At 44.0% G+C, this 72089-nt stretch overlaps 1 protein-coding gene across 1 annotated transcript; it reads left to right on the forward strand.

Annotated features, from left to right (window-relative positions):
• The first annotated feature begins 8070 nt into the window (after positions 1-8070).
• On the forward strand, positions 8071-48106 carry SFRP1 (secreted frizzled related protein 1). Its single transcript, XM_056569186.1, has 3 exons — positions 8071-8828; positions 36694-36771; positions 45311-48106. The coding sequence occupies exons 1-3, from the start codon at positions 8303-8305 to the stop codon at positions 45631-45633; spliced, it is 927 nt and encodes a 308-aa protein (XP_056425161.1). The 5' UTR covers positions 8071-8302; the 3' UTR covers positions 45634-48106.
• Positions 48107-72089: the final 23983 nt, after the last annotated feature.

The raw sequence follows: 72089 nt of genomic DNA on the forward strand, positions 1-72089 counted from the left end.
AAATGTATAGGACCTTAGCAGGTCATGGGATTATAATTATGGTTGTATTATTGTTCAAGGACCTTCCAGGGTCATGTGATGTACCCAGAGTTTACTGGGTTCAGGACTTACAGGTTTGCTGACCAATGAGCTTAGTCCAGCCCATTATTATATAAAGGGCTGTAACCACTAAATTCTCTCTCTTAGTTCCTGCTCTTAGGACCTGCACATGGAAGAAAGTACAAATATCTCAGCACAAATCTCAATTCAACTAGGCCAAAGCCTGAAAGAACCTGCAGCCAATAAACCTTGAGTTACACAGCTCAATCTATCAAATCCTGTGTGACTACTACCAGCTAAAATCTTATAATTAGTAGCACAGTGGCCTGCACCAAAGCTCATCGCTTCAAAGTCCCAGCAAAACCTGTGAGGAACCTGCATTCCGGTTGCCTCTTAAGAGACTGTTATGTATAGAGACTGTTGGATAAAATCTTCAAGTAAAGCTCTTCAGTTTATTCATAAAGTCTGCTGTGGACATTCCAATTTTCCCTGCCGTTTCTGGGACGGTGTGCAGTAGGACCATTAACACTAAGGAAACCGCACCCTGGCGTCACGACATCTAAGGGTTAATACCCCCAGACCCTGCACTTATATCACCGCAACACCACAACTCTCCTGGTTCACCACACAAGCAATATATGATGGCATAGAACAGTGTTTTCCAACCAGTATACCTCCAGCTGTTGCTATACCACATCTCCCAGCATGCCAGGAGTTTTAGTCTTGCAACAGCGGGAGGCAACCGGTTGGGAAACACTGGCATAGAGGAAGAGCTTGTGTTTTACGTACATGTGACCACTAATAGGGTAAAACAATAATCCAGGCCCTGATAATTTCTCACCTAGACTACTGTAACTCACTACTTACTGACATCCTACTACACAGCAGCAGCCAGGCTGATCTGTATAGTGGTTATATTTTCCTCTCGTCCTCGCTCTTTACACTGGTTACCTGTTACTTGCAAAATTAGATTGGAATCTCCCCTAATAGTCTTTAGAGCTCTCCACAACACTGCACCATGATACATCTCTGCTTTCATCTCAGTCTACCAACAAAATGGTGCTCTTCGTCATTGGCATAAACTTGAAGATACTGGGCCCCAGTGCAAAATATATATAAGGGCCCCCAGTTATAATGCATCTCCATTTATAATACTGATCTACACCTATATAGAAGAGAGACCTTGTGGGACCCTTAAAGAGAACTTCTCATGATCTTGTAAAATTTTATAATCCTCCCAGTTCACTTCCCCCATCATGAAAAAACCAACCCCCTGCCTTTATTTTTATTATTTTTTAGTTTTCTACCTTGATATTGCTCTGTAGTTTCTGCTCAGGCTCAAATTCACAGACTGGGAAGGGGCGTTCCCCAGCAGGTGTGACATCATCTGAAGCCAGGAGAGCAGGGAAAAAAAGAGCAGAGATGGCGCTCCAATAGTGAAGTACGTTTTCAAAGGGTTAATCAGGAAAAGGATGAAATGGTGCTCACCTTATTGTGTTGTGCTAGCAGGCACAACACTGTGGAACGCTTAAAGTATATGTGTTGGGAGGCAGCCGGCCGTCGGTCCCGCTTAGCAAGCGGGCTGGAACAGGAATACAGATGTGGAATCTGGGTTGCCTTGCAGGACTCGCCGGATGTCCGGGAAAAAATCCGACTTGATGGCTTTGTAGGCGCTCGCCCGAGGATGCACTGAGTCAGTGGAGGTTTTTTGAGGCTTTATTTCGTGAATAAACAATGCGTTTCGAGGGGGTACCCCTCTTCGTCAGGTTTATAGCAAGACAGTACATTATACAGTTATTTATATACATTAGATTTCAAATTCAGGCGAGAGTGCGGGTCGCGGGGTCAGTGGTGATGTCACATGACCCCGGGGTCCGCTGCTGAAGCCATACAGGGGAGAACTTCCTTCCTCACTCTGCTACTCAAGGCCCAGAGCAGTTCAGTGTGAGATGGGCTATGATTGGCTAAGGCTGCACACACACCCCTCAGCACTCCAGACTGCATTTCCTGATTCTGGACTTCTGGCAGGCCAGCAGGAGTCCAAAGTCTGTGCAAAAGATGGGGGGTGGGGGGGGGGGGGAGTGTGCTCTGGACAAGTATGGAGACACCTAGTGGAAGCTTTTTTAAACACAAGTAAAACATAGAAAACTTCATTTTTTTTTTAAACAAAGTATTTTAGAAAGATTTTTCATTTACCATAAGGAGTGCAATAGAACAAATTAGTTTTAATGCGACTGCCCATTTAAGCTCCTTGGCCAGGTGCAGCCATACCCTATAGTTATGCCTCTGCTCTTTATCCAGCCAATGATCTACCACTCTCCTCCTTTTTTCAAGACTTCTCCTGTGCTGCATCTAGTCTGGGGCCCTAACCACTCTGGACTATCAGACGGGCTCATAACGTTTCCGAATCAAAATGTAATTCTTAATGGACCCTATGTTACGTAACCATAGTCTATGGTCCACACACAACCTGACTTGGTCACAGATATCTCCACTTTCTCCTGTTCTCAACTAGCTCCCTTTGTCACATTAATCTCTACCAGTGGTCCCCAAACTGTGGCCCTCCATATGTTATAAGAACTACAACTCCCAGTATGCCTGGACAGCCAGCGGCTGTCGGGGCTTACTGGGAGTTGTAGTTTTGCAACATCTGAAGGTCCACATTTTGGGGACAACTGTTCTATACTTTATATCAGGGGTCTCAAACTCAAATTATCCGGGGGCCACTGGAGGTAGCAGCTGGGTGAGGCTGGGCTGCATGCGTCCCTTACTATAATGCTCCCATCATGTGCCCCTCACATATAATGCCCCCATAATGCGCCCCTCACATACAATTACCCCATCGTGCACCCCTCACATATAATGCCCCCATCACACTCCCTTCAACATCCACCAGCAACCCCCCCATTCCCCTTACCCCCATGTGGTAATAGCATGAGCTGACGGATGATGGGGGTGCTACTTCTGGGGGTTCCCCACATTAGGTAGGCAGCAGGTTCCCCATATTAGGTAGGCAGCAGGTTCCCCACGTTAGGTAGGTAGTAGCAGTTTCCCCACATTAGGTAGTAGCAGGTTCCCCACATTAGGTAGTAGCAGGTTCCCCACATTAGGTAGTAGCAGGTTCCCCACATTAGATAGAAGCAGGTTCCCCACATTAGGTAGAAGCAGGTTCCCCACATTAGGTAGAAGCAGGTTCCCCACATTAGGTAGTAGCAGGTTCCCCACATTAGGTAGTAGCAGGTTCCCCACATTAGGTAGTGGCAGGTTCCCCACATTAGGTAGAAGCAGGTTCCCCACATTAGTTAGAAGCAGGTCCCCCACATTAGGTAGTAGCAGGTTCCCCACATTAGGTAGAAGCAGGTTCCCCACATTAGGTGGTAGCAGGTTCCCCACATTAGTTGGTAGCAGTTTCCCCACATTTGGTAGTAGCAGTTTCCCCACATTAGGTAGAAGCAGGTTCCCCACATTAGGTAGAAGCAGGTTCCCCACATTACGTAGTAGCAGGTTCCCCACATTACGTAGTAGCAGGTTCCCCACAGTAGGTAGTAGCAGGTTCCCCACATTAGGTAGGTAGTAGCAGGTTCCCCACATTAGTTGGTAGCATGTTCCCCACATTAGGTGGTAGCAGTTTCCCCACATTAGGTAGTAGCAGTTTCCCCACATTAGTTAGAAGCAGGTCCCCCACATTAGGTAGTAGCAGGTTCCCCACATTAGGTAGAAGCAGGTTCCCCACATTAGGTGGTAGCAGGTTCCCCACATTAGTTGGTAGCAGTTTCCCCACATTTGGTAGTAGCAGTTTCCCCACATTAGGTAGAAGCAGGTTCCCCACATTAGGTAGAAGCAGGTTCCCCACATTACGTAGTAGCAGGTTCCCCACATTACGTAGGAGCTGGTTCCCCACAGTAGGTAGTAGCAGGTTCCCCACATTAGGTAGGTAGTAGCAGGTTCCCCACATTAGTTGGTAGCATGTTCCCCACATTAGGTGGTAGCAGTTTCCCCACATTAGGTAGTAGCAGTTTCCCCACATTAGGTAGAAGCAGGTTCCCCACACTAGGTAAAAGCAGGTTCCCCACATTAGGTAGAAGCAGGTTCCCCACATTATGTAGTAGCAGGTTCCCCACATTAGGTAGTAACAGGTTCCCCACAGTAGGTAGCATTTTCGTTCCCCCCCCCCGACTCTCACACACAGACACCCACACATGCACACACACACACATGCACACACATAGACACACTTACCTGTCATGCGCTGCGCTTCTCTCCGACGGCGGCCTGACGAATGACGTCACTGACGTCCTCCTGTGCGGGTATGCGGAGGGACGTCACATGCGCGATGTCCCTCATCAGACTTAGGCTGGCCAACCGAAGACGGGGAGGAGGGCGAGGTAAGTGAAGCCTCCAGCATTTAGCGCTGCTTGCCTGAAGCAGGGCTAAATGCCTGAAGAAGTTACCTGCCCGGCGCCCGGAACTTCATGTCCTGGGCGTCGGGCAATACAAATCACACTTCCCTGGGGCGGGCCATAAACTTTCGTTTGAGACCCCTGCTTTATATCCATACTGGCCACTATGGCCATTCTATCTAGATTAGCCCTTATGGGCAGGGACCGCTTCACTGTTGTCTCAAGATTGGTCCAGGTGTTTTGATGACTTGGCGAATTTTAAAATGCTGTGTAATACAGCAGTGAAATTATAAGAAAGATGATTAAGTGGGCACATCAGGTGTGGTCGGAGACAGTGCCAATTCGATTCAGAGTAAATGAACAATTACCAATCTTAGGAGCCATTCACACTATTGCTTAAACAGAATTCTGCTCCGAAATTTCACTTGAAAAATACAGTGCTGCAGCCTCCCTTTGTTCTCAATTACATTCTGCTGCACCATTGCTATGGAATTTCCATGGCGGACATTCGGGCACAAAAATTCCAGACCCCAGACTCTGCCAAGAGAATGAACATGTTCATTCTTTTGGCAGGATCCGCTCTGAAATGCATTGCTGTCTATTGAGACGGCGCATTTCTGAGTGGTCCGCCGTATTGTGAATAAGCCCTTACAATGCAATGCCCTGATGCCAAAGTTGAAAGGCGCAGCTCAGCATTTACAGGTTCTTATTTTATTGTTGTCTCTGATCTTTCCCAGCATTCCATGCGGCCAGAGACAATGGGGATTTATCAAAACTTGTATAGAGGAGGAGTGGTGCAGTTGCCCATAGCAACCAATCAGGTGGCTTCTTTCATTTTTCAGAGGCCTTTTGAAAAATGAAAGAAGCAATCTGATTGGTTGCTATGAGCAACTGCACCACTCTTCTCTACACTGGTTTTCAGAACCCTCATTTCCTATTGGATTTCTGTGTAAATTTTGGAGTAAAAATACAATAGAAAATACAATTTACTATATTTATTATTGGCATGAGCCAAACATGAGCCAAAGTTTGCCTATTTTTCCGACCATTGCGTTACTTTTATTTTACTTTTTTTTTTTTTTTTTTTTTTTGTTAAGTGAATGTGGTATTCAATTTTTTCAGAATCATTTACCCTGTCTTTGGCAAGTATTTTTGCGCACAATGGCACATTTTTTCTGCGTCAAAGTTTTTGACAAATGTGAGAACACATTGATACATATAAGTAATAAATGGGGAAAAAAAGACCACTATAACAAGTGGAGAAAAAAAAAGGGGAATATTAGTAAATGACCCCAATATGTCATAAGTCACATGGTCTCCCGGGGGCATAGCTATGCTGCAGTGGGTAAGTGGAGAGCATTACTTCAGTAAATCCCTTTCACCCTGCTATACACCCATCCACTGCAGCATAGCCACATGCCCCTGGAGACCATGTGACTTATGATATATTGTCTCTGGCCGCATGGAATTCTGGGAATGGTCAGAGACAACAGTGAAAGAAAAAGATTTGCATTACAGTCCTTTGGAATATGGGTCCTGTGCATGAAAGTGGGACAACGCGGTGCACAGAGGTAAAAGAAGCAAATCACACAGTATCACACAGTATTGGCATCATGGGCTTAAAGGCTGAAGAAAAAGGAAATCCTGGAATTTTGGAATCTATGAATTTGGAATTAGAATTTACACACTTTTAACATGGATTCTGATTCTGTTTCGAATCCACTTGAAATACAACTCATTGGGAACAAGTCCCATACAGTCTCTTCAGTCTTTGGGTTCACACAGCTTTTTTTTCCGTCTAATGTTTATACATTGGGAATTGAGCTTGAGAAAAAACAGACATGGCTGCACATCCACAACATGCACCTTGATCAATTTAATTGTGAGCTCTTTACATCTGTTCCCCCTGGTGCGGTGCTGTTTGGCGTCCGTTGCTGCCCTGGCGCTGTGTCTGTGGGGTGGCGCGGCCCAGGGACTGGTTTGAGTGGCATTGTGGCTGCTCTCCCAGTTTGGTCATTCTCCCTGTGGGCACTGGTGTTGGGGCGGTGGTGGTCGCCACTCAGTGCTGCGCCATTTTATGGTAGGGATGTTAGGGACCCCCTACTTACAGGTGGCCGTGACGTGGCTAGTCGGCTTGCACTTCATGATCATAAAGTACAATAATGACCTGTTAATTTAATAAATGTTGCTGAGAAGCATTAGATCAAGGTGCATGTTGTGGAAGTGCGATGTCTGTTTTTTCTCAAGTTGAACTCAGATTCGTTTAGCTTTATACACTTAAAAAAGAAAAAAAAACATATATGTTATGCTATACAGCAGAATCCGTTTTCCACTGACTTACATTGTTAGAAAAAAAAAATTCTTTAGTTTTTTATGTACACAAAAGCATGGTTGACTAGGTTTTTGTATTCAGCAAAATTAAAGGGGTATTCCAGGCTAAAACTTTATATATATATATATATATATATATATATATATATATATATATATATATATATATCTCAACTGGCTCCGGAGAGTTAAACAGATTTGTAAATTACTTCTATTAAAAAATCTTAATCCTTCCAATAGTTATTAGCTTCTGAAGTTTTCTGTCTAACTGCTCAATGATGATGTCACATCCCGGGAGCTGTGCATGATGGGAGAATATCCCTTGCATGATGGGAGAATATCCCCATAGGAACTGCACAGCTCCCGGGACGTGAGTCATCAGAAAGCAGTTAGACAGAAAACAAAAACTCAACTTCGGAAGCTAATAACAATTGGAAGGATTAAGATTTTTTAATCAAAGTAATTTACAAATCTGTTTAACTTTCCAGAGCCAGTTGATATATATGAAAAAATTTTGGCCTGGAATACCCCTTTAAACATACTGTAACAGAAATACTGTGTGTAGTTGTAAGCAAGCAGCTATATTATCATGTATCTCTGCATAACTATAAATATTTGCCTTTCAGGAGGCTGCGAACGCTAAGTGAGAACCCCTGATTGCATTAAGGGTCTATTCACACGTACAGTATCCTGCACGTATTTCATGCACATGATTTGAAGCTGTGATCAGTCATTCAGTTTACACTGAAATCTGGAGCATAAAATCTGCAGCTTCAAATCCTGGGCATCAAATATGTGCAGTATACTGTATGTGTGAATAGACCCCAAAAAGAATATTCACACATTGCAAGAGACCTGTACAATGGGTAGATCTGGGACATCCAGTCGTGTAAATGTATAAATCACAATCCAACAATTTCTATCAGATGATATAATGTTCTGTATAATCTCAGCCCCCCTATTGATCACACAGGGGGCGGCCATGCAGGTAGCTATGCTGGTTCAGCACTTGGGGTCATTCCTGTGACTTGTGAGTGACACTTGTAAGTGAATTACGCCTTGAGGAGAAGTGATAGAGGGAGGCGGAGGAGGGTCAGTGAAGAGGAAAAGTCTTGGAGGATGGGAGAAGTGAGAGAGACGGCTAGTGGGCAACGAGAGTGCAAGGAGACATGAAGGGCTGGACATCACCAACGTGAGAGGAAAGTAACTGAGAGAGTGTGACACAAGGAGGAGAAAGGGAGGAGTAGAGGAGGGACTGCACTTCTCTCATTGGATCTGCCTCATTCTTCCTTGGATAACATTTACTGCTCTCTGTTCTCCAATATCAAACTGTTCAGATCCAGCAAGAAGCTCAAGCAACCCTCCAGCCCATTGTACTGCGCCACCGCACAGTCAGCACCATTTACTTCCACAAGGAGCGGTGACTGAATACTCCTAGTATTGGGATCCAACAGAAACTTTCTCAAACTTTTCCTATTATTATAATTTTTTTTTTCCACAGTTTGAAAGGACTGAGTAGGATTTGGGAAATAATGTCACCAATGGGTGGCGTTTGGCCCTGGCTACTGCTGTGGGTCACACCTGGGCTTTTCTCCCAAGAACCTCAACCGAGCGAATATGACTATGTAGGCTTCCAGCCCGAAATGGTTCGGCACTACCAAAGTGGAAGGTTTTATTCCCGAACGCCACAGTGCGTTGACATTCCTCAGGATTTAGGGCTGTGCCATGGAGTGGGGTACAATAAGATGGTACTGCCCAACCTACTGGACCATGAGACCATGGTCGAGGTGAAGTACCAAGCAAGCAGTTGGGTGCCTCTGCTGAGTAAGAACTGCCATCCGGGTACACAGATCTTCCTGTGCTCCCTCTTTGCCCCTGTGTGCCTGGAGCAGCCCCTCTACCCGTGCCGCTGGTTATGTGAAGAGGTCCGAGATGCTTGTGAGCCGGTAATGCAGTACTTTGGCTTCCCCTGGCCAGATATGCTTCGGTGTGATCAGTACCCTCGGGAGGACGTGTGCATTGCTTCACCAAATGCCACCCAAGCCCCACATCCACGGAGTAAGTATCACCAACCACGCCAATGTCATTGCCTTACCTATCATGCATATCACCTGTCATTCCCTTATTTTTTTCACTATACTCCCCTTGCAAAGTATTATTGATTTATAAATGTGTGAAATGTGTGAATGAGTGAAATGCGTCGTTTAACTCTTTGTGACTTTATCGCAGTTCATTGTTTAACGTTGTGTGAAGCCAAGATAACATATCAAGCCACAAAGCTGACAATACATGATATCTGCCATATCTTTACATGTCTCGTATAACACTGTATTACGTTACTGAGATAGTAGTGGATGCATGGGATAGCCTTCCCGCAGAAGTGGTAGCTGCAAATACAGTGAAGGAGTTTAAGCATGTAGAGAATAGGTATAAGGCTATCCTTCATATAAGATAGGGATAGGCATAAGGCTATCCTTCATATAAGATAGGGATAGGCATAAGTCTATCCTTCATATAAGTTAGGGATAGGCATAAGGCTATCCTTCATATAAGATAGAGATAGGCATAAGTCTATCCTTCATACAAGTTAGGGTTAGGTATAAAGCTATCCTTTATATAAGACAGGGATAGGCATAAGGCTATCCTTCATGTAAGATAGGGATACGTATAAGGCTATTCTTCATATAAGATAGAGATAGGCATAAGGCTATCCTTCATATAAGATAGAGATAGGCATAAGGTTATCCTTCATATAAGATAGGGATAGGTATAAGGCTATCCTTCATATAAGATAGAGATAGACCTAAGGTTATCCTTCATATAAGATAGGGATCAATTTAAGGCTTTCCTTCTTATGAGATAGGGATAGGTTTAAGGCAATCCTTCATATAAGATAGAGATAGACCTAAGGTTATCCTTCATATAAGATAGGGATCAATTTAAGGCTTTCCTTCTTATGAGATAGGGATAGGTTTAAGGCTATCCTTCATATAAGATACGGATAGGCATAAGTCTATCCTTCATATAAGTTAGGGATAGGCATAAGGCTATCCTTCATATAAGATAGAGATAGGCATAAGTCTATCCTTCATATAAGTTAGGGATAGGTATAAGGCTATTCTTCATGTAAGATAGGGATAGGTATAAGGCTATCCTTCATATAAGATAGAGATAGGCATAAGGCTATCCTTCATATAAGATAGAGATAGGTATAAGGTTATCCTTCATATAAGATAGGGATAGGTATAAGGCTATCCTTCATATAAGATAGAGATAGGCATAAGGTTATGCTTCATATGAGATAGGGATAGGTATAAGGCTATCCTTCATATAAGATAGAGATAGACATAAGGCTATCCTTCATATAAGATAGGGATAGGTATAAGGCTATCCTTCATATAAGATAGAGATAGACATAAGGCTATCCTTCATATAAGATAGAGATAGACATAAGGCTATCCTTCATATAAGATAGGGATAGGCATAAGACTATCCTTCATATAAGATAGAGATAGACATAAGGCTATCCTTCATATAAGATAGAGATAGACATAAGTTATCTAAGTTATTTTAAGTTAGTTGAGCCAAATGGTTCTCATCTTCCGACACATTCTATGTTTCTATATATACAGGTGTTTTTATGCTATTGTTATACTGGCTTGCTGTACTTGGATAAAACTGGGACAGAACTAATAACACTCACTGCATAGAGTTGCACTAGTTCCCGACTGTCCCCAGTTTCCAAGTACAATCCCAGTTTTTAACGATTTGTCCCTGGATTTGTTTTTGGAAAGTGACCTGCTGCACTACACAATGCGTTCCTTATGGTATGCAAAATTCAAGCGTAAATCTAGTGATTGACATAGGATACCTGATGTATCCCTTATACTAAGAGTAAATCCAGCCTTAGGATTCGTTCACACATGCATATTTTTGCTGCAGATTTTCTGTAGCAGATTTTACTACCGATTGAAGTCAATGGGCAGATCTGCAGCAAAAATAAGCACGTGTGAACGTACCCCTACCCTATTACATGGTGAGTAGAGATGAGCGAACTTACAGTAAATTCGATTCGTCACGAACTTCTCGGCTCGGCAGTTGATGACTTATCCTGCGTAAATTAGTTCAGCTTTCCGGTGCTCCGGTGGGCTGGAAAAGGTGGATACATTCCTAGGAGACTCTTTCCTAGGAATGTATCCACCTTTTCCAGCCCACCGGAGCACCTGAAGGCTGAACTAATTTACGCAGGATAAGTCATCAACTGCCGAGCCGAGAAGTTCGTGACGAATCGAATTTACTGTAAGGTCGCTCATCTCTAATGGTGAGGTATTTAGGACGTTATATATGAGGATCACATACCCCAGCTCTGGGGTATAGGTGTATGTTCACATATCGAATAATAATCCTACATGTATTTCCGTTACACACATCCAAGACTGACCCAAGGATTTGCCCTGCCGCCGATCTGCGCCAGGATTAGCCCCATTGTCAGCACACAGACCTAACGTGGATTTCGGCTTTGGAAATCTAGGTCAAAATCCGATCTGTGTGAACATAGTCTAAGAGAATGGTTTATTTCTAATGTGTACGCCAGTGTTTCCCAACCAGGGTGCCTCCAGCTGTTGCAAAACTACAACTCCCAGCATGCCCGGACAGCCTTTGGCTGTCCGGGCATGCTGGGAGTTGTAGTTTTGCAACAGCTGGAGGCGTCCTGGTTGGGAAACACTGGCGTACTCACTTATAAATCGCTTGTCACTAAAGTTGTAAAACGCACAACTTTTTCGCAACTTTTCGCGCAATGCTGGTATACATATATAACGCCCATGAGTTGGCATTAAAAAGACGAGATGGTTTATTGGGGGAAATCATCATGCCACGTGTACAAAATTAAAGTCCGGAGTTTTTAGAAATTATGACATTTATGTGAATGGGGTATATTCACATACGGCAGATTTATTGCTCATGCCGCAGAAACCTCCTTTTAGATGTATAGAATGGTTTATACCTTTGCAGAGCATGGTGCCTTTTTTTTTTTTTTATATATATTTTATATTTTTTTTTTATATTTTCCAATGTCTTTTGCCTTTATCAAATGCCTTTATCATTTTCTTTTATATTTTAGAACTTTTTAAAAAATATTTTCCAATGTCTTTTGCCTTTACCATCCCCTCACTGAGTTCAATAATAAAAAAAAAAAAATAATAATAATAATAATAAAAAATAAAAAAAACACAATGCACAAAACAGATGAAACATTTGGACCTGTGACCACATGATCTCAGCTGTAGCAATATCATCCTTAGTGGCCATGTATGAGCAGGACTGGTGCAAGGATTTTTGCCACCCAAGGCAAAAGCTACTTTAACTGCCTCCTTGACTCCTCCCATTGACACACCCCACCTTACTACTGGGGTGACACACTGTAACAAACCCTCTTCTCAGGTAATCATACTACTGTGGTGACACACTGTAATAGACCCCTCCTCATGTAGTCACCCTACTACTGGGATGACACACTGTAACAAACCCTCTTCTCAGGTAATCACCTTACTAGTGGGATGACACACTGTAACAAACCCTCTTCTCAGGTAATCACCTTACTGCTGGGGTGACACACTGTAACAAACCCCCTCCTCATGTAATCACCTTACAACTGGGGTGACACACTGTAACAAACCCCCTCCTCATGTAATCTCCTTACTACTGGGATGACACACTGTAACAAACCTCCTCCTCATGTAATCTCCTTACTACTGGGGTGACACACTGTAACAAACCCCCTCCTCATGTAATCTCCTTACTACTGGGGTGACACACTGTAACAAACCCCTCCTCATGTAATCACCTTACTACTGGGGTGAGACACTGTAACAAACCTCCTCGTGTAATCACCTTACTGCTGGGGTGACACACTGTAACAAACCTCCTCGTGTAATCACCTTACTACTGGGGTGACACACTGTAACAAACCTACTCCACATGTAATATTCTTACTACTGGGGTGACACACTGCAACAAACCTCCTCCTCATGTAATCTCCTTACTACTGGGATGACACACTGTAACAAACCCTCTTCTCAGGTAATCACCTTACTACTGGGATGACACACTGTAACAAACCCTCTTCTCAGGTAATCACCTTACTACTGGGGTGACACACTGTAACAAACCCCCTCCTCATGTAATCACCTTACAACTGGGGTGACACACTGTAACAAACCCCCTCCTTATGTAATCTCCTTACTACTGGGATGACACACTGTAACAAACCTCCTCCTCATGTAATCTCCTTACTACTGGGGTGACACACTGTAACAAACCCCCTCCTCATGTAATCTCCTTACTACTGGGGTGACACACTGTAACAAACCCCTCCTCATGTAATCACCTTACTACTGGGGTGTGACACTGTAACAAACCTCCTCGTGTAATCACCTTACTGCTGGGGTGACACACTGTAACAAACCTCCTCGTGTAATCACCTTACTACTGGGGTGACACACTGTAACAAACCTACTCCACATGTAATATTCTTACTACTGGGGTGACACACTGTACCAAACCTCCTCTTCATGTAATCTTCTTACTACTGGGACGACACACTGTAACAAACCTCCTCCATATGTAATCTCCTTACTGCTGGGGTGACACACTGTAACAAACCCTCTCCTCATATATTCACCTTACTACTACGGTGGCAACTTAGCGGCTGTCAGGACCTGGAGAAATAACTTTCTTGCGGAGGGCAGAATGACGTCCCCATTAAGAGGGCGCTCTAGGCGGCTTTCTATTTTGCCTATAGGTGGAGCCGGCCCTGCGTATAAGTAGGGCCTAGTGGGCGTGGCCAGCATTGTGCACCAGTGTTGTACAGTACATTAATCTGGCACAAGATACCCATTCATAAAGGGGATGTACTGTTATATATGTATATTAGGCTTACACATGTTATCAGTGCTACAGACTGCTGGACCACACATATAAGGAAGTGGCTCAAATAACAATCCCTTAAAATGTTGATTTTGGGACTAGACTCTTTACACTGCCCCAGAAGACCTGCACTTTACGGTCAGACCTGTCAGTAGATACCGGCTGTTTTATGACCCTGCAGTCTGCGCTCATACGACCTGTCAAGAGGGCAGCTTGTTTCCAACAATAAAACTATAAGGAAAATAAAATTCCCTCATTATTTTGTATACAACCTCCTAACATGATCACAAATTCAATGATTTCTTCTTATACCAAAATGGCAAAAACTAGAGGTGCAAAGTTGGACAAACCTGGCAATTTCAGTGGGGCTTTTTTTTTTTTATGGGGCTGCACTGAGGAGAGAAGGGAGCGCATAAGAACAAAGCAAAAAAAAAACAAAAAAAAATAAAATAAAATATATATATATTAGTGTTTTTAACATTAATGAGTAGGTGCACTATTGTAACCATTTTTTATCATTCCAATGCATCAAAAATTAAAAGAAAGCAACTTTGCAAATATTCTTCTTTTGTAATATCCTACAGTCATATCCCATATAGTAACTCCCTTTTCTATGTCCCATCTAACTGCTGATTTACAGACACTAGAGTAGTAGACGAGGCAGATTAAAAGGAGTAAGATATAATTGCAGGTTCTGACTTCACAAAATCTGTAGTCTGTTACCATGGACACACATAGAACTGCAAAAGAGCTGTATACACAACATGGAAGGATATTTTTCTACCAGACTAATAACAGAGTTGCTTAAAAGGGTTCTCCGGTGCTTAGACATCTTATCCACTATGCAAAGGATAGGGGATAAGATGCCTGATCGCGGGAGTCCTGCCACTGGGGACCCCCGGGATCCCTGGGACCCCGATTGTAATCAGTCCCCGGAGCGTGTTTGCTCTGGGTCTGATTACCGACGACCACAGGGCCGGCGGCGTGTGACGTCACGCCTCCGCCCCCATGTGACCTCACGCTCCGCCCCTCAATGCAAGCCTATGCGAGGGGGACTGACAGCTATCACGCCCCCTCCCGTAGGCTTGCATTGAGGGGCGGAGCGTGACATCACATGGGGGCGGAGGCTTGACGTCACACGCCGCTGGCCTTGTGATCGTCGGTAATCAGACCCAGAGCGAACGCGCTCCGGGGACTGATTACAATCGGGGTGCCGCGTGCATGATCCCGGGGGTCCCCAGTGGCGGGACTCCCGTGATCAGGCATCTTTTCCCCTATCTTTTGCATAGGGGATAAGATGTGTAAGCATCGGAGAACCCCTTTAAAGGGGTATTCCGGGCAAAAACATCTTATCCCCTATCGAAAGGATAGGGGATAAGATGTCTGACCCCCCCACCCCCAGCCCCCCCGCGATGTCCCTGCAGCAGCGCGCATTCTATGCGTAGCTGCGTCTGCAGTTTTGGAAACCGCCGGGCTTCCGAGACAGGGACGTGATGTCATGCCACGCCCCCTCGCCCCCGTTGCAGCCGTTATGCCCCCTACCATACAAATGAATGGAGGGGGCGTGGCGTGACATCACGTCCCCGTCTCGGAAGCCCGGCGGTTTCCAAAACTGCAGACGCAGCTACGCATGGAATGCAGGCTGCTGCAGGGAGATCGCAGGGGGTCTCAGTAGCGGGCCTCAGACATCTTATCCCCTATCCTTTCGATAGGGGATAAGATGTTTTTGCCCGGAATACCCCTTTAATATTTTTAATTTTTTTTAATTTTTGTTTTTAGTGCTATTATGAAAAGCATTTCCAATGTATGTATTGTAGTATTGGTCTTGTTCTTCTCTTGGATATTTTGGTCTGCATTGTGCTAAAAGCTCAATCATTTCTGCTTATTGTAGGCCCTGTCATTATGCACATACATGTATGTGTGGTAGAGAGTGTGATGCAAAGGGCAGATGGAATTACCCTAGGGGCAGATGGCATTAACCCATTGTATTCGTGATGCCAGGGTGTGGTTTATCCTTAATACGAACCCAAAGGTATACCGCTAGATCCTGGGCTGGGCACGGGGCGATAATGACTCCGACACCAAGTTACGGATAACAGTAGCTTACTGAGGTTAGACAGATGGAAAAGTCTATACAGTTCAGCCAGGGCCCATAGAGTTGACCAGTGAATTCAGAGACCTTAAGGGCTTGCTGGGACTTGTAGTAGATTAGGTAAATTTAATGCAGGCCACGTTGACTTGACAAATGATGACTGTGACTGACTTGACTTGTGACTGAGAGAGAGAGCAGAGGCTTTAGCCAGGGCTTATATGGGGGAGGCTCTGGTGGGGTCCCATTGGTCACCATTAAGTCACCTGGTCACTGATACCTCCTGGGTAACAATCACATGGTAAACAGTCTTAAAGTGACAACGCTTTCTTCATACATTATACAGTATAATACTCAATAAACATATTTACATTGGGGGACAGATGCAGGGGGGGCCCAGGGGACATTGAAGGGAGGCTGCCTGACAGGGCAGCAAGGGTACGGGGTAAAAACCTCCCGTACTGGGCCACCACATATGCCTCCTCTGCCGTATATCTGTTCTTCCTCAATACTAATAAAGCAAGTCATTGGTCATCTATTACCTTAACTGAACACATAATGGAAGCCAGACCCCTGAATAACCAGACCTATCTGATCAACTGCATTTAATGCATTTAGAAAGTCTTCAGACCCTTTACTTCTATCAAATTTTGTGCAAACATCTTGTGCTAAAATATTCCAGTTTTTCCCATCATTTTGCACTTAATACCCTTCTAATGCACAAAGTAGAATCAGAATGTTAGAAATCTTTGCTAATTTACTGACAAGGAAAAACTAAAACATTACATTAACATAAGTATTCAGACCCTTTACTCAGGACTTAGTTGAAGCAACTTCGGCAGCAATTCCAGCCTCCAGTCTTCTTGGGGATAAGGCCACAAGTTTGCACACTTAGGGGGAGATTTATCAAAACCTGTGCAGAGGAAGAGTGGTGCAGTTGCCCATAGCAACCAATCAGATTGCTTCTTTCATTTTCCACAGGCCTCTAAAGAGGCCTGTGGAAAATGAAAGAAGCAATCTGATTGGTTGCTATGGGCAACTGCACCACTCTTCCTCTGCACAGGTTTTGATAAATCTCCCCCTTAGATTTTGGGTTTCCTTCCATTCTTCTCTGCAGCTCTGTCAGGTTAAATGGGGACCATCGGTGGAAGCCATTTTCCGGTCTCTCCAGAGATGTTCCATTGGGTTCAAGCCAGGACTCGGGCTGGGCCACTCAATCCTGCCCAATCACCTGAATCGACCACAAGTGACTCCAACCAAGGTGGAGAAACATCTCTGAGATAATCAAGAAAAATGGGAGGAGCCAGAGCTAAATTTCAAGTGTCATAACAAAGGGTCTGAATACTTATTGTCCATGCAAAATTAAAGTTATTCCTTTTAATAAATATGCAAAAATATATGAAATTCTGTTTTTACATTCTCATTATGAGATAGTGGCCCTCATTTACTAAAGTACAACCGACTCTTATTCTCCGTTATTGCGACAAAATTTTAGTCGCAACGTCTGTGCGACTATTTATGCGACAAAGTTTTTGTCGCACAACCGACTCTTTAGAAAACACTCGGAGTGTTTTCTTTTCACTCTGAAATGGGCGTGCGTTTATGCAAAAATGGGCGTTTTACCGACAAAAACCAAAAAATACTCGGAGTACTTCCAAAATCACTCGAGAAAAAGTGTGAGTTTGCCTCACACAATAACCGACAGCCAAGAGGACGAGTGAAATTCCAAAAATGGAGCGATTTGTAACAAGGGACTGTTTACCATTGTGTTTTGTGTGAAAGTAACTTGTTTTATAACCTGAAAACATTTTGTACAGTTCAACACTTTTATGAATAAAATTTTGAATGCTTTTGTGATAGTTAAAGGGGTATTCCAGGAAAAAACTTTTTTTTATATATCAACTGGTTCCAGAAAGTTAAACAGATTTGTAAATTACTTCTATTAAAAAATCTTAATCCTTTCAGTACTTATGAGCTTCTGAAGTTAAGGTTGTTCTTTTCTGTCTAAATGCTCTCTGATGACACGTGTCTCGGGAACCGCCCAGTTTAGAAGCAAATTCCCATAGCAAACCTCTTCTAAACTGGGCGGTTCCCGAGACACGTGTCATCAGAGAGCACTTAGACAGAAAAGAACAACCTAAACTTCAGAAGCTCATGAGTACTGAAAGGATTAAGATTTTTTAATGGAAGTAATTTACAAATCTGTTTAACTTTCTGGAGCCAATTGAGATATATATATATATATATATATATATATATATATATATAAAAAAAAATTTCCTGGATAACCCCTTTAATGTTTATATATTTTTTTCTTTTAACACATTTGCAATATTAGGATTAAATCAATTTAACACCCAAGATGATAAACAAGGAGAATTGTTGTAATGTTTGAAAAATGATAACACATGAATACTTTTGATTCTTGGAAACATTTTTAAACAAACAGGTCTAAACCATTTTGACTCACACAACTAATTTCTTTAGCTCGGAGTTTGTGCGACACAATTGACTAGTGCGACACGAAAAACCATGCAACGGAAAAATAACCGACATGTGCGACAGAATAGTAAATAAGCCGGAAAAAAAAGGCGAGTGATATTGAAATCACTCCCGAATAAACACTCCACTCTTAGTAAATCAGGGCCAATGGGGGAGATTTATCAAAACCTGTGCAGAGGAAAAGTTGCCCAGTTGCCCATAGCAACCAATCAGATCGCTTCTTTCATTTTGCAGAGGCACTTTTAAAAATGAAAGAAGCGATCTGATTGGTTGCTATGGGCAATTGGGCAACTTTTCTTTTGCACAGGTTTTGATAAATCTCCCCCAATGGGTGCAGAATGAGGTGGATATAAGGCTTCAACATAACAAAATGTGAAAAGAGCGAAAGGGTCTGAAGACTTTCCCAATGCACTGTATGTAATCACCTACTTATTACTAGTATTCATTAAATTCCCTGATCCTTGAGTATCAGCTCTTGGGCCCAACCTTTTGGTTCTGAAAGTAACACAAACTAATGGGTAGGGTTACTGCTTATTTGAAGCTGTGTATTTTCTTATAAAGATCAATGGTTATCAAAATACACAGCTGATTTTGTTACCTATTGGGAAGGTAAATACACAGCACAAATACGCAGGAAAATACGGCACATGTGACCCTACCCTTAAAGGGGTACTCCGGTGGAATTTTTTTTTTTTTTAAATCAACTGGTGCCAGAAAGTTAAACAGATTTGTAAATGACTTCTAGTAAAAAATCTTAATCCTTCCAGTACTTATTAGCATCTGAATACTACAGAGGAAATTCTTTTCTTTTTGGAACACAGTGCTCACTGCTGTCATCAAGAGCACAGTGCTCTCTCCTGACATCTCTGTCCTTTTTAAGAACTGTCCAGAGTAGGAGAAAATCCCCATAGCAAATATATGCTGTTCTGGGCAGTTCCTAAAACGGACAGAGATGTCAGCAGAGAGCTCTGTGTTCCAAAAAGGAAAGAATTTCCTCTGTAGTATTCAGCAGCTTTTTTTTTTAACCCCTTAAGGACCCGTGGTTTTTCCGTTTTTGCATTTTGGTTTTTTCCTCCTTACCTTTAAAAAATCCTAACTCTTTCAATTTTTCACCATTTTGCGCCACCAATTCTACTTTGTAATGACGTCAGTCATTTTACCCAAAAATCTACAGCGAAACGGAAAAAAAAATCAATGTGAGACAAAATTGAAAACAAAAATGCCATTTTGTAACTTTTGGGGGCTTCCGTTTCTACGTAGTAAATTTTTTGGTAAAAATGACACATTGGCCCTCATTTACTAAGAAAATCGGGTTGTAAGTCTATGTTGCTTTCTTACCCGACTGCTTTTTTCCCCTGGTATTTATTATTATGTCGCATCCTGTTTGTCGCACGTGGGTTTTGTAGGTTTTGGTTTCCAACTCCTCTGAGCTGTCGGGAAAAAATCCACAACAATTCAACAAATTCGGGTTGGAAACCTTAATAAATATGTGGGAAAGCTCAGAAATGTCGGGTAACGCCCCTTTTTCGGGTTTGGGAGAATCCACATCGGGTCCGTCGGGAAAAAATGTCGCATAGTGTCGCAGACTGGCGCACGATGTCTGCGACATGGCGCAGACAAAGATGCGACAAAAAAACCCGACAAAAGAGGTCGGGTTTAGAATAGTAAATGAGGGCCATTGTCTTTATTCTGTAGGTCCATACGGTTAAAATGATACCCTACTTATATAGGTTTGATTTTGTCGTACTTCTGGAAAAAATCATAACTACATGCAGGAAAATTTATACGTTTAAAATTGTCATCTTCTGACCCCTATAAGTTTTTTATTTTTCCGCGTATGGGGCGGTATGAATGCTAATTTTTTTGCGTCGTGATCTGAAGTTTTTAGCGGTACCATTTTTGCATTGATAGGACTTATTGATCGCTTTTTATTCATTTTTTCATGATATAAAAAGTGACCAAAAATTAACTATTTTGGACTTTGGAATTTTTTTGCGCGTACGCCATTGACCGTGCGGTTTAATTAACAATATATTTTTATAATTTGGACATTTCCGCATGCGGTGATACCACATATGTATATTTTTATTTTTACTTACACTGTTTTTTTTGGGGGGGGGGGGGGGGGGAAGGGGGGTGATTCAAACTTTTAATAGGGAAGGGGTTAAATGATCTTTATTCACTTTCTTTTCACTTTTTTTTGCAGTGTTATAGCTCCCATAGGGACCTATAACACTACACACACTGATCTATTACATTGATCAATGGCTTCTCATAGGAAACCAGTGATCAATGATTCTGCCGCTTGACTGCTCAGGCCTGGATCTCAGGCACTGAGCAGTCATTCGGCGATCGGACAGCGAGGAGGCAGGTAGGGACCCTCCAGCTGTCCTGTAACAGCCCACTGAGCTAACCGGCATGGTTTCACTTTCATTTTAGACGTGGAGTTCAACTTTGAACGCCGCGTCTAAAGGGTTAATAGCACGTGGCACCGCGATCAATACCGCGCACTATTAGCCACGGGTCCAGGCCATTGTTAGAGGCCGGGCCCGACCCGCTATGACGCGGGGCCACACCGTGGCCCCGCGTTATAGATCGGGAGCGGACTCAGGACGTACAGGTACGCCCTGGGTCCTTAACAGGTTAATAGAAGTAATTTACAAATCTGTTTAACTTTCTGGCACTAATTGATTTAAATAAAAAAAGTTTTCCACCGGAGTACCCCTTTAATACTAATACATACCTACAAATGGTTATACTTAGTCAATCTGTAATTTTGGGACCAAATAAAAGCAGAGGTACAGTAACTATGATGTTATAGACCTGTTTGGGCTCATTGGAGAAAAAAAAAAGCTAAAATTGGCCATATCATTTTTTTTTTTTCCCTCTATGGAAAAGGCGACAGAGGACAATCCTTACAATGATTTACTAAGGATTATCACATCTAGAGCGCTTGGATTGTTTGCTGGAAAGATGTCCCCCTGATTAGAACATTTATGGAACGTGATAACATCCTTGGTCAGTCATAGTATTTATTTAAGAATTTATTTAAGAATTTGACACGTGGAGCAATGCAAGGTAACACTTTACTGGGGTTGAATTCCGTGTTGCTTGAACGATGATGAACTTTCGACAATAAGTTGATCATAGGGATCCTCACTGCTGGGACTTCTGGTGCAGCGCTCCGGCTCTCCATTAGGGATGCATTGAGAGGGGGTGTTGGACGCAGCTTTGTGCGGTGGTCGATGTGTTGGGCAAATGGCTCTTATTTGCCAACACATTCTATGTTTCTATGACAAGTCCCATTCAGGAGGAGAACCGTGATGCCGGACGGGAGATCACGGGGGGGTTCAAGCGGTTGGACCCCCCGCTGTGATCTGACACTTATCCCATATCCAGAGTATAGGGGATAAGTTGTGTGCTGCAGTGTTTCCCAACCAGGGTGCCTCCTGCCGTTCCAAACTACAATTCCCAGCATGCCGGGACAGCCTTCGGCTGTCCCGGCATGCTGGGAGTTGTAGTTTTGCAACGGCTGGAGGCACCCTGGTTGGGAAACACTGGTGTAATGCATGGACATGGGTCCTTAAGAGAAAGGCCTCCTCTTTGTAGATCTGATCTGTCTAATAGATGAGGTTCCTAAGGTTGGGATCATGTTACGGATGGATTCTAAGAGTGGCGGGTGCCGACTGAGTCTGCCGGAGCATGGAACACGCAGACATTGCCGGCCCCCATAGACGGCAATGTATCATGTGCCGTATTCTCCCGAAAGAATGAGTTCATTCTTTCGGCAGATGAATTTCAGAATCTGTCATTTCGCGGGGTGCACTGTGCAGCGGAATCCCTTTCCTACGGAAAAAAGATTTCCGTAGTATGGACCCAGTCTCATACATTAGAATTTTCTCATAAGGTATTTGAAAATTCAGTTTCTAAACCTAGAGGACGCCTTTAAAGGGGTATTCCAGGAAAAAACTTTTTTATATATATCAACTGGCTCCAGAAAGTTAAACAGATTTGTAAATTACTTCTATTAAAAAATCTTAATCCTTTCATTACTTATGAGCTTCTGAAGTTAAGGTTGTTCTTTTCTGTCTAATTGCTCTCTGATTACACGTGTCTCGGGAACCGCCCAGTTTAGAAGAGGTTTGCTATGGGGTTTTGCTTCTAAACTGGGCGGTCCCAGAGACACGTGTCATCAGAGAGCACTTAGACAGAAGAGAACAACTTTAACTTCAGAAGCTCATAAGTACTGAAAGGATTAAGATTTTTTAATAGAAGTAATTTACAAATCTGTTTAGCTTTCTGGAGCCAGTTGATATGTAAAAAAAAGTTTTTTCCTGGATAACCCCTTTAACATTGAGAATACATTTGCACAGAAACATATTTTTACACAAACATGTAGTTATATAAAAAATATAGAATGGAGCAGGCTTCATAGAAAAGAAAAAAGAAAGAAAATTTTTAATGTATCAGTCTGTATTAAAATTGAATGGTACAAGTGGCAAAAACTGTAGTGTTAAATAACTTATCCCCTATCCGAAGGATAGGGGACAAGATATAGATTTAGGGGGGTCCAACCGCTGGGACCCCCCGTGATCTTCTATACGGGGCCCTGGCAGTCCGCATGAAGGAAGCGTTTTGTCCCTGCATGGCGCAGCGGCTGACATGCCCCATTCATGTATCTCTATGGGATATATGGGGGGGGGGGGGCGTGTCGGCCACCGCGTCATGCTGGGGATGGACATGCCTCCTTCCTGCGCACTGCCGGGGCCCCGTATAGGAGATCGCAGGGGGTCTCAGCGGTTGTATGCCCCGTGATCTATAACTTATCCCCTATCCGAAGGATATTTAACACTACAGTTTTCCTTTCAGAATTAAGACTACAATGACTCGCTTTTGATTTCTTTCAGATAAAAACTTCAAATTTCAAAATAGTCGTGCACGTGGTTTATGCACACTTTCTTTGGATGGATTTGATGTGCAGGCTGTTATATAGTGCCAAGAGGATACCGCCATAGAACACCCAAATAATAGCCCTCATAACACTGCTGTATAGTGCCCACATAACAAAACACATTGGGGGAGATTTATCAAAACCTGTGCAGAGGAAAATTGCCCAGTTGCCCATAGCAACCAATCAGATCACTTCTTTCATTTTGCACAGGCCTTGTTAGAAATGAAAGAAGCAATCTGATTGGTTGCTATGGGCAACTGGGCAATTTTCCTCTGCACAGGTTTTGATAAATCTGCCCTTATTTGCCCACATACTGTCATTCCCTAGTAAAAGTACAATACACCACTGGCGGTTATTTTACTTCTGTGGTTTACGTTTTTGGAAGTCCCCTTGGAAATGAAGGCCCTAGGCAACCGTTCAGTTTGCCGACTCCTAAACCCAACCCTGAGCATATATCAAATTCCAAACTAAGACCAACATGTTGTATACTTTCGAGACACACAACCCCATCGTAATTTGACATTATTTAGACAGCAAGAAAACACTAAAATACAGGCACAAAGGGAAAATCTCATACACTTAAGAAGTGGGTGTGGAATGTCCGTTAATGAAGATGAGGTCTACTGAATTCTATACAGCCCACATGTATGCAGCACGTAGGAGAAGGCCAAGGGTCTGTCTACAAAACTACCCCCCCCCCCCCCCCCCCTCCTTGAGCAAACACATCTTATCTCTATAAGCCAAGCAGGATAAACATTTACATTTAAATGGGCAAGGGAGGGAAGTGTTAGTGCAGAGGTGAGAAGAAGTTTTACCACATCACAGGTTATGTCCTTACTGGTTATCCTAACCACTGAGAGGGGTCATTAAGTAGGGGGTTTCTTTACCCTACACACTATGGACGGACTTCTATACTGTACCATTTTATAGAGACAAGAGAGGCCCAGTCTGCTTTATGTCCCTAGTACTCGCTGCGTGACCCTTGGCTAATTCTGGGAGATGTGTCTTCAGTCTGGTCTTCAGTAGGGAGCCTCCATGTCTATCACAGGAAAAACAATGGAACTCTGATAGAACCTCAGTTGACTGGTGGGGGCTCTAGGAGTAGAACCCTCACTTACCTGATTTTGATAGCGGGGTTCCAGGAGTAGAACCCCCCACTGACCAGTTATTGAGGTTCTGTGCAAAGGATACATAATAAATATTTTAGTCCGAGAAAACACTTTAAGATGAAGTGTTCTAAAACAGACAAAAATCTTTTGAGCTATTTTGTCTTAAAGGGGTTATCCAGGATGATTTCTTCTAAAAACAGCGCCATGTCTGTCCCCAGGTTGTGTGTGGTATTTCAACTTGGCTCCTTCATGTCAAAGGTACTGAGCTGCAATACCACACACAACCTGGAGACAGACATGGCACTGTTTTTGGAAGGAATCAGCTCCTTTTTTCTTATCCTGCATAACCCATTTAAGGCTTGAGCAGGCCATACCCGTAAGATATGTGTGAGCCAAACCCACTAATTTTAGCAGGACCTGAAAACTATGTAATGTGTATTGGGTCTCCTGACTATTCACTGACCATAGATGTCCAGGGGGGGGACAGAGGAGGGTTGGATATGCTCAGGGCCGGCACCACCTATAGGCAAGGTAGGCGCCGGCCTAGAGCGCCCATTTGATGAGGGCGCCGCAGCTGATCCTTACAACCCTGGCTCAGCCCTGTAAAATCTCTCTCACTATCTTTGTCATGCTGAGCTGCAAATTTAACATGGATATACTGAATTTCAACATGCCCAGTTCTTTTGTTCACAGTGAGATAAGCCACCACTTGAGGAGTCTCCCAACAGCTTTTCCCCCCTCTTCCCATTCAAAACACATGCATATGTCTGTTTTGGGGGATCAAGAGAGATAGCTGCTATCTTATGTGTAAGGCCCACGTTAGGTGTCATTCACATTAGCTTCATGGCTTCCTCGGGCAACAGTTTACGTTTGATAGGAACAGGGACGTACACACATATGGGGAGATTTATCAAAACCTGTGCAGAGAAAGAGTGGTCCAGTTGCCCATAGCAACCAATCAGATTGCTTCTTTCATTTTCCACAGGCCTCTTTAGAGGCCTGTGGAAAATGAAAGAAGCAATCTGATTGGTTGCTATGGGCAACTGCACCACTCTTCCTCTGCACAGGTTTTGATAAATCTCCCCCATAGACTCAAAAGGGGTCTTGAGCCCCTGCCCTTTTAAAGCACCTTCCCTATGATGCCCTCACTAACTGGGATCTGCATGGAATGATGGAGTCTCATTCAGCAGACATAACTGTCGGAGGTCCCTTATCTCAGGAATTGTGTTGTATTAACATATGTAAGGTTTTTATAAAAAAAAAATTATAATGAGAAGTGCCCTTTTTTCTACTTAAGCCCCTGCCCCCCAAAACTTCTTTGCATATCTCTGTATAGTAACAAAGCATGAGGGGTTAAAATCCAACACGCGCAATCCTCCTTTCCCGCTGAGTGGGTTAGACTATCTAACGTGTATGGCCACCTCCAGAAGAGATTCTCAAGAGTCTTGAATTACTCTGGTGATCTGCTCAAAACCGGACAAGCTTAGTACCTGTTGTACACCATGTTAATATCCATCTCAGCCATTAGAGTTCTCTCTGCATAAATTTGTCTAATAAACTACTTTTACCTGCCCTGAACCCTGCCCTAAAAGAGGGGTCAAATATGCAATAGGCCCCATTCACATCATGTTTCTGCACTACATAAGAGATATACCTTTGAATATGGTGGGCCCATTTAGTTATACAGACCAGACATAGTCTACTGGTGACAGTCTATTTCCTGAAAGTGTATCTGTCGTCAACAAAAACTTTTTATATGATGTAGATCATACCATTATATGTATATTTGCAATATACATTGATTAAAAATGGTGTATATTTTTGGGTGAAAAAATGCTGCCCCTGCAGCTGTTGTCTGTGTGTCTCTGTGATGAGTCCAAAAACGGAAGTGAGGACAGGACAAGTAGGGCTCTGTGCAGGCTCCTGGCTTGTCAATCATCCTGATGTATGAGCCAGGAGCATGTTATAGAGCCTCAGTGTACAGAACCCTGCTTTTCCTCAGTGTACAGAACCCTGCTTGTCCTCACTGCACAGAGCCCTGCTTGTCCACCCTCACTTCCTGTATTTGGACTCCTCATAGAGACACACACGCAACAGCTGCGGGGACAAAAATATACACATTTTTTAACCAATGTATATTACAAATATACATATAATGGTATTATCTACATTATATAAAAAGTTTTTGTTGATGACAGGTACACTTGAAGGACTCGTGCAGAAAACGGCATAGTATAAGTTCTGGAAATAGTCACCAGTAGACTATGTTAATTCCCAAGTGAATGGGACTCAGTATCTGCACTGGGGGTATGCCACAGTATACATGTTGGGGGTATTGCTGAAAAATCGATTTGTGAATGTGAATGGGGGCTTAATAATTATCAATATCTTTTAAATACATATAAAAAAGACTCATTAGATACTGGACTCTGAACCTTGTCTGGTTCTGGCAAGTTTGAGGTGGTCTCCCTGTCCCCAGGTTGGGTTTGATAATACAACTGAGCTGCAGAACCACACCCAACCTGCAGACAGACGAGGAGCGTTTTTTGAAAGAAATTAGCTCTGTTTTTCTATTCCTGGATAACCCTTCTAAGTGACACCTCTTTCCCTGTGTTACTCAAGCCAGCCGGGCATGAAGCAGCTGCTGGGTCCTGCCCTGAGGACTACTTACCTGGGTCCTGGCAACATTTTTAAACTATGATTACTCTGAAATGCCTGAACGTCTGAGAGTAAATCACAGCGTCCCGGACTGGCAATGCCTGTGCATTGCCGTGGAATGAGATTTGCCATAGAATGAGATGGTCCACTTCCATCACATCCTGTGATAGCTGAAGCTGTACGGAGCTCTCATGGCCTCTGTGGCCCGACAGAAGTTCACACATGTACGCAGCTCATACGGCTGCCTCATATACATTTACTGTTGATCCACAGCGCTATCGGGATCCCGATGCCCGATGGCGCTGTCATCAGTGTGCGTCCCCGCGAGCGCCCCATGCCCGCAGCTCTACTCCCCGTCCTCCGCCCCCCTCAGCTCTACTCCCCGTCCCCCGCAGCTCTACTCCCCCTCCCGTTAACGCTCAGGGAGCGGGGAACAGAAAGTAGAGCATCGGGCGCAGGTTAAGTTATTCGCGTAGTGCTGCGCATGCGCAGTACTACTTTACCTGCGCCCGATGCTCTACTTTCTGTTCCCCGCTCCCTGAGCGTTAACGGGACGGGGAGTAGAGCTACGGAGGGACGGGGAGTAGAGCTGCGGGGGACGGGGAGTACAGCTGCGGGCATGGGGCGCTCGCGGGGACGCACACTGATGACAGCGCCATCGGGCGTAGGAATCCCCATAGCGCTGTGGATCGCTCCCTGAGCGTTCACAGGGGACGGGGAGTAGAGCTGCGTAGGACGGGGAGTAGAGCTGCGGGGGACGGGGAGTAGAGATGCGGGGGACGGGGAGTACAGCTGCGTAGGACGGGGAGTAGAGATGCGGGGGACGGGGAGTAGAGCTGCGGGGGACGGGGAGTAGAGATGCGGGGGACAGGGAGTACAGCTGCGGGGGACGGGGTGTAGAGCTGCGGGCGTGGGGATCCTGATGACAGCGCCATCGGGCATAAGGATCCCGATAGCGCTGTGGATCAACAGTAAATGTATATGAGGCAGCCGTATGAGCTGCGTACATGTGTGAACTTCTGTCGGGCCACAGAGGCCATGAGAGCTCCGTACACCTTCAGCTATCACAGGGTGAGGAGATCCTCTCCCTGTGATAGCCAAACTGACACTGCTGTGCGCATCGATGCGTGACGTTTAAATATGTCACGTGACAAGAGAGAGCCAATAGGATGTGATGGAGGCGGACCATCTCATTCTATGGCAAATCTCATTCCACGGCAATGCACCTGCACCAGTTTTATACTGTTTACAGTTTCCCTTTAGGACCTAGGAGATAAAAGCACCAATGAACACTAGGTAGATTTTTTCTTTATAAGTGGCCACGCCACTTAGTTGACATGCTACTTGATGCTACTACTGTGGGCTACTATCTATACACTTGTTTAAGCACATTTTTTGTACCTTTTTGTTCTGGATTTTTTTTATTTGCATTTCACTGTTAAACAGGAAACCAAAATGAACCCTGCACAGAAGAGGTATAGGAGGTCACTAGTACAAAGGTCAGTGTGGTCACTTATTATAACTGAACAAAAGTCTGTACCACACCCCACACCTGGTGATGTGGCCCCATTGCTCTGGTCTGGCTGTAGGTATACGGCTATTCTAAATATAAACATGAGACTGGCAATGAGGCTCTGGATCAGCAGGGGGTAACTGACCAAGATAGCAGGAGGCCAATTGTACCCCCAACAGCTGAGGTTTTAATGATTAGACCCACTAGGGGAGGGCAGTTGTCAGTCACAAAGACCAATGCAGTCTAGCTGCAGCTGCCATAGGATTATTTTGAAAATGGGATTGTCCATCCATAGCTGTCTTTCATTTTTACTTGTAATTAATTTTCTTTGCATGGGGCAAGGGGCTTTGTGGAATATTTCTTTTTGCATTTTTCCCACCAAGACTTACCCCTTAAAGTTTCCAATTAAAAATAAAGGAATATAATGATGTAATTGGTTTGCATTATAAACCTGATGAGTTATGATGGCCATGCCCAAGAGATACCCATTAGTACTGTTATTGTCATCATAATCATTTTTCTAATAAATCAACTTACCCATACAAACAAATAATTGAAAAAACGTCTATAAATGTAATCATTCAAGTAATATCCAACCTTTTAAATCCATGTTACCCTTTATTAGACACTTTAACAGTCCTTCAGACATTTTATTGAAAAAAGTCTAATGGATGATAATATAGAGACAATAGCCAATTTGCCTCATATAGGGTGGCCCAAGATCTACCTTTGAAGTCTTGGGTTTGTGAGTTCAAATTTAACCATGGCACCAACATAGAGTTAGGATAAGGGGCATAACACTGCAATGCACTGATGCCTGGGGACCATAAGAAAACCCCATTCTAAAAAAATGGCACATGGTAGACTAGGGGGCCTGTTACACATTTTGTATTGGGGCCAGAAGCCCCTAATATCATGTTGACCAGTGTTTGTGTGGTGTTCCTTTGGGTACTCTAGTCTAAGATGTCTTAAGAAAGTGACTATAAAGTGTGTGCTATGGAAAAAGGTAACTTTGGGATTTAAATGGGCACTCTCATTAAAACTAATTTTTGCTATTGCACTCCTTATGGTAAATAAAAAAAAAATTCTAATATACTTTGTTTAAAAAAAATGAACTTTTCTATGTTTTATTTGTGCTTAAAAAAAGCTCAAGAGCACATTTTCCCCCATCTTATACACAGACTTTGGACCGAAGCCCAAACACAGGAAGTGCAGCCTGGAGTGCTAAGGGGGGTGTGTCCAACCATCAGCATAAGGCAGTTAAGTGTGAGAGGAGCTATGATTGGATGAGGCTGGACACACCCTCCTCAGCACTCCAGGCTGCACTTCCTGTGTTTGGGCTTCGGTCCAAAGTCTGTGTATAAGATGGGGGAAAATGTGTTCTTGAGCTTTTTTAAGCCCAAATAAAACATATAAAACTTCATTATTTTTTTTTTAAAACAAAGTATATTAGAAATATTTTTTATTTACCATAAGGAGTGCAATAGCAAAAATTAGTTTTAATGAGAGTGACCTTAAAAACATCCTCTGCGAGTACATGAAAGAAGCAAAAGCAGTGAGACTATGTTGTGATGGTGGACTCATTGAACAAGATGGGTTTTGATGTCTTTCTTTCTAGAGATGGAACATTGATCCAGAGATTTATTCTTGTTTCCATAATTGAAGTGGGAAAATAATTTTTTTTCATTCAATATTGGGCAATTGGCGCCCACCTAATAGTTTTTTTTTTTGCCTTCCTCTGGATCAATATGGGAGGATTATATTTTGGACTTGGACCTGTGTCTTGTTTCAACCTTATCAACTATGTAACTATGAACTCATACTAGAGAATAACATGTTGTAAACTTGATAAGATTAGGTATGTTCACACAATGGATTTTTTAGCACTGTCACTACAGATTTGCCCCAAATTTTCACTGTGATTATTCCCTATTTAACAGGGTACTGCAGCTGAAATTAAAGGAGTATTCCTGGATCAAACATTTTATCCCCTCTCTTCGGAGCTCCTTAAAGGGGTATTCCAGGATCTAACATAAGATGTCTGATTGCGGGGGGGATCTGCCGCTAGTACCCCCCGCGATCTCGCTGCAGCACCTGCATTGTGCGCGGAGCTGCGTCTCCAGCCTCGGAAACCTCGGAAACCCGATCAGACATGTTAGATCCCGGAATACCCCTTTAAGGAGCCCCGAAGAGACCCGAGTCCAGCACTTGACAATCATTTTTGCTCCCATAGAAATGAATGGAGCACCTCTCTGAGCAAGACGGGGTCCCGTCCCAGAGATCGCGGGGGATCCCACCGGTTAGACCCCCCTGTGATCAGCTACCTATCCCCTACACAGTAAGGAATCTTCATATATCCCATGTTAAAGAATTAAAGTGACATGTTACTCTCCCCCCCTCCCCTTACCCTCCAACAAGTAAAATTTCAAATATTCATTGGCATGGATTCTATTTGGGAACAATAGGAAGCAGAATCTGCATGGGTTTCACATGGATACTGGCACAAAATCATCATCAGAATCCGTGTGAAAAGAACTCAAGTGTTCGCAAGTGTTACCACCAGTTCCAATGTTCTCCTGTCATGTTATCTACTATAGACATATTTATCAAGAAGGGCAGGCTGGGTGGGCTGATGCTTCCTATATGTGATCAAGTTTGCTGTTCCCACTTGAAAGACAGCTGCGCCCCTATGTGTTAGGGATTGCAACATGGAGCAGGAAGCATGAATGCAGTGCATTTACACATCAGAGTCTGACAGAGGAGTCAAAGGGAGCCGGTCAACTAAATGTGTCACTTGAAGTGTGAGTGTGACTCCTTACACCAGAGCATTCAGGGCGGGAGTTAAAACCATGTCATGTAAAGATAGCAGAGCCATGGGGGCCAATTTACTTAACCTAGAGGGGAAATATTAATAGGTCATTGAAGACATTATTTTAGCGTAATTAGAGTAGAGCTTTATGGATTTCTACCCAACCATCATGTCTCGTGATAAAGGGTCCATTGGGTCCATCTGACACCAAGGCCTGGAGAAACTTGCCATGACTCCCTATCATAAATAAGATCCCATTGACCTCCAGGCATCCATAAAAAACATTGCTTTTCCAAGAGATTCATATCTGAGATATTGAGGATGGTAAGGCCAGAGGGATAGCAGCACATTACTGTGGTCTTTGGTTGTAACCATGAGATGATGTGCCAGTGTACCTAAATTGTAAAGCATAGAACCCCTTAGCCCAGACAACGAACGAAAAGTGAGCAGTGATGCATAGAATGTATGCATCGCTGCTCATCACTGTACAGGAGCAGGGTGTCTGGCAATAGGTTGAAGTCCCTGCTCCCTTACATACACTATATTGTGTGCTACAGTGATAGTGAAGCACCCTACAGGAAAAAGTGCCGCGAATCATGGTGGTGACTGTCAAATCTGTAGCCCTACTCTCAGACTGTGACGCAGAGAGCAGCGATACAAAACACTTGGGCTCGGGCAACCCATGCTATGCCACTGGCAAAATCCATTAAGGTCCTAAAAGAGAAACATTTTTGCAGGATAATTGAACACATTGAGAAACTTATTCCTTTATATTGTTGGTGACGTCTACTCCATCAACTGCAATTTAGACATAGCCATATATAAAGGGAAGTGCACAATTTCCACTGGGGAGGCCAGACCACTGACACCACCAGAGACATTCCTTCATTGTAGAATCTAAATTAAGAATTCACACACCACATTTACCTTACTTCATCAAGATACCATATAATAGCCCCAACCTACTTTATTTCCCTACCTACACAGTTATATGAACAAGATCTTTATGTCTCGTAAATAATAATTTTTCCAATTCTCTCTTATTTGCAACTTCTTAATACCTGAGTAAATCAACAGACAGATATACCTATACCATGGAAAAACACCATTTACTTGTATATAGAACAAACAGCATAGCCTCTCACTTTTACACATTACTGGGACCGGACTCTAAAGAGCTATTCGCCAGAAAAGAGAATAGCTCCCGAGAGTCTTTCTTGCTCTGGAGGACCCAACACCCCCATTTATAGTATGGGCAACCCACTGATTTTACTTGACACCATGTAATGTGCATTTTCCCTGAGGTGATGCTGCAGGGAATTAGGATACTTGTTGCTTTATTCCAGCACAGATTACAGCTAATAGATGAGGGTTACAGCAGTGGAACAACCTGTCGTCAGTGCGTTATTGGGGGAGCCTTTTAAAGAAGTACTCCAGAGGAAAAAAAGTTTTTCAAATTAACTGGTGCCAGAAAGTTAGGCTGCTTTCACACTGCCGGTATGCTCCGGAAAATTTGGCTGTCAATCTCCATCTTTTTATATATTTTTTGGCATTTTGCCTGCCGTAATTTTGCCAGAGCATGCCGGCAAATAACGGGTCCCGATGGACCCCATTATATTCAATAGCAGCTGTTATATTTGGAGAGAAAAACCGGAGGAAAAGACGGTGCAAGAACTATTTTTTCTCCGGGTTTTCTCGATCCTAAAATAACGGGCTTCACACTGCCGGAGACAGCTGGCAATGTGAACGTAGCCTTAAACAGATTTGTAAATGATATACTGCCAAACACAACAGACCAAAGTATATGGATAATAATTGATAGATTCTTTATTAGTACAAAAACATATACAAAATCACATAAAATACATGTAATAGGAGAGTTATGTCGGATACACAGACAAGAAGTGGTGAGTGTGTACTAGTCACATGATGATAGCAACACTATATACATGGCAGCAAGGTGCGATTACAGGACTCAAGCCTGAATAATAGTATAACAATAATTTGAAGTATATTAGAAAAATAGTACAAAATTATATACAAAATAACATGTGAGTAAACAAGAAAGATGGTATGCACCCTGCCTAGACACCTCACCTTGACACCGAATGCGTTTTCACACTCGCTTCCTCAGGGGGCGTCTACTTCTATTTAAAAATCTTAATCCTTCCAGTACTTATCAGCTGTTGTATATTCCAGAGGAAGTTGTTTAGTTCTTCCCTGTCTGACCACAGTGCTCTCTGCTGACACCTGTGTCCATGTCAGGAACTGTCCAGAGCAGGAGAGGTTTGCTATGGGGATTTGCTCCTACTCTGGACAGTTCCTGAAACGGACAGAGGTGTCAGCATTATATTCTACCTACTTATAAATAGATTTTTTTCTATGTTATTATTCCATATATCTATATATATCTATCTATCTATATATATATATATATATATATATATATATATATATATATGCACTTTTATTACTAATGGGCAACTGCTGCGCTAAACTCTGTACGCATATTTCACTTTTTTTATATTTCATGCTAGGGCATGTTGGGAGTTGTAGTTTTGCCTCAGCTGGAGGCACCCTGGTTTGGAGGCTTTGACTTATTCAGTATATGAATTTATCATTTCCAGTGGGATCATAAGATATTCATTTAGTGAGACCTAAGGGATACAATTGTCTTTATTTATTTTTTAACAATTGTCCTATTTATCAAAATATCCAATACACTAAAGGAGACCTAGAGCACTGACTCCTATCTGCATACTACTTTTTCTAAAGTACTATACACATTGGGTATTTGTGCCCCCCCATTAGTTAATCATGGCCTCCCTCAGTGGGTCTAGATCAGTGGTCTCCAACCTGGGAACCCCCAGATGTTGCAAAACTACAACTCCCAGTATGCCGGACAGCCAACGGCTGTCCGGGCATGCTGGGAGTTGTAGTTTTGCAACATCTGGAGGTCCGCAGGTTGAAGACCACTGGTCTAGATTGTGAGCTGCACTACCCTAAATTGTTAAAGGGGTACTCCGGTGAAAACCTTTTTTCTTTTAAATCAACTGGTGGCAGAAAGTTAAACATATTTGTAAATTACTTCTATTAAAAGATCTTAATCCTTCCAGTACTTATTAGCTGCTGAATGCTACAGAGGAAATTCCTTTCTTTTTGGAACACTGATGACATCACGAGCACAGTGCTCTCTGCTGACATCTCTGTCCATTTTAGCAACCATGCATAGCAGATGTATGCTAAGGGCAGCATGGTGGCTCAGTGGTTAGCACTGCTGCCTTGCAGTGCTGGGGACTTGGGTTCAAATCCCACTAAGGACAACAATAAATAAAACGTCATTATTATTATTATTATAATAACGTCAGCAGAGAGAACTGTGCTCGTGATGTCATCAGAGAGCATTCCAAAAAGAAAAGAATTTCCTCTGTAGTATTCAGCAGCTAATAAGTACAAGAAGGATAAAGATTTTTTTAATAGAAGTCATTTACAAATATATTTAACTTTCTGCCACCAGTTGATTTAAAAGAAAAAAGGTTTTCACCGGAGTACCCCTTTAAAACCATAAACTGACCATACAATTCAGATAGCTGTTGGCCAAACACTTGTTTAGCCAATAGGGATAATGCATGTTTTCGGAATGCCAGAAAGGACCCCAATGAGCCACTCTGCCTTACTTAGGGTTTATAGGGGGACATTTATCAAGCCCTCTAAATCTGCACATTTTTGTGCAGAAATGGTGATGTTTGCTCAAAACTCACAATTTTTGCAGAAAAATGTGCATCTTAAGAGAATTCAGAGTTCAATAGGGGGGGGGGGGGCAGGAGGCTGAAAGAAGAGCACGGCCTCGCATGGAGGGGGCGCACCCTCATTAAATGCAACCTAAAGGAATAGTGTAGTGAAAGAAAAAAAATGAGAAAAAAAAGTGACCCATACCAAAACTGAAGACAGATTGGCCCAGATTTACTATTGCCAGTGCATCAGAATTCTGGTGACCTGACTTACGCCACATTTATTATAGGTTTCAAACATTTTTCCACAATGTCTGACTTGGGGTTCACAAACTTAGGTTTACAGACATTCCATGGGCAGCAGGGGCTGTGGGCCATATTGAAAAAATAGGTTTAACTACTCACTTAAAGGGGTATTCCAGGGAAAAACTTTTTTTTATATATCAACTGGTTCCAGAAAGTTAAACAGATTTGTAAATTACTTCTATTAAAAAATCTTAATCCTTTCAGTACTTATGAGCTTCTGAAGTTAAGGTTGTTCTTTTCTGTCTAAGTAATCTCTGATGACACGTGTCTCGTGAAACGCCCAGTTTAGAAGCAAATTCCCATAGCAAACCTCTTCTAGACTGGGCGGTTCCCGAGACACGTGTCATCAGAGATTACTTAGACAGAAAAGAACAACCTTAACTTCAGAAGCTCATAAGTACTGAAAGGATTAAGATTTTTTAATAGAAGTAATTTACAAATCTGTTTAACTTTCTGGAGCCAGTTGATATTTAAAAAAAAATTTTTTTCCTGGAATACCCCTTTAATCCTCCTAATGTGCCTAGTGCCTGAAAAAAAATCCACAGAAATGTAATATCATTGTGCAGAAAAAAAATATATATTACCCAGTAGATGAAAGAAACAAAAAACAAAGGTAATGCAGTCCCATATTTCCAAAATAAGAGGCTTCCTGAGGTGTAACGCATGTGCCCTGGGTGCTGGGTACCAAAAGGGGCGCCAATCAACAAGCCACTCTTCCTTGGCCAGAGTTTATTATTATTTTTTTTATATCAACTGGTGCCAGAAAGTTAAACAGATTTGTAAATTACTTCTATTAAAAAATATTTATCCTTCCAGTACTTATTAGCTGCTGAATACTACCGAGGAAATTATTATCTTTTTGGAACACAGTGCTCTCTGCTGAATCACAAGCACAGTGCTCTCTGCTGACACCTCTGTCCATTTTAAGAACTGTCCAGAGTAGGAGAAAATCCCCATAGCAAACATATACTGCTCTGGACAGTTCTTAAAATGGACAGAGGTGTCAGCAGAGAGCTCTGTGCTCGTGATGTCAGCAGACAGCTCTGTGTTCCAAAAAGAAAAGATTTTCCTCTGTAGTATTCAGCAGCTAACAAGTACTGGAAGGATTAAGATTTTGAAATAGAAGTAATTTACAAATCTGTTTAACTTTCTGGCACCAGTTGATTTAAAAAAAAAAAGTTTTCCACCGGAGTACCCCTTTAAAAGGAATTGAGACTTTGCCTGGTGGAATAGGTTACTTTTGATGTGTGGGCTTCAGATGAAAGAAGATAATTCTCTCTCTAATATCCCAATGTATAATTAAATGTATGTTTTTGTGTCTTACGCAGAGACAGAGGTGTGTCCGCAGTGTGACAGCGAGATTAAAGCCGACGCTCTCTATGAACACATGTGTGCCAGTGAATTTGGTAAGAAAACCTGGGGCCTTCTAATGTGACACTTACCCTGTATTGTCTCCTGATTAGTGTTGAGCGCAAATAATCGAAATGCCAATTTTTACCGCACTAAATTTGAAACAACAAATATTTTTTTTCCCTCACAGTACACATTATAACAATGATGTGTACTGTGCTACAAAAAAAAGTGATCATCCCTCCCTGCTTCCAGCTTGTGAAGAAGGCTCCAATATTATGTACTGTGCGAGTCGGTGTGGAGTGCGAATATTTCGTATATGCGAATATGCAAATATTCACGAATATTGGCACTTCCAGAGGACACTGATCCCTCCCTCCTTTTAGCTTTAGATAGGTTAGTTTAGCAGATAGGTTCTAGTGTAGGGTGCAGTGACCCCCCCCCCCCGACATACGATCATTTCAACATACGATGGCCTCTCAGAGACCATCGCATGTTGAAGGCAGCATCAACATACGATGATTTTGTATGTCGGGGCCATCGCATAAACGGCTATCCGGCAGCGCAGACTGCTTCAGCTGCCACCGGATAGGCGTTTACGGTGCCCCGTGTGGTCCGCTGACGATCACTTACCTGTCCTTGGGGCTCCGGCGCGTCCTCTTCGGGATCCCCTGCATCGTCGGCGCTCTCCATCGTCGTCATCACGTCGCTGCGCACGCCTTCCCGGCATCCAATAGGAGCGGCGTGCGTAGCGACGTGATGGCGGCGATGAAGAGCGAGGATGCCAGGGAAGCAGAGGCCTTGCCGGAGCGTCGGGGACACCACGGGGACGCAGCGACAGCGATGGAAGGCGACATCCCGCGCAGCGGTGATGAGCGGTGACGGTCCGGAGCGGCGGGGACACATGAGTATAACCTCCAATACCAGTGGTCTTCAACCTGCGGGCCTCCAGATATTGCAAAACTACAACTCCCAGCATGCCCGGACAGCCGTTGGCTGTCCGGGCATGCTGGGTGTTGTAGTTTTGCAACATCTGGAGGTCCGCAGGTTGTAGACCACTGTCCTATACTTTACATTGCACGGATCCCTCAACATACGATGGTTTCAACAAACGATGGTCCGTTTGGAACGGATTACCATCGTATGTTGAGGGACCACTGTATAGTGTTAGTTAGTTGAAAGATATAATCGCACTTGCGTACTATATGAATTTCATTACAATTTTTGCATGGAAAAAAATGAACGAACATAGCGAATAAGCGAATTTCATGAACATAGGACAAATATTCATCCATATATTTGTGAAATATCGTGAATTTGAATATGGCCCCTGCCGCTCATCACTTCTCCTGATGACTAGCCCTATGTTGCAATGTGCTTTCTTACACCCCTGTTTTCTGCTGCTTTAGGGTGCATTCACACACACTGGATCTGCTGCGGTTTTGAATCAGTTGTGGCTCAGCAACTGGGGATTTTATTACTGTGGATCCGCAACTTTTAACTCTTAAGGACCCATTACCTACCGGTACGTCATGAGTCCGCTCCCGATCTATAACACGGGGCCACGGTGTGGCTAATAGCACGCGGCATTGATCGCGGTGCCGTGTGCTATTAACCCTTTAGATGCGGCGTTCAAAGTTGAACGCCGCGTCTAAAGTGAAAGTAAAACCATGCCGGTTAGCTCAGGGAGCTGTTTGGGATCGCCGCGGCAAAATCGCGGCATCCTGAACAGCTTACATGACAGCCGGAGGTTCCCTACCTGCCTCCTCGCTGTCCGATCACCGAATGACTGCTCAGTGCCTGAGATACAGGCATGGGCAGTCAAGCAGCAGAATCATCGATCAGTGGTTTCTTATGAGAAACCACTGATCAATGTAAAAGATCAGTGTGTGCAGTGTTATAGGTCCCTATGGGAGCTATAACACTGCAAAAAAAAAAAAGAGAAAAAAAAAAAAGTTAATAAAGATCATCTAACCCCTCCCCTATTAAAAGTTTGAATCACCCCCCTTTTCCCATAAAAAAAAGTGTAAATAAAAATAAACATATGTGTTATCACCGCGTGCGGAAATGTCCGAATTATATAAATATATCGTTAATTAAACCGCACGGTCAATGGCGTATGCGCAAAAAAATTCCAAAGTACAAAATAGTGCATTTTTGGTCGATCAATAAGTCCTATCAATGCAAATGGTACCATTAAAAACCTCAGATCACGGTGCAAAAATGAGCCCTCATACCGCCCCATACACGGAAAAATAAAAAAGTTATAGGAGTCAGAAGATGACAATTTTAAACGTATACATTTTTCCTGCATGTAGTTATGATTTTTTCCATAAATACGACAAAATCCAACCTATATAAGTAGGGTATCATTTTAATCGTATGGACCTACAGAATAAAGAGAAGGTGTAATTTTTACTGAAAAATGTACTGTGTAGAAACGGAAGCCCCCAAAAGTTACAAAATGGCGTTTTTTTTTTTTTTTTCAATTTTGTCTCACAATGATTTTTTTTCCATTTCGCCGTAGATTTTTGGGTAAAATGACTGACATCATTACAAAATAGAATTGGTGGTGCAAAAAATAAGCCATCATATGGAATTTTAGGTGCAAAATTGAAAGAGTTATGATTTTTTAAAGGTAAGGAGGAAAAAACGAAAAAGCAAAAACTGAAAAACCCCGGGTCCTTAAGGGGTTAAATCTGCAGTGGATCCGATCCCAATACTGGTGGTTCCTTGTTTCATGTAGATGGGTTGTAATGTTTCTTTAAATCTGATCGAAGAGCACGGGGACATCTCACACCTGCCGCTTTGCTGTTCCAGCTGTCTGCAAGCCGGATTGATACTGCTGAGAGATACTGTGTGATCTGCCTACACGATCATTATTAGACCCCCATTGCAAGTGTATACACAGAGCTCAGCTGAAGTATCATGGGCCCTCAGTGGAGCTCTCAGCAGTTGTGGCCCATCTAGACGACTGGCGGGGACAGCTGCAGCAAGTCACAGTCTCCTATATCTATGCATTTCTTAGAATATAGTCGCTCTGTACATCTTAAAATATGTTATGTTTTTGTTTTCTTCTGTGTATAGTGCCCACATATACTTCAGTGTATATATTTTGTGCAGTGTATAGCACCTACATATTCTTTGCAGTATAGTTCTATCATATTCTACACCAAAGTACCAACCTCTTTCACAATATATAGTCCTGAAATATTCTACAGCGTATAGTACCCACATACTCTACGGTATATAGTATCCACTTATACTACAGAGTATACCGTATATACTCGAGTATAAGCCGACCCGAATATAAGCCGAGGCCCCTAATTTTACCCCAAAATCCCAGGAAAAGTTATTGACTCGAGTATAAGCCTAGGGTGGGAAATACATCATCCCCCCCTGTCATCATCCAGACCCCCGTCATTAACACCCTCATCATCATCACCCTGTCATCATCCCCCCTTCATCATCACCGCCTGTCATCATCCCACACCCCCCCTTCATCATCACCGCCTGTCATCATCCCACACCCCCCCTTCATCATCCCCTTGTCATCATCCCCCCCCTTCATCATCCCCTTGTCATCATCCCCTCCCTCCTTCATCATCCCCTTGTCATCATCCCCACCCCCCCTTCATCATCCCCTTGTCATCATCCCACACCCCCCCTTCATCATCCCCTTGTCATAATCCCACACCACCCCCCTTCATCATCCCCTTGTCATCATCCCACACCCCCCCCTTCATCATCACCACATGTCATCAGCCCCCCCTTCATTATCACCGCTTGTCAATGTCTGATACAGTGGTCTTCAACCTGCGGACCTCCAGAGGTTTCAAAACTACAACTCCCAGCAAGCCCGGGCAGCCATCGGCTGTCCGGGCTTGCTGGGAGTTGTAGTTTTGAAACCTCTGGAGGTCCGCAGGTTGAAGACCACTGCGGCCTTCGACATCATCCAGCCCCCCCTCTCACCCCCTTTAGTTCTGTACTCACCTCCGCTCGGCGGGACGTTAGGGTGCGCTGGTCCGGTGCTGCAGGACTGTCCAGTGGGGAGGTCGTCCGGTGGGATATTGGTTCCGGGCTGCCATCTTCACCGGGGGGCCTCTTCTCCTCGCTTCGGGCCTGGAATAGAGGCGTTGCCTTGACAACGACGCAGAGGGACGTTGGTAATGAACGTACCTCTGCGTCGTCGTCAAGGCAACATGACTATTCCAGGGCCGAAGCGCGGAGAAGAGGCCCCACCGGTGAAGATGGCAGGCCGGAACCACTATCCCACCGGACGACCTTCCCACCGGACAGTCTTGCAGCACCGGACCAGCGCACCCGTCCCGCCGAGCGGAGGTGAGTACAGAATTAAAGGGGGTGAGAGGGGGGGGGGGAGCGGAATGATATCGAAGGCCGCAGTGGTCTTCAACCTGCGGACCTCCAGAGGCTTCAAAACTACAACTCCCAGCAAGCCCGGGCTTGCTGGGAGTTGTAGTTTTGAAACATCTGGAGGTCCGCAGGTTGAAGACCAATGAGGGCGGAGAGTTCACTCGAGTATAAGCCGAGGGGGGTGTTTTCAGCACGAAAAATTGTGCTGAAAAACTCGGCTTATACTCGAGTATATACGGTAATCAAATATTCTACAGCATATAACATCCACATATTCTGTAGTATAAAGTACTCACATACTCATATACAGAATATAGAATATATACAGAATATAGTCACCAAATATTCAACAGTGTATAGTACCTACCTGTTCTACAGTATAAAGTCACCAAATATTCTACAGTTTATAGTACCCACATATTCTATGGAGTATAGTCCCAAAATATTGTATTGTGTATAATACCCAAATATACTACAGAGTATAGTCACCAAATATAATACACCGTATAATACCTGCATATTCTATAGTATATATTACCCATATTCTACAGTGCATAGTACCCACATGTATACACTGTGCAGTAACATAGTAACATAGGGGGAGATTTATCAAAACCTGTGCAGAGGAAGAGTGGTGCAGTTGCCCATAGCAACCAATCAGATTGCATCTTTCATTTTCCACAGGCCTCTTTAGAGGCCTGTGGAAAATGAAAGAAGCAATCTGATTGGTTGCTATGGGCAACTGCACCACTCTTCCTCTGCACAGGTTTTTATAAATCTCCCCCATAGTTCTTAAGGTTGAAAAAAGACCAGAGTCCATCAAGTTCAACCTATATCCCTAATGAGTCCCTACTGAGTTGATCCAGAGGAAGGCAAAAAACCCTCATACTAGAGGTAAAAATTCCTTCCCGACTCCAAATATGGCATCAGAATAAATCCCTGGATCAACGTTCTGTCCCTATAAATCTAGTATACATAACCAGCAATGTTATTATTCTCCAAAAATGCTTCCAGACCCTTTTTGAACTCTTTTACAGAGTTCACCATGACCACCTCCTCCGGGAGAGAATTCCATAGGCTCACTGCTCTTACAGTAAAGAACCCCTATCTGTGCTGGTGTAGAAACCTTCTTTCCTGAAGACATAGATGATGCCCCCTTGTTATAGATACAGTCCTGGGTATAAATAGATCATGGGAGAGATCTCTGTACGGTCCCCTGATATATTTATACATAGTTATTAGGTCTCCCCTAAGCCTTCTTTTTTCTAAACTAAATAACCCTAATTCTGATAATCTTTCTGGGTACTGTAGTCCTCCCATTCCCCGTATTACCCTGGTTGCCCGTCTTTGAACCCTCTCCAGCTCCTCTATATCTTTCTTGTACACTGATGCCCAGTACTGTACACAGTATTCTATGTGTGGTCTGACTAGTGATTTGTACAGCGGTAGAATTATTTCCTTGTCGTGGGCATCTATGCCCCTATTAATGCACCCCATGATTTCCCCATTATTCTGCACTAATTAATTAAAAAGGAAACATTAAAATATAGCATTAACAAAGGTTAAAGCCCCTTTGGCAGCAACTAGAGACTCAAGTCTTCTTGAGGATGAAGCCACAAGATTTACACATCAGGATTTGGGAATTTTCTGCCCTTCTTCTCTGTAGATCCTCTCAGGCTCTGTCAGGTTGGATGGGAACCATCGGTGAAAGCCATTATCAGGTCTCTTCAGAGATGTTTAACCTCTTATGAACTCAGGGTTTTCCTGTTTTTGCACTTTAGTTTTTTCCTCCTTACTTAAAAAAAAATCATAATTCTTAAAATTTTGCACCTAAAATGCTATATGATGGCCTATTTTTTGCGCCACCAATTCTAGTTTGTAATGACGTGAGTCATTTTACCCAAAAGTCTACGGAGAAACGGAAAAAAAATAATTGTGAGGCAAAATTGAAGAAAAAACGCAATTTTTAAAATGTTGGGGCTACCGTATGTACGCAGTAAATTTCTCTGTAAAAATGACACCTGATCTTTATTCTGTAGGTTCATACGATTAAAATGATACCCTACTTATATTGGTTTGATTTTGTCGTACTTCTGGAAAAAATCATAACTACATGCAGGAAAATTTATATGTTTAAAATTGTCATCTTCTGACCTCTATAACTTTTAGATTTTTTCACGTACGGGGCAGTATGAAGGCTCATTTTTTTGTGCCGTGATTTGAGGTTTTTAGTGGATTTTTTTTATCGCATTTTTATTCATTTTTTCATGATATAAAAAGTGACCAAAAATACGCTATTTTGGACTTTGGAAATTTTTCCAAGCATGCAGTGTAATTAACAATATATTTTTATAATTCGGACATTTCCGTACGCAGTGATACCACATATGTTTATTTTTATTTACATGGGAAAAGGGGGGGGTGATTAAATCTTTTATTATGGAAGGGGTTAAATGATCTTTATTAACTTTCTTTTTTCACTTATTTTTTGCAATGTTATAGCTCCCATAGGGACCTATAACACTGCACACACTGATCTTTTACATTGCTCATTGTTATCCCATAGGATAACATTGATCAATGATTCTGCCGCTTGACTGCTCATGCCTGGATCTCAGGCACGGAGCAGTCATTCGGCGATCGGACACACAGGAGAAACTTAGGGACCCTCCTTGTGTCCCCCAGCTGTTTGGGAAGCTGCGATTTCGCCACTGCGGTCCAGAACAACCCACTGAGCTAGCCAAGAGTAGTTTACTTTCACTTTAGATGCGGCAATCAAATTTGAATGCTGCGTCTAAAAGGTTAAGTGCCATGCGCTATTAGCCACGGGTCCCGGTCGTTGTTAGAGGCCGGGCCCGACCCGCTATGATGCGGAGCCCCACCGTGGCCACACGTTAGAGAAAAGGAGCGGACTCAGGGCGTACAGGTACGCCCTGGGGGGGGTCCTTAAGAAGTTAAGTCAGGGCTCTATCTGGGCCACTCAATGACATTCAAAGAGTTGTCCCTAAGCCGCTGCTGTCTTGTATTAGCTGTGTGCTTAGGGTCATTGTCTTGTTGGAAGGCGAAGCTTCAGCCCCTTCTGAGGTCCAGAGTGCTTTGGATCAGCTTTTCATTAAAAATATCTCTGTACTTTGCTCCATTCAGCTTTCCCTTAACCCTGACCAGTTTCCTTTTTAATAAATTTGCAAGCATTTATCATATTCTATGTTCACATTCTCATTATGGGGTATTGAGTGCAGAATTTTGGGATGAAAATATATATTTTTATTTTATTTTAGCACAATGCTGCAAAAAAGTAAAAGGGTCTGAGAACTTTCCGAATGCACTGTACCTTACTATTATAGTGTTATCACAAATTGTACTGCTTGAATTATCCCTGACAGGAAGTTGTGTAGTTCTTTGCTTTTCAGCGTGGTGTGTTGGGAGAGAAAGATAGGGTATGTTGGATTTCAAAAGCCTGATCCTTTTGTTCTTGGGAAGCTAAGTCACTAGAGGAGTCAGTAGAAGTATCGGAAAGAAGACCTTAGGCCAAGTTTCCACTTGGTTTATTTTCTGGCAGTTTTTGGAATACAGCCACTGCAGTTTTTGAGCCAAAGCCAGAAGTGTATTAAAAAGAAATGGGAGATATAAAGGAAAGACTTATACTTCACCTCACAAATGGTTCCACTTCTGACTTTGGCTCAAAAACTGCAGTTGCAGTATTCCAAAAACTGCCAGAAAATAAACCAAGTGGAAACTTAGCCTTATAATGGAAACCAGGTGCTGCTTTATCCAGGGTATATCCCCAAAAAACTCTCCGGATGCCAAAGGGATATACCCTGGATAAAGCAGCACCTGGTTTCCATTACAGGGTCTTCTTTCCACTGCTTCTACTGCATTCTGACAGGTTGGGTACTTGCCTCCCTGTGACCTTCAGGCTGCAGCTTCATCCACGATATCTGGAGACCCCATTATTAGGGGTGATATGCACTTTTATCTCTAAAACAAGTTAAGAGGCCGTCTTGGCCATTTGACCATTGTGACCTTGCACCTACTCTAGAGATAAGGTATCCCCACTTACGGATCCAAGGCTTTCAAAGGTAACGCACAAGGTCTTCCTTTTTCCAATACTATGCAGGTTAGTACAGGAGTCAGACAGCCCAAAGGGCAATAGAAAGTACCCGAATAAAAATATTTTAAAGAAAACGTTTGTTTTTGTTTTTTTGTCTGTTCTTACTCTAGCTTTGAAAGTTTCCATCCGGGAGGTCAAGAAAGACAGTGGAGATCGCAAGCTGATCCTACGTAAGAAGAAAGCACTGAAGAAAGGTCCTATCCAGAGGAAGGACTGGGGAGATCTTGTCCTATTCTTGAAGAATGGAGCCAATTGTCCATGTCCTCAGCTGGAGCAGTTGAGTGGTCAGTTCTTGGTCCTTGGTCGGAAGGTGAAGAACCAGCACATTCTCACTGCTATCCACAAGTGGGACAAAGGGAACAGAGAGTTCAACCGATTCATGCGCAAAGTGAAAAAGAGCAAGTGTCCAAAACCTCACTCTGTGTTCATGTGAGGTTATACGTCCCCTTTAGAGACACAACATGTTATGGCCTCTATTGAGTAGGCTGGGACTCTGCAGCAGATCAGAGTAAAGAGATGGCGTTGAGGAGGGAAGAATAATATTACCCACTCTCTAAATCCTACAGACTCTGGGGAGGGGGCATTCAATGATAGACTATGGGACTGCACAAAAGTTGAAACCATGGTAATAGTTCTCCATGTTGTTCATCTGAAGGAACATGAATTAGGAATTTCTAACTTAGCCACAAATCACTGCAGTTATTTACATTTCCTAGTCCAATGGTCCTACTCCATGGAGCCTTGTCAAACATTTTATTCACTTTTTTTTGCCATAATGGCACAGCTTTCATTCATTTCTTCTGTGATAAGGTTTCTCTTTTTTTCTCTATTAAAGATTTGATCTTTAGTTACTAAATAACTCTAAGATCTAGGGATTCATGTACTTAAATATTAGCGTTGTTATTCCATTTCCACTCCATATAGAACGTACACACATCCACTTTGATTGTATTTTAATCCTTGTTGTTATCATTGCACACAAAGGGGGAGATTTATCAAAGCCTGTGCAGAGGTAAAGTTGTCCAGTTGCCCATAGCAACCAATCAAATCGCTTCTTCCATTTTTCACAGGCCTACCTAAAAATGAAAGAAGCCATCTGATTGGTTGCTATGGGCAACTGGGCAAGTTTTACTCTGCACAGGTTTTGATAAATCTCCCCCAAAGAGCGTATAGGTTAGTGAATCATTCTATAAGACATAGGGGGAGATTTATCAAAACAAAAGTTGCCCAGTTGCCCATAGCAACCAATCAGATCGCTTCTTCCATTTTTAACAAGGCCTCTGCAAAACGAAAGAAGCGATCTGATTGGTTGCTATGGGCAACTGGGCAATGTTTCCTCTGGACAGGTTTTGATAAATCTCCCCCATAGACCCTAGTAGGAATGTTATTAGCCCCAAAGTCACCTTTAGATGGGGCTGTCTCCTTTTGGATCATTGGGGACCATTTTTGTGTCATTTTGTGGACAATTTGTCTTTCTATTATAGTATATTCACATGCACCGTATATGATGTGGATTTGATGCTGTTAAATCAATATACATGACTTGTTCAACACAGCATATATACCCTAAGGGGGAGATTTATTAAAACCTGTGCAGAAGAAAAGTTGCCCAGTTGCCAATAGGAACCAATCAGATCGCTTCTTCCATTTTTAACAAGGCCTCTGCAAAATGAAAGCAGCGATCTGATTGGTTGCTATGGGCAACTCAGCAACTTTTCCTTTGTACAGATTTTGATAAATGTCCCCCTAACTGTATTCACAAGTCACAAAACTTAATTTACATTGATTTAACTTCCATTAATCATTTATAGTAACCCAAATTCTGACTGAAAAGCTCAAGGGGTAATTCAGAAATTCAGAAAAATAATTCCAGTCGGGCCAAAAAGTTCTTAGGGTTACATCTTTCCATTGATGCTCATTAAATTCTCTTGGTTGATTGACGCATACAGACGATTATTCTATTACTGTAGATAATTCACAAAACCAAATTCGATGTATTTAATTAAGAATTGTATTAATAAATTCTATGGAATGTAATACCCGATATAGACCTTGGACAACAGTGGGTATGTTTTATGGGAGAAAGCAGACATGTTTTTCTAATCTCATATTTAATGCATTTATTCTCAGCTACTGCGCCGACCACCATAGATTTGAACTCTGCAAAAATTATTTTTGCCCACATAGGCATATATATATATATATGGTGCCGGGGGAGTAAACGTGACTGGGGTTTTACAGTGGTAGTGTAGGGTCTGGTGGTATTAACCCTTGAATGTCGTGACGCCAGGGTGAGGTTTCCTCAATGGTAATGTTCCTACCGCCAACCTTCCCACAAACGGCAGGGAAAAATAACGGAATGTCCACAGCAGATTTCAGGAATATACTGAAGAAACTTTACTTGCGGAATTTATGAAACAGTCTTTAGCCTAACAGTCTTTTCAAGAGTGAACCGGGATACAGGTTCCTCACAGGTTTGCTGGGACTGGGAAGCAATGAGCTTTTATGCAGGTCACTGTGCTACTATTTTAGAAGATTTGAGCTGGTAGTAGTCACACAGGATTTGATAGATGGAGCTTTGAGTAACTCATGTTTAGTGGCTGCAGGTTCTTAGGCTTTGGCCTAGATTAATTGAATTGATGCTGATGAGATGCTTGTGCTTCTGTAGTGCAGGAACTAGAGACCAAGAGAGCGAATTTAGCGGCTACAGCCCTTTATATAATAAGGGGCTGGACTAAGCTCATTGGTCAGCAAACCTGTAAGTTATGAACCCAGTGAACTCTGGGTACATCACATGACCTCTAAGGTCCTTTTACATTTTATACATCACAACCGTACATCATGTGACCACTAAGGTCCTGTACCTATATTTTCTATACATTAAATAAGTATAAACACACTTTACATGAGGCAACCAAGGGTAAGCCCTTCAGGAAAGCCCTATATGAATGGAGGGACTCTATCTGAGGGGACTTTAGACAAGGGACAGGACAAGGTCCTGTACCGGGACACCACACACACACACACACACACACACATACACATATATATATATATATATATATATATATATATATATATATATATATATATGAATATTTTTTTTTATCCAACCAACCAACCATTCCTTGTAGTCTGTGATGTCCTGGATGTTTTTATGACAACTGTAGAGTCTGTTAATGATGGTTTAAGGTAGGGTCACACGTAGCGTATGCGCTATATAAATAAAATAATTATTATTATGTATTTTTGTGCTAGCAAAGCCTATGGAAGTAATGACAAACACCCATAGACTTTGCTAGCACTGAAATAAGCAGCCTCAAATAGGCAGCGTATACGCTACATGTGACCCTACCCTGATAGCGTGAAATAAAGTGTTGTGGAATCTAACATTATTAATTCAATCAGATTTAGATTTGACCATTTGGGGTTATGTCCATATACAGCACCACTGTTGTCAGAAGGCTGTATCTGGTATTGCAGCTCAGGTAGAAAAACCTAGGCACTTAGTTTAAAAGGGTATTCCACTGGACATCATTCTGAACATTTAGTTCTGAATGCTGTGCGCGCTGCGGGGGTCGGTCACACCCCCTTATGACGCCCCGCCCCCGCCCAATGCAAGTCTATGGTAGGGGGCATGATGGCCCCTCCCATAGACTTGCATTGAGGGGGAGGGGCATGGCCAACCCCTGAAGCGCGCACAGCGTTCGGAACTAAATGTTCCAAACGCTGGCCAGTGGAGTACTTACTACTTATTTCCTATCCAAAGGATAAGAGATGTGTTTGATCGTGGGGGGGGGGCGGCAACCGACATGGCACCCAGGCTCTTCTGGACCGGTCTCCCTCCATACATCTATATAGGCGAGCGGAGATACACGAGGCCTTCTGGGCATGCTGGAAGTTGTAGTTTTGCAACAGTTGGGGGGCAGCCTGGTTGAAAAAAACTCTGGCTTAGACAAATGTGTCTACAATGTATTTTTTATGGTTGATGTCCCTTTAAGAACACTTTAAGAACGAGCACACATTTTACGGCTTTCAAAATGCCGTTTCTGCTCCATTAGGTGTATCTGTAATTCATGAGGACAGATTACGGAGTGGGATTGCGAAACCTTTTTCATTAGCTTAGTTAATATCCTGGCTGCAAGCGCTCTATAATAAATGGACTTCTGTGTTCAGTAATCTCAGACCATTGCAACATGACCCATTTTCCCCAGGATATAATGTTCTGCTTCCTGTTTTCCTACTGATTTTTCAGATGATTTACCCCGTCCTGGTCTAAATAATTGATGTTAAAGGGGGAAGCCGTACGACTTCATGATACTTTTATAGAAAAAAGAGCCGTGTCAGCTTTTTTCTAGTGAAATAAGCGTACAAGCGTTTTTTACGCGGTGTTTCACCATTATTGGATTTAGCTTAGACAAATCTTATACACCAGTGTTTTCCAACCAGTGTGCCTCCAGCTGTTGCAAAACTACAACTCCCAGCATGCCCGGACAGCCAAAGGCTGTCCAGGCATACTGGAAGATGCAGTTTTACAACAGCTGGAGGCACACACACTGGTTGAGAAACACAGCTTTACACCGTAAAGAAAACTACCTGGACATGGGGGGGGGAGACAGGTTTTGATAAATCTCACCTTAAGTTTCCACTTTTTTTGGCCAGATGTTAGCTACAAGTCAAAAGGGATTAATAAAACACGTCATGCACACTTTTTTTTCCTTTGTCCTTTTTCACTCTTATTTTGGCGTTTTTCGGTGGTTTTTGGATCAGTGGCAGTTTGCAATAGACGCAGCATGTTGAAGCTGTGGCTTTTTTTAAATTTTATTTTATTTTTTTACAGAATTCTTGGGCTTTTTTCTCCCATAGAATTCTAAGAGGAAAAAAAAAAGCCATAAAAAAACATCATGTGGGTTTAGCATTTTTTTTTCACATAGTGTTTCTTTTTCCCCTATTTTTAATAGAAACTAAAGAGTAATACAATGAAAGAATCACAACATTACTTTGTGATAAAAATGGCAGAGCTACAAACGCCAAGGAAAAAAAAATGCTAAGACTATAATTCACTAATTTAAAAAAAAAAAAAAAATCCACAAAATCTACATCTTGGGAGTGTAAAATGACAGGGCAGTTTTTTTCTGGTCCTTTTTTTAAGGTCAAAAAATGCCAGGAAAGCATATGTTTGCTATGGGGATTTTCTCCTACTCTGGACAGTTCTTAAAATGGACAGAAAGGTCAGCAGAGAGCACTGTGCTCGTGATGTCAGCAGAGAGCTCTGTGTTCCAAAAAGAAAACCATTTCCTCTGTAGTATTCAGAAGCTAAGTACTGGAAGGATTAAGATTTCTTTTATAGAAGTAATTTACAAATCTGTTTAAAAAAAAAAAGTTTTCCACGGGAGTACCCCTTTAACCTCATAACATACTGGTGACAGATTTGAATTGATTTTTACACTGTTTTACTTGGAACAGTTGTGCATTGTAGTGTGTTTGTTAGGCTGCAATCACACCACGTTTTGTACATACGGGTGCCGGATCCGGCGGGGGGAGGGGCAAACTGGGTGCTCCCGTACCCTGGCCGGATCAGCCCGTGAGTCAATTTACTTTAATGACCCAACCGGAGTCAAAAGGTGACTCCGGTCGGCTCAGTTTTGACCCGTATGCGGTTTCCTGACCGGGCCTAAAACTGTAGTTTACTACGGTTTTAGGTCCGGTCCAAAACTGCATACAAGTCAAAACTGAGCCGACCGGAGTCACCTTTTGACTCCGGTCGGGTCATTAAAGTAAATGGAGTCACGGGCTGATCCGGCCGGGGTACGGGAGCGCCCGGTTTGCCCCTCCCCCCGCCGTATCCGGCACCCGTATGTACAAAACGTGGTGTGAATGCACCCTTAGTTAGTTTCATGTTCAGCTTTTAAGAACGCCATGCTAATAGGGAAATATCGTAAAATAATAAAAAATCCCATACAGAATATTTTGTGACAGCTACGCCCTGCAAGAGGCTGCAATAAGGAGACAGGATGCTGGGGTCTATAGGAATGGACTACAACAGTGACATCTATAGGCTGAAAGTAGGTACTGTACTGCATAAATATGTAAGCTGAGAGAGTGGGGACTGTCCCATCCCCTTTGCTTTTGGGTGGTGAGAACCTGGATAGGACTACTCTCTAGATGGGAACTACTTCGATGCAAACAACAGGTTAGGAATATGGCCCCATTTGGTCATGGAAAGAGGGAAACAAACTCTTTTGACACCATAATGCAGTGTTTCCCAAGCAGGATACCTGCAGCTGTTGTAAAACTACACTAGAGTGAAACAAAATGTAGAGATGGCTACTATTAGATCTATGCAGCAATGGAATCTATCAACCGTGGAACTGAGATATGGCTTACATGGAGACCAATAATAGGAATTGTGCAGCGGAGGTGCTAGGATAAACAGAGGATAGAGGTATCAAATATGGGGTAAGCAAAGACACAAAAAGATATCCGCACTCACCACTAGATAAGCAACCAACTGCTCCTAAGTAGAAGTAGAGTCTTTCTGTCTTTCTGAACGCTATGCACCGATGACCTCCCGGATCCTACGGCACCTCTACTTAGGAGCAGTTGGTCGCTTATCTAGCGGTGAGTGCGGATATCTTTTCGTGTCTTTGCTTACCCCATAATTGTAAAACTACTACTCCCAGCATGCCTGGACAGCCAAAACTAACAGAATGACTTCACAACACCATTTCTCACATTGTAAAGCAGGTTTCTAGAGCAGCACTAAGGGAAGTCTATGTTTTAGTTATTTTTTTCTCACCATTGAATTGTCATTTTGCATATGATAAATCAATGATCACTGCATGTTAAGTGGCCCACAACACAAAGACAAGTTTTCAGAAATCACCTATTTTGTATTTTGTAGTAGAAAGAAATGCAAAAAAATAAATAAATGCAAAACCAACATTGCGCAAAATAAAAAAACACGCAAAGTAAAAAAGATTCATGAATCTCTCCCACTGTCTCTATTCCAAGATTCTTAAAGGGGTGCTCCACTGGCCAGTGTTCGGAACTAAATGTTCTGAACGCTGTTTTTCGCGCTGCTGGGTTTGGCCACGCCGTTCGTGACATCATGGCAAGGCCCCCCAATGCAAGTCTATGGGAGGGGGCGTGATGGCCATCATGCCCCCTCCCATTGACTTGCATTGAGGGGGCATGGCCATGACGTCACGAGGGGCGTGGCCGAACCCCGCAGCGCGAAAACAGCGTTGGGAACACTTTGTTCTGAATAGTGGCCAGTGGAGCACCCCTTTAAACTAACTTGCAGATTATCATTGGAACCCGTTTGCTCATTTTAAATGGTATAGCTGTTAATAAACAGATATCATTTTATGAACCTGCTACATGATGCAATATTTTATACAATTACTTATCGGTTTGTGATATGTGGTTTTCCGCCATTAAAAACATCCACAGCTCTTTTTAACAAAAAACAAGGCATTTTATAAGAAGATCCTGTAAATATAAGATACTGTAAAGATTTTGTAGTATACACTGCTGTAGAAGAGATGAGATGGAGAATTGTTCCTTTAGCATTTGATGTTTAATTTCTACTTTATATCTGTCAATAGCTCTGATTCCCCAAGGATATTCCACATTTCCCATATACAACATGGTACAATATCCCAACAATGGTTTTTGGAAAGCAGAAGGGTTTGGATGATCTAATGTGTTCCGAGTTTAGGCTTTTGGTCGCATAGATGTGTATATTTTGGTAAAGAGTTGTCCAATAACTTATGGACCCCTTAGTTGCCCTTGCAAGAATAAGGCCTAAAGCATTGGCCATGATTAATGTCTCCAAGGTGTTCTGACATGTTGTTCGTTTTCAGAATATTTTTATTAATTGCAAAAAAGAAAAAACTGTAACCCAAATTCTCTAGAAAGGGGCTAAAGGCCATAGGTGTTACATGATGGATACACTGACCTTATCGTTCCTCATGAAAGCCAGTGAGGTGGAAAGGTCCTTACAGTAGTAGATGTTTCAACATACATTAGTTTTAAATGGGCACTGTCAGATAGAAAAACTTTTGAAATGTTGTAAAGCATGTATAACTAAAAGGTTTTGCAATTGCTTTCATTAGAAAATTTTAAGTATTTCATACTGAAAAATCCAGTCAAACAACTGCCCCCCCCCCTGCCTGCTTGGACACATACTAGTCCTGCTGTGTCCATGCGTCATCACCTATGTCATGGACACACTTCCTTGATTGACAGCTGTGAGTGCAGGGCTCACATCTGGAGGAAAAATCCTCACACTGTCAGCTGTGAGGACAAGCTGGGGGTTGTAGTTTTGCTAATGCTAGGGGAAATGTGAGCAGACATCATACTGAGGGAGGGGGCGGAGACCTGCACAGTGAGGCCACGCCCCCTCCCTTTGAGAGGAATTCAGACTAGTAAGCTAAATTAAAAATGTAATAAAAAAATAAATAAAGGTTCTAGACACATAAAAATTAGATGTACATTGTCAGGATTAGGTACTGAGTGATATATTTAAAAAAAAAAATTTGTTGGATCTGATGAGTATGCTTTAAAGGAGAACTCCAATGAAACCTTTTATCTATCCATTGAGCCCGGGCTCCAAAAAAGTAAAAAAAAAACTAACTGTAACTCGTTCGGTTGCTCCCCTGATGTGCCGATATTGTGCTTCTGTCTTCTTCCGCATGCTGGAGCCTGACGCGTCACACTGTGATCAGCTTATCGCCAGCTGCAGCGATGTCCCGCCTCAGCTGGTGATACGTTTAGAGCAGTGTCATATAACAGGCCTGGGTCCTGCCTTCTTCCTGTTGCCCAGGCCCCTTAAATGACACTGTGCTCAACATATCACCAGCCAAGGTGGGACATATGTGTGTCTGGTGATAAGCTGATCGCAGTGTGATGTGTTGGGCTCTAGGGTGCAGAAGAAGACCGGGCCCAGAAGACCAATATTGGCACATTGGGGGAGCTACGGAAGGTAAGTTAAAGTTTGTTATTTTACTTTCTGCGGAATTCTCTTAACCCAAACACTTTCATTAGCAGTACCCTAGCTTGGTACGGCTGAGTGTGCATGTGTTTTCAACTAGGAGGGAAGAGGTGTCAACAGCGGCTGAACTATAGGGAGAATAAAAGTGGTGGGCGTTCAAATTAAGTATGGTCAATACATCTGTTTGCCCCTGCGTTATCTGTCCGGTATAGTTGGGAGGCCTCACCAGCCACTAACACTAAAGGTTGCCATGAGTGTCGGAGGCATGTTTGTCCGGCTGACAGCTATTTCTCCTAACTTCCCCATGCACATAAATGTTCATGTGTTTCCTAAGGGTGAAGGAAAGCAATAAAACAGCAATGGCGGCAGCTTATCTCTTCCACAATAATAAGGTTGGGCATTTTAAATCCAACACGCTCGACCTTTCTCTCCACTGGCATCTTCCATCATTGGAGAATCAAGAGGCCGCCATATACCTTAAACAGACAGTTGAAACCACAGAAGAGGCGGGATCAGACGACTCTAGTCATAGATGTATGGCCACCGTAAGGCCTACCTTATGGCCAAACTAGTTCTAGCACTCAAATCTTAGAAGAGTAGGACACATGGTGAAGGCGGCTGTGGTGGAATAAATTGGGAGGGACAATCTCTAGCCAAAGAGTCCAGTTTTCAGCTATAAAAGGTCCTAATATTTCTATGGTATGGGTAAATTTTGTCGAAGATTTTGGCTTTAAAACCCAAGGAGGATAATAAAAGGTTCTTCCACCAACAGGTTCTTAATGTAGTTAAATAAGTCATCCAATTTTAGGATGTTGTTTACAACCATAAAACTGTCCTTCTGTTTTCACACTGTTCCCAGTTAGCACTTTCTTCACATCTGCAGAATATTAGCACATTACTGTTGTCTGCTGTTCTCATGATACATTCAGAAAACATACTGACAGAGTTTGGCAAATATTTTATTTGCCTTATTTCTCGCTCCATAGTCATTGTATCCACAAACATGTCTGACTGGCGATCATCTGCTCTGGTTTTTATCCATACACCATGACATTTATACAGTGTAGTTAAGCAATAGTTCTTAATCTAGTATATTGTCATTTCTTATAGCTTTGATGTTGGAATATGATTTTTTGACTGTTTGATTCATTCTTTGTGGTTTCTAAATTAAAGAAATGAAACAATCACTTGGGGTCTCGAAGTTTTATTAAACAAGGATGGGTAAAAAGGATCGAGAATATGTATACACATGAATGTAAGGGTATGAGATGGCCAATATTGAAGGTGTGTTTGGGAGATGGTAGTTTTGATAAAATATTAATTCATTTGTAATACAGTTGGAAGTTAATGTAAGATGGTAACTGGGATGAGTTAGTTGGGTGTTTGCAAAATGGTAGCTAATATTTTGGAGGGGTGTATGAAAATGTATGAAAGGTGCAGTAGCTGTGGTTGGATATTTGCCTGCTTAATAAAGGCTATTGCTGATGAAATGTTGCATTTGAGAAGGGAATAATAAAGATTTCCAGCTTTCACCATGATCCTTGGCCTGACTGGTGCTGTGCTTTTTGGACTATTTCTATCTTGAATTTGGGCTGGTAGCCTAGATAATCACCTGCACAGAGGTCGATCCCTGGTGCTGTCTTAAATCCTTCTGTATGTGGTGTTAGTTGGATATTTATATCATGCTAGTTGGGAAGTTGGTGCGATGATTGTATGATGGTAGGTGTGGTGATGGTGGGGTGTTGGCATGATGATGCTATGGTGTTGGTGGTGTGTTTGTATGATGGTAGCTGTATTGTTGGTTGGGTGTATGTATAATTGTAGCTGTGGAGTTGGTAGGATGTTTGTATGATAACAGCAATAGAGTCGGTTGGGCGTTTATATGATGGTAGCTTTGCTATTGTTGGGGTGTTTTTATGATGGTACCTTTGGTGTTGGTGAAGTGTTTGTATGATGGTAGCTGTGGTGTTGGTGAAATGTTTGTATAATAGTAGGTGAGGTGTTTTTATGATGATAAGTAGTGCTCTTTGTTGGGTATGTTTACAATGATAGCTGTGGTGTTGGTGGGGTGTATGAATAATGGTAGGTGTGGAGTTGGGGTGTTTGTATAATGGTAGGTGTGGTGTTGCTGCGGTGTTTGTATAATGGGATGTGCGGTGGTAGCTGAGTGTATGGGGTACATGGAAGTGTATAGTAGATGTGGTGTTGGCTACATGTTTGTGAAGATGTGTGCTGTGTTGATGAAGATGAGCAAATTTACATTGGAAAGTTGTCTTCTATTGGTTTGGTACTCTCAAGGAAAATGAGCACTTTATATAATATATGGTGGATTAAAAATCTGTCATGCTAACTGTGCTGAGTAGTATATGTAACTTTCTAAGCATTATATTTTAGGGGAGTATGGAAGATAAAAGCTGTGATTTTAGGGGTATGGGTGTAAGATGGTATCTTTGATGCTTGGGGTGTTACATAAAGTCATGGCTGCGATTTTTAAAAGGCATAAATAATGTGACATTTGTTAATAAAGCTGTGGCATTCCTACTTTACCTCAAATAATGGTGCTGAGTATTTATTTACTTGTGTGGAAGAGGGTGTGATGCATGCAGATGGAATTACCCTAGGGGCAGATGGCATTAACCCCTTGTATTCGTGATGCCAGCGCATGGTTTATCCTCAATACCACCCGAAGGTATACTGCTTGATCCTGGGCTAGGCACGGGGGCAATAATGACACTGAAGCCAAGTTACAGACAACGGTAGCTTTATTGAGGTTAGACAGGTGGAAAAGTCTATACAGTTCCGCCAGGCCCACGGAGGTGACCAGTGACTTCAGAGACCTTAAGGGATTGCTGGGACTTGTAGTAGAGGTGTACAATTTAGTGCACGCCACATTGACTAGACAGATGACTTTGATATGACTTACAAGACTGTGACTGTGGCTTACTTGCAGGTTTCTAGCTTGTGGCTGCAGACTGGACTTGAGGCCTCCTCTGACTCTGGACACACACTTAGGCACGACTTGACTGAATCTCAGCAAAGACTAAGAGAGCGTGCAGAGGCTCCACCCAGGGCTTATATTGGGGAGGCTCTGGTGGGGTCCCATTGGTCACCCCAGGTCACCTGGTCACTGATACCTCCTGGGTAACAATCACATGACAAATCACATGGTAAACGGTCTTAAAGATATAACACTCTTACATATATAACATAGGGATTATATACAATTACAATAAACAGATGCAGGGGGGGGGGGCCCAGGGGACACTGCAGGCGGCTGCCTGACAGGGCAGCAAGGGTACGGGGTAACACCTCCCGAACTGGGCAACCACAAACTCACCCTCTTAAACAAAGCCGTCCTCGGCGCCCAGTCCTTGAGGCTGGACAACTAACAGTGGCCACTGGGGCCTAGTGAGAACAGTTCCTGGGGCATATTGGTGTTATGCCCTTCACAGGTCTGATTGTGGTAAAAAAAAAAAAAAATGAGTCCATGTGGCACTTGACGAAATATGTCCATACATGCTCTTTGTGGTAAACATGTGGGATTCATTACCCTTGTAATGGCAATTTCAACACAATTACAACACTTGAACACATTTGTGCTGATAGGGCTGCCTGAGGCTCTCTACCCAATGCCTTAGTTGCTGGGGCCCCTCGGCACTAACCACTTCTCCCAGAACTCAATAGGTAATTTTATACTATACAATGAAGTTACTGTTACGCCGAGCGCTCCGGGTCCCTGCTCCTCCCCGGAGCGCTCGCGGCGTCTCTCTCTGCAGCGCCCTGGTCAGATCCGCTGACCGGGAGCGCTGCACTGACATTGCCGGCGGGGATGCGATTCGCATAGCGGGACGCGCCCGCTCGCGAATCGCATCCCAAGTCACATACCTGTCCCGGTCCCTGGCTGTCATGTTCTGGCACGCGCGGCTCCGCTCTCTAGGGCGCGCGCGCGCCAGCTCTCTAAGATTTAAAGGGCCAGTGCACCAATGATTGGTGCCTGGCTCAATAAGCATAATTAGCTTTCACCTGCTCCCTGTCTATATTACCTCACTTCCCCTGCACTTCCTTGTCGGATCTTGTTGCCTTGTGCCAGTGAAAGCGTTTAGTGTTGTCCAAAGCCTGTGTTCCAGATCTCCTGCTATCCTCATTGACTACGAACCTTGCCGCCTGCCCGACCTTCTGCTACGTCTGACCTTGCCTCTGCCTAGTCCTTCTGTCCCACGCCTTCTCAGCAGTCAGCGAGGTTGAACCGTTGCCGATGGATACGACCTGGTTGCTACCGCGGCAGCACGACCATCCCGCTTTGCGGCGGGCTCTGGTGAAAACCAGTAGCAACCCTAGAACCGGTCCACCGACACGGTCCACGCCAATTCCTCGCTGACACAGAGGATCCACATCCAGCCTGCCGAATCGTAACAGTTACCTTTCCATGCTGTACTTTGCCGCTATTAGTGTCTGACTTATAGCTCAGGGGAACCCTCTGGCCAGTGGAGTACCCTGTACATGTGGACAGGAAGAAATGGTAGACATTTTACGTTTTGCTACAGTCCTAATCGAAATATTACATATGGCTAGACTAAATTTGTTATACTTAGACTGACTATGTGGTACAACAATATACTGTGACATACTCTTTGTACCTAGCTGGTATTTGTCCTTGTGTCGACCTTTGGGACCTGCACAACACCACCTCTGAAGAGTCTGGAACTCTCTAGTCTTCTGGAGCTCTTGGAACTTCTGGATCTGCAGCTGGCTCTTCCTCAGCGAACTCAGGAGCTGGTATGATTTCAGGACTAACTGGGACCGGAGTCACTGGCAGCTGTGCTGGAGAGGCTGGTGACAGAGTTGGTACTCGGGAGACTGGCATATAGGCTGGAGCCATTGGTGACAAGACTGGGACTGGAGTGGAGACTAGTGTGGTTTGAACCAGCCCCGGGGTTGGTGAGACACGGAAGATCACAAGCTGACTTGGAGAGAACATGGGGAAATCCATAGAGGGGTGGATTCCCTCGCCTGGGACGTACTCCCTCGCAGGTCTATCAGCTGGAAGAGGTGGTGCTGGGAGCACTGGTAGATCTTCTTTCATAACTTGATTCAGTTTCGGTGGACAGCTTGCAGCTCATGCCTTGGCTTTTGTACCTAATATACAACAGATTCCGGAAAAGGTATGGCCGTTACCGTGTACGGTTCTGTCTCCCAAAGAGTCTAACTTGAGGGCCCTTGGAAAATTCCGCAGCCAGACTTTATTGCCCAATTGAAGTGGTTTGGCAGAGGCATGATGATTATAGTCCTCCTGTTGTCTCTGCTGGGCCTCGCCCAGCTTCTTGCTGACAATTTCCTTGGCCTCTAGGATTCTTCTCTGGGGGTCAGAAACCCCCTCCAGGGAAGCTTGAGGAGAGTTTTGAACAGGGCTTGGAGCCCAAATGTTTGGTCTTTAGGCAGCTGCCTATGTCGCCCCATCATCAGGTAGAAAGGGGTATACCCCCTAGAACAGTGGACTGTGTTATTATAGATCTCCAATAGTTCGGGCAGCATTCAGGGCCACTCTTCTTGTCTTGACACAGAGGCTGCTCGCAGCATGTGGATAAAGACTTGATTGATGCGCTCACAGAGCCCGTTCCCCTGGGGGTGGTAAGCAGTAGTCCGGAGTTTTTTGCAGGCATGGTATTGACACAGCTCTTGGAAGAGTTGGGCCTCGAAGGCCAACCCCCGGTCCGTTAGGACAGACTCCAGACACCCAAGGGTTTGCACCCAATTGGAGTAGAACATCTGGGCCGCTGTCTTGGCTGTGAGGTCTTTAACGGGTACAACGACAACCCATTTAGAGTAGTGATCCACCATGGTGAGAGCATAAGTGTACTCGGACCGGGTAGGAGACAACTTGACATGGTCTAGCACAACCAACTGGTTGGGCCTTTCACTCTGGATGAAATTAGGGGTGTTCTTTCATCCTTGCACACGTTCTTGGTGATGTTACAGACAGCACATTCACTGCACCATTTCTCAATGTCGCTCCGCATTCTGATCCAATAGAACCTTCGCCTGACAGCAGCTTCGGTCTTGTGGACTCCAAAGTGTCCTGACGGATCATTGTATGCGTTGAGGACCATCGCTCATAATCACCCTGGGCCCAGCGTAGATAGTAGTCCAACAGATCCTCCATGACTTTCATTTTGAAGAGTCTTCCAGGTGTATAGGTCTTCTTTAACTTTTTTAGACCTGGGTTCACCGTCCATCTGGGCGGTCACAACATTCTGGTTCATGAACCGTTGATAAAATGGGGGCATCTCCACGTCTTCCCACACGTCTTCGACGGGTGGTTCTTCACCTGGGGTCATCCGAGACAGTACATCAGCATTGACGTTTGACTTGCCACTTCTGTACTTGATGCTGAAACTGTAATTGGCTAGTCTAGAAGCCCATCGCTGTTCAATGGCACTCAACTTGGCAGTGTTCTGGTGGGCCAACTGGTTATTGTCCGTGTAGACTGTAAATGGAGTGGCAGCCAAATAATCTTTGAACTTTTCGGTTGCGGCCCACACCAGGGTGAGAAGTTCCAACTTGAATGAGCTGTAATTGGCATCGTTCTTCTCTGGTCCTCGCAGGTTGCGACTGGCATAAGCAAGTATTCGATCTTGTCCTTCCTGGACTTGGGACAGGACAGCTCCCAGACCCTCGAAACTGGCATCAGTATACAGCCGGAATGGCTGACTGTAGTCTGGATACGCCAAGATCTGTCAGCAGATGTTGAAGAGCTCGGAAAGCTGTCTCTTGCTCTTCGGCCCACTCAACAGTTAGTCTTACATTGTAGTTCTCCTTCACCGTACCCCATAAGAGAGCTGTGAGGGGTTCTGCAATCTGGGAGAAGTGGGGTATGAAGCGGCGATACTAGCCGGCAAATTCCAGGAAGCTCCTGACATCTTTCACAGTGCGCAGGGTAGGCCAGTTCTTGACAGCTTCCACCTTTTCAGGATTGGGCTGGACTCCCTCTGCACTGACAACATGACCCAAGTAATGGACCTGAGGCTTGAGCAGGTGACACTTGAACCGTTTTATCTTTAATCCATTCTTAATTAAGACTTGGAAGACGTCTGATAGATGAATGAGGTATTCCAGCAGATCGCCCAACAAGAACAGCAGCTGTCTCAGTTGACTGCTATGTTTCAGCAGCTTCTACCTCCACTGCAGCAACCTTCTCCTATGCCAGCTCCAGCATCTCCTCCACAGCGTGCTGCCGCTTCCACGTCCAGAGTCCGCCTGTCTCTACCTGACAAGTTTGATGGGGATTCTAAGCTCTGCCGTGGGTTCCTGACCCAGTGTTCGCTGCACCTGGAGATCATGTCGGACCACTTTCCCACAGAACGGTCTAAGGTGGCATTCGTGGTCAGTCTGCTATCTGGAAAGGCCTTGTCCTGGGCCACACCGCTTTGGGACCGCAACGATCCTGCTACTGCTACCATTCAGTCTTTCTTCACCGATGTACGCAGTGTCTTTGAGGAACCTGCCCGTGCCTCTTCCTCTGAAACAGCCTTGCTGAACATCGTCCAAGGAGACTCTACAGTGGGCGAATATGCCGTACAGTTCCGTACTCTGGCCTCTGAGTTGGCCTGGAATAATGAGGCTCTCTGCGCGACCTTCAAGAAAGGTTTATCCAGCCACATCAAGGATTGTCTGGCCGCACGAGAGATACCCTCCTCCCTGTCTGAACTCATCCACTTGGCTACCCGCATTGATATGCGCTACATTGAAAGACGCCAGGAACTTCGCCAGGAAAAGGATCTTGTTCGCACCAGGCGTAATCCGCATCAGGCCCCTCTCTTTCAGCATCCATTGCAACCTGTTACTGTGCCTTCCGCCGAGGAGGCCATGCAAGTTGACCGGTCTCGCCTGACCCAACAAGAGAGGACTCGCCGTAGGAATGAGAACTTGTGCTTGTACTGTGCGAGCTCTGAGCATTTCTTAAAGGACTATCCTCTTCGTCGTCCGCGTCAGGGAAAAGCACGCACCTAGTGAATGTGGGAGAGGCATTACTAGGTGTGAATTCTTCCTCTCCTTGTCTCCAGTACGGATTTCCTTGCCCACTAAGTCTTCCTTCCCTGCTGAGGCCTTTCTGGACTCTGGTTCCGCAGGAAATTTCATTGAAGCCTCACTCATCAACAGGTTCAATATTCCTGTTACCTGTCTCGCCAAACCTCTCTTCATTTCCTCTGTGAATGGAGAGAGACTGGTCTGCACCGTGCGTTATCGCACTGAACCCCTGCTCATGAACATTGGAGTTCACCATCTTGAAAATATTGAATTTTTTGTATTGCCCAACTGTACTTCAGAAATTCTTCTCTGCTTGCCCTGGCTCCAGCGTCACGCACCTATCCTCGACTGGGCCACCGGGGATGTTAAGGGTTGGGGACCTTCCTGCCACAATCGATGTCTTAAGACGGTTCCTGTCAGTCAAGTCTCCATCGCTTCTCCATTGCCTGGCCTTCCTAAGGCCTATAAGGACTACTCAGACGTTTTTTTGTAAAAAGCAAGCAGAGGTCTTACCAACACATAGACCTTACGACTGCCCAATCGACTTGCTCCCTGGTACCACTCTGCCCCTGGTAGGATTTACCCACTCTCCGCTCCAGAAACGCAAGCCATGTCTGAATACATTCAGGAAAACCTAAAAAGAGGTTTTATCCGAAAATCTTCCTTTCCAGCCGGAGCTGGATTCTTCTTCGTTGCCAAAAAAAGACGGATCTCTATGCCCCTGTATAGACTACCGCAGTCTTAATAAAATCACAGTAAAAAATCGATATCCTCTGCCTCTCATCTCCGAACTCTTTGACCGACTGCGTGGAGCAAAAATTTTCACCAAACTAGATCTAAGGGGCGCATATAACCTCATCCGTATTCGACAAGGTGATGAATGGAAAACCGCCTTCAATACTAGAGATGGTCACTTCGAGTACCTTGTCATGCCCTTTGGACTTTGCAACGCCCCTGCAGTCTTTCAGGACTTTGTCAATGAGATCTTTCGGGACATGCTGTATTCCTGTGTGGTAGTCTATCTAGATGACATCTTCATTTTTTTCCCCCCAACCTAGAGGAACATCGCCTCCATGTCCGTCAAGTGCTTCAGCGTCTACGCAAAAATCATCTTTATACCAAGATTGAGAAATGCCTTTTTGAGCGCAGCAGTCTACCCTTCCTGGGATATATTGTGTCTGGTCAAGGCCTTCAAATGGACCCTGATAAGCTATCTGCGGTAATAGATTGGCAACGTCCCACTGGTCTACGAGCTATCCAACGATTTCTCGGATTTGCTAATTATTACCGTCAATTCATTCCCCACTTCTCCACCATCGTTGCTCCTATTGTGGCATTAACCAAGAAAAATGCTAATCCGAAATCCTGGCCACCTCAGGCGGAGGAAGCCTTTAATCACCTCAAAGCCGCCTTCTCCTCTGCTCCAGTCTTGTCCAGACCTGATCCTCTGAAGCCCTTCTTCCTTGAAGTTGACGCCTCCTCAGTTGGAGCCGGAGCAGTCCTTCTTCAAAAAACCGCTAAGGGTAAAAATATCACTTGCGGTTTCTTCTCCAAAACTTTTTCTCCGCCTAAAAAAAACTATTCAATAGGAGACCGAGAACTATTGGCCATTAAGTTGGCACTTGAGGAGTGGAGACATCTTCTGGAAGGGTCCCTTCATCCCATCACCATCTACACAGACCACAAAAATTTATCTTATCTTCAATCCGCCTAGCGGTTAAATCCTCGCCAGGCTAGATGGTCATTGTTCTTTGCCCGTTTCAATTTTCAAATCCATTTTCGTCCTGCAGACAAGAATGTTAGGGCAGATGCTCTATCACGTTCCACCGATGCTTCAGAAGCAGAGACTCTTCCTCAGCACATCATACCTCTTGAGTGTCTGATCTCTTCTGCTTCTGCTTCTCTGGCACAAATTCCTCCAGGAAAAATTTATGTTCCTCCACGTCTTCGCCTCCGGACTCTCAAATGGGGCCATTCCTCTCATCTGGCTGGTTAGCTGGAATCAAAAAAATCTATACAGTCGATTGCCAGACACTATTGGTGGTCCTCCCTGGAAAAAGATGTGACCGATTTCGTACGAGCCTGTACAGTGTGTGCACGTGACAAGACTCCTCGCCAGAAACCTGCAGGTCTTCTTCTACCTCTACAGGTGCCTGAACTGCCTTGGTCTCACATAGCCATGGACTTCATCACTGACCTCCCTTTATCTCATGACAACACCGTCATCTGGGTGGTCGTTGATCGCTTTTCTAAAATGGCTCATTTTGTTCCGCTTCCTGGCCTTCCTTCTGCGCCACAGTTGGCAAAGCATTTTTTTCTGCAGATTTTTCGTCTTCACAGGCTCCCCACGCATCTCAGATAGAGGCGTTCAATTTATTTCAAAATTTTGGAGAGAACTCTGCAATCAATTAAAGATAAAATTAAATTTCTCCTCCTCCTATCACCCCCAATCCAATGGACAAGTGGAAAGAGTGAATCAGATCCTTGGTGACTACTTGCGACATTTTGTCTCCTGCCGTCAAGATGATTGGGTCGACCTTCTGCCCTGGGCTGAATTCTCGTACAATTTCAAAAATTCGGAATCTTCCTGCAAATCTCCATTTTTTTTGGTGTACGGCCATCATCCGCTTCCCCCCCTCCCCATTCCCACTTCATCTGGGGTTCCTGCCGTGGATGAATTAACCCGGGACTTCTCATCCATCTGGAAGGAGACTCAAAAGTCACTCTTACTGGCCTCATCCCGCATGAAGAGACATGCCGATAAAAAGAGAAGAAGTCCTCCTGTCTTTGCCCCTGGTGACAAAGTGTGGCTCTCTGCCAAATACATACGGTTTCGTGACCCTAGCTACAATCTGGGTCCTCGTTACCTCGGGCCATTTAAAATCAAAAACTAAATCAATTCTGTCTCCTACAAGCTCCATCTTCCTTCTTCTCTTCGTATTCATAACGCTTTCATGTCTCCCTTCTCAAACCTCTCATACTTAACCGCTTTTCCCCCAAGGTCACCGTTCCTGCTCCTGTCACTGGATCCTCTGATGTCTTCTCCGTGAAAGAGATTCTCACCTCCAAGGTTGTCCGAGGTAAAAGAAAAATTCTTGTTGATTGGGAGAATTGTGGCCCCGAAGAGAGGTCTTGGGAACCCGATGCCAATATCCTTGGCAAGGAGCTAATTCGTAAATTTCTGGGTCCCAAAAAAAGGGGGAGACCCAAGGGGGGGGGGGGTACTGTAACGCTGCTTCCCCGGAGCGCTCGCGGTGTCTTCTATCTGACAGCGCTCCGGTCACTGCTTCTGACCGAGAGCGCTGTTTCCCTATCAGCGGCGGGGATGCGACCTGTGTGGTGGGACATCCCTGCTCACGGACCGCATCCCAACTCACTTACCGTCCTCCTGCTGCCCCTTCCTCCCGATGCGCGCGGCCCCACTCCTTAGGGTGCACGCGCGCCAACTTACTCAGATTTAAAGGGCCAGTGCACCATTAATTGGTGCCTGGTCCAGTCAGTGCTAATGTATAAAAACCCACTTCCCCATCCTGTCCTTGCCGGATCTTGTTGCCCTAGTGCCCTGAGAAAGCGTTCTGTGTGTATCCCAAGCCTGTGTATCCAGACCCTTGCCGTTGCCCCTGACTACGAACCTTTGCCGCCTGCCTTGACCTCTTGCTACGTCCGACCTTGCCTTCGCCTTGTCCTTGTGTACTTCGCCTATCTCAGCTGTTAGTGAGGTCGAGTCGCTATCGGGGGATACGACCTGGGAGTTACCGCCACAGCAAGTCCATCCCGCCTTGCGGCGGGCTCTGGTGAAAACCAGTAACTTCTTAGAACCGGTCCCCTGGTACGGCCCATGCCATCGCCTCACTAACACAGAGGATCCACAACCCGCTACCAGTCCGGTTCCTGACAATGGGCACTTGCCAATATCCGCTGGTTAAGTCCAGGGTGGAAAAGTAAGCAGCCGACCTGAGGGCTGTGAGTGACTCCTCGATCCTTGGCAAAGGATAAGCGTCCTTATGTGTGACATTGTTCCGTTTCCTGTAATTAACACAGAAGTGGATGGTTCCATCTTTCTTCTTGACCAGAACAAGTAGCGTCACCCAGGGACTCAGACTTTCGTGAATCATGTCTGCCTCTTTTATGTCGGCCGGCATGATTTTAACATTCTGATACATGCTTGGTGAAACCGGACGGTGTATTTCCTTGATAGGTGGGCTATCACTTGTAAGGATTCGGTGCTGGATCATTGAAGTATGCCCAAAGTCTGTGGGGTGCTTGCTGAAAGCCTCATGGTACCTCTTGGCGACATTAATGATTCCATTGACTTGGTCCCTTGGGGTAGTGTCGTCTCCAAACTAGAGTTGCGGCCACCAGGGCTCTGGAGGGCTCACACCGGATCCTTCGGCCACTTGAGCTGCACACTGTCGGGCCACCAGACGTTCTGTCACAATGTCCTTCGGCTCATGGAGGCACAGCTGAGCTACAGGAGTGTATTTGGGCAAGACAGTAGCAGAATCAGACAGGTTTACTAACCGCACCGGGACTCTCCAGTTGGTGACAGTGACAAGGTTCTCGCAGCTTGAACAAGAGGATGATAGGTTCCAGCAGGGCTTGATAGTCCCTATTCTTGACTCCGGGACATGCACGACACCAGATGATGGTCTCTGTGTTGGGTTGTAAGGTCACCAACCTGATGTCTTGAATTCGAACTCTGCAGATTTCACCTTACTTGTTGGCAAACTTCTGCTCCGCCTTTAGAACTTTCAAGTGTTGCTGCACAGCCCGCTGGCCTGAAGGGGACAGATGGGGAAGGGAGACAAGCAAAACAATTTATCATAATGTTCATCACCAATATAAACTCGGCAGACCCCTTATCTGTCACATTACTTAAAATCACTCTCTGCCCGGTAAGTACATGCTCTCCCAACTGAATGGTTGGCTCCCAGTATCCATGTCTGGGGACAGGTTGTCCATTACCTGCAATTACTCCGAAGTTAACATCATCAGGCTCACACAATAAACTAGCATCCCAATGCTGATAGAAAGCACTTTTAGGTATAGTAGACACTTGTGACCCTGTATCTATCAACGAATCTAAAGGTAGACCCTCTACAACAATTTTACATAGGGGCAGGAGGCAATATAAAGTGAGAGTCCTGACTTAGGTCGTTCGGGGATTGGACCTGATGACTGTTTTCCTGAGGGCCTGGCTTTTGTCGCCTTTCATACGTCCGGAGACGTACCTGTGATGGAGAAAGTGACTCAAATACCTGGTACAGTCCTTCAAAGATCTGCTCTACAGTGGCCTTCTCGGAGGCTGGCCAGGTGCGGACTTCCTCTAACGCTGGTCCCTGTAGCTGTCCTGTGAGCAATTGCACCTGTTGGTTAGGAGGGAAAGAGTAAAAGACAAACAAACTCTGGATCCTCTCTTTGAAATCCCTCAGGGCGAAGGGGTCTCCATTGTAGGTAGGGAGGACAGGGTTTGCAGGCGTTGGAACACCAGGACTGTTGATGTTGAATCAGGACCGTTTATAGGAATTTGGGGGCCCCAAGCAAAATGGACATGGAGGCGCCCCCCCCCCCCTTGATGTTCACGCGCGTCACGCTCTAGGGCCGGTGTCAGGACGTAGTAACGCCGGCCCTTGAATGCTGGGAGCGCGATGTGAGCGAACGTCTATACGAGGCCCCCGCATTAGGTGCAGCATAGTTCCCCCACGTTAGGTGCGGCACAGTCCCCCCCCCACGTTAGGTGGGGCACAGTTCCCCCCACGTTAGGTGTGGCACAGTTCCCCCCACGTTAGGTGCGGCAGAGTTCCCCCCACATTAGGTGCAGCAGAGTTCTCCCCACATTAGGCTAGCAGTGTTCCCCCACATTAGGTGCAGTATAGTTCCCCCACATTAGGCAGTATAGTTCCCCACATTAGGTGCAGTATAGTTCCCCAGATTAGGTGCAGTATAGTTCCCCCACATTAGGCTGTAGTTCCCCCACATTAGGTGCAGTATAGTTTCCCCACATTAGGCAGTATAGTTCCCCACATTAGGTGCAGTATAGTTCCCCAGATTAGGTGCAGTATAGTTCCCCCACATTAGGCTGTAGTTCCCCCACATTAGGTGCTGTATAGTTCTCCACATTAGGTGCAGTATAGTTCCCCCACATTAGGTGCAGTAAAGTTGTCCCCACATTAGGTGCAGTATAGTTCCCCACATTAGGTGCAGTATAGTTCCCCCACATTAGGTGCAGTATAGTTCTCCCCACATTAGGTGCAGTACAGTTCCCCCACATTAAGTGCAGTATAGTTCTCCCCACATTAGGTGCAGTATAGTCCCCCACATTAGGTGCAGCACAGTTCCCCCCACGTTAGGTGCGGCACAGTTCCCCCCATGTTAGGTGTGGCACAGTTCCCCCCACGTTAGGTGCGTGTCACAGTTCCCCCCACGATAGGTGCGGCACAGTTCCCCCCACATAAGGTGTGGAACAGTTCCCCCCACATTAGGTGCGGCAGAGTTCCCCCCACATTAGGTGCAGCAGAGTTCTCCCCACATTAGGCTAGCAGAGTTCTCCCCACATTAGGCTAGCAGTGTTCCCCCACATTAGGTGCAGTATAGTTCTCCCACATTAGGCAGTATAGATCCCCACATTAGGTGCAGTATAGTTCCCCACATTAGGTGCAGTATAGTTCCCCCACATTGGGCAGTATAGTTCCCCACATTAGGTGCAGTATAGTTCCCCACATTAGGTGCAGTATAGTTCCCCACATTAGGTGCAGTATATTTCCCCCACATTAGGCTGTAGTTCCCCCACATTAGGTGCAGTATAGTTCTCCACATTAGGTGCAGTATAGTTCCCCCACATTAGGTGCAGTATAGTTCCCCACATTAGGTGCAGTATAGTTCCCCCACATTAGGCTGTAGTTCCCCCACATTAGGTGCAGTATAGTTCCCCCACATTAGGTGCAGTATAGTTCTCCCCACATTAGGTGCAGTATAGTTCCCCACGTTAGGTGTAGTATATTTCCCCCACATTAGGTGCAGTATAGTTCCCCCACATTAGGTGCAGTATAGTCCCCCACATTAGGTGCAGTATAGTTCTCCCCACATTAGGTGCAGTACAGTTCCCCCATATTAGGTGCAGTATAGTTCTCCCCACATTAGGTGCAGTATAGTCCCTCACATTAGGTGCAGTATAGTTTTCCCCACATTAGGTGCAGTATAGTTCTCCCCACATTAGGTGCAGTATAGTTCTCCCCACATTAGATGCAGTATAGTTCTCCCCACATTAGAGGCAGTATAGTTTCCCACATTAGGTGCAGTATAGTTCTCCACATTAGTAAGGTCCCCCACATTAGGTGCAGTATAGTTCTCCACATTAGGTGCAGTATAGTTCTCCACATTAGGTTGGCAGTATAGTTTACCCCACATTAGGTGCAGTATAGTCCCTCCCCCCCCACATTAGGTGTAGTATGTTCCCCCACAGACATACAGTGTATGGATGGAGGCTGTATGCCTGTTTACTGCCCTACTTCAGTGTTCTGACCACTGCTCCTTTTGTCCAGCCAACATAGCAGTAGGTCCCGGGACTGGAGGAGCGGTGGTCGGAGCACTGAAGCTGATGTGCCGCTGGTCACTTACCATGCTGGCCAGCGCATGTCCTGTTCGCTGCTCCGCTCCTCCGCGTTGCTTTCCAATGGGGGCACGCACGGGACGGTGCAATTGCCCCGTTTCCCCCCCTGGATCTGCCACTGCATGCATTATATACACACAAAACACACTGTTTACATTACATACTGTACATGCATGCTTCATACACACACAGATACTGTACACATTACATACTGTACATGCATGCTTCATGCACACACAACACACTGTACATGCATGCTTCATACACACACAACACACTGTACACATTGCATACTGTACATGCATCATACACACATACATACTGTACACATTACATACTGTACATGCATCATACACACACATACTGTACACATTACATACTGTACATGCATCATACACACACATACTGTACACATTACATACTGTACATGCATCATACACACACTATACACATTACATACTGTACATGCATCATACACACAGACACACACTGTACACATTACATACTGTACATGCATCATACACACACATACTGTACACATTACATACTGTACATGCATCATACACACATACTGTACACATTACATAATGTACATGCATGCTTCATACACACATACTGTACACATTACATACTGTACATGCATCATACACACACTATACACATTACATACTGTACATGCATCATACACACAGACACACACTGTACACATTACATACTGTACATGCATCATACACACAACACACTGTACACATTGCATACTGTACATGCATCATACACACATACATACTGTACACATTACATACTGTACATGCTTCATACACACACAACACACTGCACACATTACATACTGTGCATGCATCATACACACACATACTGTACACATTACATACTGTACATGCAGGCTTCATACACACACATACTGTGCACATTACATACTGTACATGCATGCTTCATACACATACTGTATACATTGCATACTGTACATGCTTCATATACACACACATACTGTACACATTACAAACTGTACATGCTTCATATACACACACATACTGTACACATTACATACTGTACATGCATCATACACACACACTGTACACATTACATACTGTACATGCATTATACACACACTGTACACATTACATACTGTACATGCATCATACACACACAACATACTGTACACATTACATACTATACATGCTTCATACACACACAGATACTGTACACATTACATACTGTATATGCATCATACACACACACTGTACATATTACATACTGTACATGCATCATACACACATACTGTACACATTACATACTGTACATGCATCATACACACACTGTACATATTACATACTGTACATGCATCATACACACATACTGTACACATTACATACTGTACATGCTTCATACACACACATACTTTACACATTACATACTGTACATGCATCATACACAACATACTGTACACATTACATACTGTACATGCATCATACACTCACACTGTACACATTATATACTGTACATGCATCATACACTCACATACTGTACACATTACATACTATACATGCTTCATACACACACACAGATAGAATAGATCAGTGTTTCCCAACCAGGATGCCTACAGAGGTTGCAAAACTACAACTCCCAGCATGCCCAGACAGCCTTTGGCTGTCTTGGCATGATGGGAGTTGTAGTTTTGCAACAACTGGAGGCCCTCTGGTTGGGAAACACTGGTATAGATACACACATGCACTTTACATATAATCATCCACAGTAGTAACACACACACAGGCACAGTACATAGACATACACATATGTATACACATATATATATCCACACACACACGCTTATACACAAATACATGCAGGGACACCTACATTAGTCAGGCCCCATGTTGTACAGCCTCTGCGGTCTCCTCTCCTCACAGCTCTCTGCCCCCCTCCTCCTCCTGCTCAGATGGCTGAGAGAAGAGTCTGGGCTGAGGGAACATACCAAGTGCAGCGGGGGTGGGGGGAGAGTGATTGTGGTGAGGTGAGAAGAACTCCAAAGCTGCAAATTAGTTTATTTTAAAAATATGTCAGACATTCGGGGGCCCTCTTGTTTGACTGGGGCCCGGAGCACAAACTCCAAGGGCAGGATTGTTAATCGCTACATGACTAGGGGAGATTCTTCTTCTGGCGGCAACTGCCTAGCTCCTCCTTTTACCCCCTTTGTTTTATATCCCTTCATCCCAACTACTCCCACCCCTCTGAGACTAAA

This window comes from Hyla sarda, chromosome 4, assembly GCF_029499605.1.
Source record: "Hyla sarda isolate aHylSar1 chromosome 4, aHylSar1.hap1, whole genome shotgun sequence".
Classification (NCBI taxonomy): domain Eukaryota; kingdom Metazoa; phylum Chordata; class Amphibia; order Anura; family Hylidae; genus Hyla; species Hyla sarda.

Coding starts and splice junctions, on each gene's coding strand:
- SFRP1 (XM_056569186.1), top strand. CDS start 8,303: ATGTCACCAATGGGTGGCGTTTGGCCCTGGCTACTGCTGTGGGTCACA. Junction 8,829..36,693: donor CCAAGCCCCACATCCACGGA/GTAAGTATCACC, acceptor TGTCTTACGCAG/AGACAGAGGTGTGTCCGCAG. Junction 36,772..45,310: donor CATGTGTGCCAGTGAATTTG/GTAAGAAAACCT, acceptor TTCTTACTCTAG/CTTTGAAAGTTTCCATCCGG.